Source organism: Panicum virgatum, chromosome 3K (assembly GCF_016808335.1).
Source record: "Panicum virgatum strain AP13 chromosome 3K, P.virgatum_v5, whole genome shotgun sequence".
Classification (NCBI taxonomy): domain Eukaryota; kingdom Viridiplantae; phylum Streptophyta; class Magnoliopsida; order Poales; family Poaceae; genus Panicum; species Panicum virgatum.
Window position 1 is genome coordinate 6,246,693 of NC_053138.1, and position 55,487 is coordinate 6,302,179.

The window sequence follows — 55,487 nt, forward strand, 5'->3', positions numbered from 1 at the left end:
AGGGGAGGAGTCGATTGAGGCGAGTGCCAATATCGAGTGCTGAGCGTTGTGCTTGTGTGATGGTGATCGCGACGTTGTCCTTAAAGGAAGCCCGTCTCCTCCTTTTATAGTCACAAGGAGGGACGGTGTACATGCGCAAGGGAACGTGGAAGTCGTCGTTTTCCCCCGAATCGCGGGGGTGCAGTGGTCGAATACTATAGGAAGTACACTCGGGGCATGGCGTTGGGAGTGGCAGTCGTCCTGGATATCGTCCTTGATCATGTGGAGATCGCACCGGCGTCCTGCCAACCTCAGCAGGCGGCGTGGTCGTCGCTGTAGGGTGTACAGTCCTCCAGATGTGGCGTGGTGACGTTCCGTGGGCCCTGCAGGTCAGGGTCTTGCGTGCACCAGCGGTAACGGGGCACGTGGCGATCCCGGACCCCCCTGAACAAAGTGCTGGCGTGCGCACTAAGGAGGTCCGAGGGTCGTGTGGAGGTCTCGGACCCCTCGAGGGGGGAGGTTCGGGCCTCCGGCTGCTAGTGCTGTGTGCCCCTCCTTGAGGGGCACGTGGCAATGCCGGACCCCTTCTCGAGCAGGGGGCGGGTCCGGGGCCATACGTGTGATGAGGTGGAGTCCGAACAGCCGGAGTTGGCAGAATAGTAACAGCAACTATGCCGAGCGCGCCTCGTCCCATGTCGCAGGTCCCACAGTGTTGCCACAGCGTCCGGGAGGGTGGAGCAGTGACCGGAGTTGGCGGACGGGACTCCGGTCACAGCCACTGTGGGGAATGGCGGCCTGACGCCGTCTGTCCTGGGCGCTATGGAGGAGTGGTTGGCACTTAATGCCTCCGTACGACGGGCGGGTGAGCGGCAGGGCTGTTTGTCCTTTACGCCGAGGGGTGGCCTCGAGCGAGGCGGAGATGAGTTGCCTGCTCGAGGGTAGGTCCGCTATCCTCGAGCGAGGCGGAGATGATTCGCCCTGCTCGTGGGTAGGTTCGCTACCCTCGAACGAGGCGGAGATGTGGGGCGTAGTCGAGGGTCTCGATGGGAGCCCTCGAGCGAGGCGGAAATCGCCCCGCGGGTCCGAGGGGGGATGTGAATGGGCCGCATGCTGGGCTTCTTTGAGTCCTTTCGTTTCTTCCAGATTGGAAGGAGGCCGTGGGCCTTCGTGGGCCCAGTTGCCTAATGTGTGTTTTGCGTTTTTAGGGTGATCTTAGTACCCCGATTAGGGTGTCCCTAATCATGGTACCCGACAGTAGCCCCCGAGGCTTTGGCCGAGTCATGGGATTCGGCCAAAGGGTATTTCGGCGATTTTCCCCCTTGACGTGATCGGTCGGTGTTGTGCACCCGCCAGGCGCACCTGAGTGCCGGCCCATCGGATGTGATAGCTCATCGGTCGGGGCAGTGCGCCTGCGGGGAAAGTACTTCGAGGCGCGTGCCCCTTCTTGTTTTGTTCCGGGGACAAGACGCGTCAGCGTGCTGAGCGGGCTAGGGCCACGATGGCGCCTGCTGCTCTGCAGCCGATGCATTTGCCACGCTGTCCCGCGCTCAAGGTCTCGGCCCGTGCTCCCCCTGGTCGCCTTGTGGCGCGCCGTTCGAGGGCAGTCGGCCAGCGCCGATACTGCGCCGCTCAGCATCCAAGGGCTCAGCTTTGCTTTGTCTCGTTATGTCTCGGCACGGTAGCCGAGGGTATCTTTCGCTCGTGGGGGCCCGCGTCATCACGGGCGGTCCAAGCCTTCGCCCTTCGACAGGCTTGAAGCTTGGCTCCCGACGCAGCTATAAATAGAGGTCGTGGGACTCCCTTTCTTTTCCAACTTCCCTGCTCTTACTTCTAGCATCGCCTAAGTCTTCGTAATGTTTTCCTTTGCCTTTTGTGACCAGTCCCCAGATGGGGTGGCCTGGCATTTTTAGGCTTTGATGCTAGAAAAATGCTTGCGAGAGGTGGGAGAAAGCCGGAGAGGGCGTGCGCACCATCCCTTAGCTTCAGTGGGATCAGCAGAAGAGCATCGGGCTCGTGGGGTCCTTCTTCTGCGATGTCCCCTAGCCTGAAGGGGGATGGAGACGCCTGACCATGGCGTTGGTGCCAGGTTTGGTGGTGTTCTTCGCATCGTCCCCCTTGGCGATAAGGTTGCTCTCGGGGAGACGATGTGGAGGGTGCTGTCCGCCAGCTTGACCCCCCGCATGGTATTCGGTGGAGGAGACGCTAGAAGAAAGCTTGCGAGGAGGGCATCCCGCTGGACCCGTACGGTCCGGGGCTGCTCCCCGCAATCCCTAGCAGCCTGGCCGTCGTACCAGCCAGGGGCTTGGTGCTCTTCTTCGTCGCTCACTCCTCCCCAAGACAGGGAAAATTGCCACGTAGGTGGCAATGCGTTTGTACTTTTCGACGGCTTTAAGCCGGTAGCCCTTTGTAATTTTTGTTTGTAAAGAGCAATGAAGTCTCCTTCTCCTTCGCAGAGAGGACGACCAAAAGTGTATGGGTGGGTGCCACCCCTGCAGGAGATTTCGGTCCTCAAATGTGTGAAGTTTCCTCCGTGGGGGCGCGTCAGCGCACCCGCGGGTGTAGGCCCAAAGGCCTTGGATGAGTGTTTGTACTCATCCAAGGGCTATAAACGTCGCCCCGCTTGGTTGCTTCACTGGAGTGGCCGTCCAGCATCTTTTTAAGCCGGCATTGGCACTCTTTCAGCCGCCCTCGGCATTCTCAGTGCTGGCACGACGACCCAGTATCCGGCTTAACCATCAGGCACGCGTGCGTCAATAGTAGGGGTTTTGGTTAGACACACGGAACATCACAATCGACGGTCGTCGACCTATTCGAGGGTGCGGCCTGAGCCGCGGTGTGCGAGGAGCCCCCGAGCCTCGGCCTACGTAAAGGCGTTCAGGAAACCCTCGACTTTGGTTACGGCCCTCATCGCCCTTCCGCAGGGAGGAGGGGTGAAGCGCACCATGCTACCCATGCCCGGGCCGCGAGCCATGGCTGCTTCGGTGAGCTGTTATTGGGTAGTTCAAGTGGACGTCTGTGCCCCGTTCGATAAGGGTCGGCTCGTGGTCCGTGGACACGTCACATAAAGTGCTCGTGAAGGTTCGCTAGGCGGGGCTCGGACCCATTTGATAGGGTCCGAGGGCTCGATGCTCTCCCTCGATGGGATCCCCCTTCTAGGCACCCTCGACTAGCCTTGAACACTGCGTAGGACGTCTCGAACTCCGCGTTCGAGGGTAGCTTGTATGGCACATCCATGCAGTCCCTGACTCTGGCGATCTGGGGCGTCTGTCGAACCCTCGACGGGCCAGGCTTCGAACCCCTGATCAGTAAGGCCTCGGAATAATGTTTCCTCGAGGGCGAAAAGCCCCCGAAAGGAATATTCTGTCACGGTTCGCAAGCGGTGCGGAGTCGCTAGTCATGTGCGCGTGTCTTCCGCTGGTCATGGGCGACGTGGCCCAATTCGTGCGGTGCGGTGCGGGCGCGCCTTTTCAGAGGGCTACCTCGGGTAGACGAAGCGGCATGGGCGGCGGCTGACGGATGGAACAGCGCAACAGTCGCGCCGTGCCTGTCGATTACCGCGCCGTAATTATTGCTGAGTGCGCGCATGGGAGACTCCGCGGTTGTGGGACCCATCCGTCAGCGACGGCAAAATCTACCACATTGAATGCGGCGGATTCGGGCCGTGGCGGCGTATCCGCGCGCCGTGGTGGAATAAAAGCGAGAGAGGGGGACTGTTTGGGCTCACCTGGCCATTTGCCTTCGTCTCCCTTGCCTTCTTCTTCTCCCCTGCATCCTGAGCTCGCGGCCAAGAGCGAGAGGAAGAACAAGGAGAGAGCGAGAGCGTACCTTAGGCACCACAAAGCTTGTCTTCCCACACCTCCCCGTAGTTCGAAGCCATGTCGGATATCCGGGAGCCAGTGCCGTGGGGGAAGTCCACCGCCACGGAGGCAGTTCTGGAGCAGCTGGCGGCTGACCGGCTGCTACCAATGAACATCAGCCCGGAGCGGCCGGCGTGGATTGCCCCACGGCAGAGGAGACCGAGCCGAATCCCCCTGAAGGCTACGTCATGAGCCTCGTGCGTCTGCACGAGCGGGGATTTGGCATCCCCGTCAGCAGGTTCATGCGGGCGTTGTGCGAGCACTACGGAGCAGAGCTGCACAACTTCGGCCCCAATTCCATCTCGCAGGCGGCGGTCTTCGTCGCCGTTTGCGAGGGATACTTGGGGATCGAAGCCCACTGGGATCTGTGGATCCACCTCTTCCGCGGCGAGCTCTTCATCGAGAACGTGCGGGGGTAGCCGAAGTGGTTCGCGCGCGCTGGAGGCCTGATGCTCCATCTGAGCCCGAGCCGAAAGAACTTGTACATCCCGAACAAGATGACCACCAACAACGCCGGGTGGACTCGTGGGTGGTTCTACCTGTACAACTTCGGCAACAAGCTCCCGGCCTTCACCAACAAGGTTCTTCGGGAGAGACCAGCCAAGTGAGACTGGGGGGTGTCGCCCCCAGCGCACCAAGCCAGGCTCGAGGTCCTCACCGAGGCGCTGGTGCACCTGGTGAGGAAGGGGTTGACGGCAGCTGCCGTCATCGCAAACTTCCACCGGCAGAGGGTGATTCCTCTGACGGAGAGAAGCCTGCCGATCTTCGGCCTCACCCCCGGGGTTCCGGCCTCGGGGTCGAGGACGTTGATGGTACTACTCCCTCGAGGCATCGCTGCCCGGAGGGCAAGGAATGCGGTGGCGGAGTTCCCCAACGACACAAACGATCTCTGGGAGATCAAGATGCGCCCCGAGCCGGGGTTCCTTTCATTGGTAAGTCTTTGATTTCGATCCGTTGTCGATTCGTTATTCCATTCTCCCTCCCGCTTCCTGACTTCGATTTAATTGCGTCTTGCAGGGGGTGAGCCGCATGTGCCACCCCTCGAGGCCTCCGATCCCGGAGGAACGTGAGGTCAACCGCCTTCACACAGAGGCGGTGAAGAGGCAGAAGGAAGCGGCGGAGTCTGCCGCTGAGAGGAAAAGGAAGAGGAAAGCAAAGCATGATAAGGCATGCAAAATCACTCGCGCGGAGTCCACGGACGAGGAGGAGGATGCCTCGGATGCCGAGGCCCACCTTTCGGGTGGTGGCGAGGCGGCAACAGGTGTGGATTCCCCGCCGGTCTATCAAGAGGCCGGCGATGAGGACGCGCCAACGACACCGCAAGAGGCGAGGCCCGCACCAGGGTCTTTGGCGGACCCGCCCCTCGTGGGGACGGTGCGAAGGTCACCCACGCCGGCGGCGGGACGAGGGTCACCCACGCCGGTAGTGGGTGGAGGATCGTCTGCGCCCGCGACAGAGCGGAGGTCGCCCCTGCCAGCGACGGGTGAGGGGGTCCCCTCGCCCACGATGTCGACGGGCGGCGATGGGTCCGCAGTGAGCACGGAGACATTCGCGCAGACGGCCTCGAGGCCTCAGCCAGCTCCGAGGGTGACACCCTCGGATTAGGCATCGAGGGGCGTCGGTGTGCCGCGGGCCCGAAGGAGCGGCACGGGCAAACGCAGCATGAGTGCCCGGTCTGGGTAAGTGTCTCTGGTTTTATTTGTTGTGTTCATTTGATCGCATCCCCAATCATGTTAACCTCAGCCTTCCTTCCCCGATTTCCAGCTCCGGGGCCGTTGCCAAGGATGCAGCCCCGCTCGCGCCGACCAAAGCCCTCAACACCAGGGCGCGAGCCACGCCGCACTCGGCGCCGCAGCCCCCGCTCATTGTGGATATCGTGGCGGAGGCTGCGAAGCTGCAAGAGGCGATGGCTCGTGGGGCCCAGGCGGCCCAACAGGCTCGAGCGCCGGAGAACGGGGGAGACGCCGGCCAGAGCGGAGCTGAAGCAGCCGTTCCGGCTGACACCGTGGGGGAGGCCGGCCGGGGCGGCGTAGATGACACCGCCCGGCCGGACGTCGAAGTTGGGACCGGTCAGGGCGACACGGATAGCGCCGCCCGGCTGGTCGCAGAGGAAGAAACTGGTGGGGATGCGCAGGAGTGCTCCGCCAGCCAAGCAGAGGTGGAGACCCTCGTCCCCGAGCCCCCGAGGGCTGGGGTCGAGGGAGTCGCAGAGGAGGAGGAGTTGGCGCCGAGGGCGCCGGTGGTGGAGGAAGCCCGCATCTCGTGGCCTGCAGAGGCCCGGGACGAGGGTGCCGTTGCGGCGGTGACGGCGCAGGCGGCGATGGAAAGCACGATCCCGGTGGTGCAGCTGCCAGACAGCAGCGAGGAGTTCAGGGATTCGAGGGACATCGACCCCGCTGCTGTGGCAAGCACGGCCGACAAGATCGCCGAGTTCACGTCGGCCTGCGCGGAGGTGCTCGAAGAGGGGACGTCCGAGGGGCCCCATCACGGGGCAATTATCCAGTCCGGGGTCCCCCCGGAGTTTCTCCGCGATGAGCGAGAGGAGGAGGCCATCTGGCAGGCGCAGATCGAGGCATGTTCTCATATTCAGAACCACCACGATCGCGCCCTGGAGCTCCATCGGACGACAGATTACCAGATCAGCCAGGTAAGCGACTCCTCCCCGAGAATCGTTCGTATTTTGGTCCTGATTTTGTTTGTTTTACCCACGCCTTTCCTCTTGCAGCAGCTGAGGAACATCTCGCGCAAGAAAAGCACCGAGATGACCCGGCTGTACTCCCAGATACGCTGGCTGGGGCAGCACAACGCTGGCCTGGTGCTCCAGTGTCGATGCCAACACAAAGATGATGAATCTGGAGGCGCGTCGGCAGGCGCTGGAGGAGGAGTTGGCATGGACTGCCGGCGAGCGTGATGTCCAAAGGGCTGCAGCAGAGCAGAAGGCTCAGGAAGCCGCCGAGCTGCAGCGCACCAGGACGGCATTTGAGCTGAAGGAAGCCAAACTCCAGCGCAAGGAGGCTGAGCTGCAAGACAAGGAGGCCGAGCTCCAGCGCAAGAAGGCAACCGTCGCCACGCTCACCGGGACCCTCGAGGAGAAGGGCAAAGCCCTCGAGGAAAGGGAGGAGGCCCTCCGGAATGTGGAAGCTGCCCTCAAGGAGAAGGAGAACTCCTTGTCTTCCCTCGAGGAGGCCGCCCGAGTCCAGCGGGAAGAGGCGCAGAAGAGCATCGCAGGTGAGTGCTCGAAATTTCGATGTTGTTGGGTTCTAGTCGTTCGTAGCTTATCCTCGTTTCTTTGATCAGAGCTGAGGCAGTGAGTGGCAGATGAGACTGCGGCAAAGGAGGCGGTCAACACCGTGCTCATGGCGGCGCAAGCGGAGTACGCTGACCTGGAGCGAACCGCCGTGAGCACGTGCCAGGAGCTCGAGGGGGAGGGCGCCATCTCTGGTACCTCGGTGATCAGGCGCCTGCGAGCGCTAGGTGGCCGAATCACCGAGCATGCCAAGAGCACCTTCCGTCTCAGTGTCCAGCGAGCCCTCAGCGAGCCCTCGCCATGGCCTCGATGCATTACATCATGGATGTCCAAAGGGTGTCGTCGGGGTACGTCGTTACCAACGACGCCGATGCGGATGCTGCGTCAGCTATCATGGACGATGCTGACGCAGCCGCGGAGGAGTTCGCCACTGCCTTATCCGAGAAGCTCGAAGCTGACATCCCCCCGATAGCCGAGTTCGATGCTATTGCAGATCCACAGAGGGGGGATGATAACCTATAGATAGACTGGGCCTCGAAGCCCATGTAATGAATTAGTATTTGTTGTAATCGCACTTTGTATTTATGAATATAGAAATTCATTAATGTTAAATCGACAGTGTGGCCCATCGAGGCCTTGTGCATTCGAGCCCGCGTTTTCTTTACTCGACTTCCGTGTTCTCGTACGCGACTTAGGTAAACTTCTGTGAGGAATTTAGCATTCATAAGCGACGTAGGCGTGGGGTGGTGAGGGGGGTGCCGTATCCCGGAGGCGTAGGTGGCCCCACGACTCGGCCGGCCCCGTACCGTAGTTGCTTATGCCTCGCGTCTGTTTTTCCCAAGTGTACGAGAAGCTTAGAGACAGGACGGAAATTTTTCGAAAAAACATTGGCGATTTTTGAGGACATTCGGGGGTTCCCCCCGTAGTAGCTCCCGAGGGAGGCTTGGCTTTGCCGAAAGTAAAGCCAAGCGTACCTCAGTGTTCGTGTGCATCCGAGCTCTCGAGGGTCCGGAAGGTTCCCAAAAAATAAACAAGTAAAGCGTACTTCTTTATTATTTCGGGAAATTGGAAATGCGAGTACAAACGATGTACAAATAGCTCGGAATTCTAAGGATAGAAGCGACGTAGCTGCTGTATGTTCCAAGCATTGGTGAAGACTTCACCGTTTTCGTTCGCCAGCTTGTATGTGCCGGGCTTGAGCACTTCGGCGACAATGTATGGGCCTTCCCATGGTGGTGATGAAGACTTCACCGTTTTCGTTCGCCGGCTTGTTTGTGCCGGGCTTGAGCACTTCGGTGACGATGTATGGGCCTTCCCACGGTGGTGAAAGCTTGTGGCGGCCCCTGTTGTCCTGTCGGAACCTCAGCACCAAGTCCCCTTTGTTGAGGAGTCCCCTTTGTTGAGGTCTCGGCGCTGGACTCTCTGCGCTTGATATCTTCATAAAGACTGCTGGTAGCGCACAGAGTGCAGGAGTGCCACGTCTCGAGCCTCATCCACTTGATCCAGCGAGTCCTCGCGGGCTCGCTGGTTCTGCTGCTCTTGATAGGCCATGAGCCTTGGCGACCCGTACTCCAAGTCCGTGGGGAGTATGGCCTCAACGCCATAGACGAGGAAGAATGGGGTAAAGCCCGTGGCTCTGCTTGGGGTCGTCCTCAGGCTCCAAATGACCGAGGGTAGCTCTGTGAGCCACCTCCGGCCAAACTTGTTCAGCATGTTGAACATCCTTGGTTTTAGTCCTTGGAGGATCATGCCATTAGCACGCTCCACTTGCCCGTTCGTCTGTGGGTGCGCCACAGCCGACCAGTCCACACGTATGTGGAAACTATCGCAGAACGCCAAGAACTTCTTGTCTGTGAACTGGGTGCTGTTATCGGTGATGATCAAGTTCGGGACCCCAAACCTAAAGACGATGTCGGTAAAGAACAGAACTGCTTGCTCGGATTTAATCTTGCCGATGGGTCGAGCCTCGATCCACTTGGAGAATTTGTCGACTGCCACCAGCAAGTGGGTGAAGCCCCCGGGCGCCTTCTACAGCGGATCGACGAGGTCCAGTCCCCACACGGCAAATGGCCACGTGATGGGGATGGTCTGCAGAGCATGGGCCGGGAGGTGTGTTTTTCGAGCGTAGAACTGGCAACCCTCGCAGGTCCGCACGACGTCAGTGGCGTCGGCGACCGCGGTGGGCCAGTAAAAACCTTGCCGAAACGCGTTACCCACGAGGGTACGTGGCGCGGCATGGTGGCCGCAGATGCCAGCGTGGATGTCATGGATCAGCTCCCTGCCCTCGGGGGTGGGGATGCATCGCTGCAAGATGCCTGAGGGACTGCGCTTGTATAGCTCATGGTCGATTAGGATGAAGGACTTGGCCCGCCTAGCGAGGCGCCACGCCTGAGCGCGGTTCGAGGGTAGGACCCCTCGAATCATCCAGTCAAGGTACTGGGTGCGCCAATCTTGCGAAGTGGGGGCCTCGTCGACTTCCATTGCTTCGGCCTCGTCCGCGGAGGAGGTCCCGAAGTCAATGTCCATGGGCTCGGCCTCGCCCGCCGGAGGGCCCGGCGATCGAGGGGCCTGGCTCCGCCGGATCCTTGAATTCGACGGAGGGCTTGGTGACGTCGCGAGCGAAGATGTTCGGGGGGAGGGTGGTCCGCCCCGATGCAATCTTGGCTAGTTCGTCGGCATCCTCATTGTACTTGCGCGGGACATGATTGACTTCTAGGCCGTCGAATTTGTCCTCGAGGCGGCGCACTGCTTTGCAGTATGCCTACATCTTCGAGTCGTGGCAGCTAGACTCCTTCATCACTTGGTTGATGACGAGTTGAGAGTCACCACGCACGTCAAGGCGTTTGACGCTGAGCTCGATGGCGATGCGGAGGCCACCGAGGAGGGCCTCGTACTCCGCCATATTGTTAGACGCAGGAAAGTGCAAGCGTATCACATACCGCATGTGGTCTTCGAGGGGTGAGATGAAGAGGAGGCCGGCACCGGCGCCGGTTTTCATCACTGACCCATCGAAGAACATGGTCTAGCATTCAGCATGGATTTGTGGTGGGGGTAGCTGAGTGTCCGTCCACTCAGCCATGAAGTCAGCCAAGACTTGGGACTTGATCGCTTTGCGGGAGGGCGTAGGTGAGAGTTTCTCCCATAAGCTCCATGGACCATTTGGCAATTCTACCCTCAGCTTCCCTGTTGCGGACTATCTCTCCCAAAGGGAAAGACGAGACCACGGTGACGGGATGGGCCTCAAAGTAGTGGCGTAGCTTGCGCCGTGCCAAAACCACCGCGTACAACAGCTTCTGAATCTGTGGATAGCGTGCCTTAGTTTCAGACAACACCTCGTCGACGTAGTACACTGGCCGTTGGATAGGCAGAGCATGGCACTCCTCTTGTCTTTCGACAACGACCACCGCGCTGACCACTTGGGTCGTCGCGGCTACGTACAGTCAGAGGGGCTCGCCATCCGCGGGTGGCATGAGAATGGGGGCGTGAGTGAGCGATGCCTTCAGCCTGTCGAGGGCTTCTTGGGCTTCGGGGGTCCACGTGAAGCGCTCAGTTTTCCTCAGGAGTCGATACAGGGGTAAGCCTTTCTTGCCGAGACGCGAGATGAATCGGCTAAGGGACGCTAGGCATCCCATGACCCTCTGTACCCCCTTTAGGTCTCGGATCGGTCCCATCTGAGTGATGGCCGAGACTTTGTCAGGGTTGGGTTCGATGCCCCGCTGGGAGACAATGAAGCCTAAGAGCATGCCTCGAGGAACTCCGAACACACACTTCTCGGGGTTGAGTTTTACCCCTTTGGCCCTTAGACAATCGAATGCGATCCTGAGATCAGCAACCAGGTCGTCCGCCTTCCTGGATTTAACAATGATGTCGTCAACATATGCCTCTACGTTCCGCCCAAGATGGTTCCCGAAAACGTGGAGCATACACAGCTGATATGTAGCTCCGGCATTTCTGAGGCCAAAGGGCATCGTAACGTAGCAGTACATGCCGAAAGGTGTGATGAAAGAAGTCACCAGCTGGTCGGACTCTCTCATCTTAATTTGGTGGTAACCGGAGTAAGCATCAAGAAAGGATAAAAGTTCACATCCCGCAGTTGAATCTACGATTTGATCAATGCGTGGTAAAGGAAAGGGAACCTTCGGACATGCTTTATTTAAACTGGTATAGTCTACGCACATCCGCCAACTCCCATTATTTTTCTTTACTAATACAGGATTAGCTAGCCACTCGGGATGGAATACTTCCTTGATGAATCTGGCCGCCAGAAATTTCTGCAGCACCTCGCCGATCGCCCGGCGCTTGAGCTCGTCGAAACGTCGTAGGCGCTGCTTCACCGGCTCGGAGATGGGTCGGATATCTAGGGAGTGCTCGGTGACCTCCCTCGGTATGCCAGGCATGTCCGAGGGGCTCCATGCGAAGATGTCTGCGTTGGCACGGAGAAAGTCGACGAGCACCACTTCCTGTTTGCTGTCGAGGGTGGCGCTGACCTGCAACGCCTTGTCGTCGGAGTGATTCGGGTCGAGGGGCACCTTCTTGATACCCTCGGCGGGTTCGAAGCTTCCCGCGTGTCGGTGCGTGGAGTCCAAGGCCTCGCCTGCCATTTTGTCGAGGGTGGCTGCGAGGGCCTCGTCCTCTGCTTGAGCCTCCGCGTGCTCAATGCACTCGACATCGCACTCGTAGGCATGCTCGAACGAAGAGCCGACGGTGATGACACCCTTTGAACCCGGCATCTTCAGCTTGAGGTAGGGGTAGTTAGGGATGGCCATGAACTTGGCGTAGCAGGGACGACCAAGGATGGTATGATAGGATCCCCGAAACCCCACCACCTCAAAGGTGAGTACTTCCTTGCGGAAGTTGGCTGCCGTACCGAAGCAGACAGGCAGATCGATCTGGCCAAGGGGTTGGACTCGCTTCCCCAGCGCTACGCCATGAAATAAAGACTTGCTGGGGCGAAGCTTGTTCAATCCAATCCCCATGAGCTCCAAGGTGTGGGCGTACATGATGTTGAGGCTGCTCCCTCCGTCCATGAGCACCTTGGAGAAGCGGGTGTTGCCGATGATGGGGTCGACAACAAGCGGGTACCGTCTCGGGTACGGGACGTAGTCGGGGTGGTCCTCGCGGCCAAAGGAAATGGTATCCTTTGACCAGTCGAGGTAGGACGGTGTGGCCTTGGTGACGAAGAAGACTTCCCGGCGCTCACGCTTGCGCTGCCGAGAGGTCATGTTCGTCGTTGACCCTCCAAAGATGAAGAAGGCGTTCTCCACCGGGGGGGCTCGTCATCTCCACCTTTGTCGCCAGCATCCTTCTTCTTGTCCTCGTCGCGATGCGCGATGCGGTTGTAGTACTTCTTGAGCATTTCACACTGCTCGAGGGTGTGGTTGACCGAGCCCTTGTGGTAAGGGCACGATTTCTTCAGCATGTCATCGAATAGGCCGCCTCCACCTCGAGGGGGACCTCGAGGTCCTTTGCGGTCCTGGGCGGCGACAAAGGCCTCGTCGGAGTCTTCCGCCTGCCCCGGTCCACGCTGGATTGGTGGGGCCTGCTTCTTTCCTTTCTCCCACGCTTTTGCTTCTTGGCGGGGGCGTGGGTCTTGAGGTTGCCGCCCTCCGCGGGCGCATCTTCCTTACGCTTGTTCGGCTTGTCGTCGAAAATGGCACCAACAGCCTCCTCACCGGCGGCGTAGTTGGTGGCAGCGTCGAACAACTCATTGGTGTTGGCGGGATGACTTCGCGCAAGCTCGTGCACCAGGTTCCTGCACATCGTACCCTCAAGGAAAGCATTGATGACCTCGATGTGGGTGACACTGGGGAGCTCGGTGCATTGCTTGGAGAAGCGCCACACGTAGTCGCGCAGGGACTCATTGGGCTTCTGGCGACACCCTTTGAGGTCCCAGGAGTTCCCAGGGCGCACGTATGTGCCCTGGAAGTTGCCCACGAAGATCTGGACCAAGTCGGCCCAGTTGTGGATCTGGTCTGCGGGCAAGTGCTCGAGCCACGTTCGTGTGGCGTCAGCAAGATGAAAGGGGAGGTTGCGGATGATGACCGCGTCTTCCGTCGCACCGCCCAGCTGGCACGCTAGGCGGTAGTCATTGAGCCAGACTGCGGAATCAATCTCGCCCGAGTACTTGACGAGGGTGGTGGGTTGTCGGAAGCGCGGGGGAAAAGAAGCAGTAAGAATCTCCCGGCTGAACACCCAGGTGCCCGGAGGCTCTGGTGACTCACCCCTGTCGTGCTCGGGGTCAAAGCGTCCACCCCGCCGAGGGGTGTACTTCCTGCCGTTGATGATGTAGCGGGCGTCGCCAACGCCGGCATGCCCACGCGCATCGTGGAGTCGCTCCCTTGCGGGAGCCTTTTCGATGCGGTCGTGCACCGAGGGTGCCTTCGCGTGGTGCGCTACGGCTGCCTTTCCTTTTCCCCCTGGAGGAGTGTGCACCGAGGCCTCGTGGTCCTGACGTGCAGTCCCAGCGGGCTGCTTCGGGGCCATCGAGCGCATGCGAGACGCAGAGCTCTCGGCTTGCTGCACAGCAGCTTGCTCGATGAGCGCCTGTGCCTCGCGGCGTAGGTTGTGACCTGAAGTCATCGATGGCTCGGGCATCGCTTGGAATAGGTAGGCCGCAGCGACGAGTTTTTCGCCGACTGTTTTCAATTCCGGAGGTTTGTCGACGTTGTCATTGACTAGGATCCACTCCCGGGCAACGCGTCCCGCCGCCTGGGCATGTGCACCACTCACGGTACGCTGCTTCTCGAGTGCGGTGCGCAGCTCCTGGGTCTGCCGACGCTGCTCGTCGAGCTTGGCTTGAAGCTCCTTGAGCTGCGCCAGCTGTGCTTGCCACGCCGCCGAGCTTGACGAAGAAGAAGGGGCCGCAGGCGGCACCACCGGTTGGTTCACCTGCGCGTCTGCCCCGCCGTTCCCGTCATCACCCGGAGCGTTGTCGTCTTGCCCATCCGCAAGCTGGACCATGAAGCACTCCCGGGTGGGATCGTAATCCCCCTCACTGGAGTCCTCAGAGCAGGTGAGGCAGTAGGCCGTCGCTAGCTGGAACGAGCGGAAAGCGCCGGGGTCGCGGACCCCGGAGTAGTCCTCGGCCTTCTCGGCCTCCTCGGCCATGAAATTGTCCATGAAGAAGTTGACGTCGTCGGCGATCGAGCTCGCCATGTCGGGTTAGGAGTCGTTAGGAGATGATGCGATGAGGCTGCGGATCGACAGGAGATGATGACCCGGCAGGTCCTCGTACTCGGCGAAGTTAGTGCTGGACGAAGAAGCGTAGGACGCAGCGTTGCGCATCCCAATGGGGAAGGGCGATGCCGCAGTCGCGCCCCCCTGGGAGGCACTAGAGCTGCAGTCGATGATGATGCCGGTGCTGCCGGCGCCGAAGCACGTGATGACGAAGCGGTGGCCCGTCGGCCGCGACGCTGAGCCGCGACATGGCAACCTCAACCCACGTAGGGGAGGTGAGCCGTGCCGCCCGGCACCGCTCTGCACGCGCTTGTCGCGAATGCTGGCCCGAATGCCTGTTGCGCCGGGCTGGTGAAGCCGGAATGTTCGAGTTGCGTCTGGGCGAGAGGAGCTCCATGAGGTAACAGTTACCGGTTGCTCTGAACTCGAGACTCCCGAACCAGATCATGTATCCCGCTGGGAGTGGATCAGAGATGCCCATGGGGTATGGGTTGGAACTGCTCGCCATCCCTGGAGATCAAATGGGAACAAAAGAGAAAATGTCACGCAGCGAGCCCCTACCTGGCGCGCCAACTGTCGGTGTCCTGACCCGGGGGTCCGGATCCCAACTAGTAATGCTGCACGTTTCCTCGTCCCAGATGTTGACGCAAGAGGCAACACAGTAACGCACGGGTTTATCCTGGTTCCGGCCGCGGGGCCGTACGTCCCGCAAGGGGGTGTGCGAGGGCACTGTATTATCTTGCACCGGATGTGCCTGTAGTAGGAGGTACAGGCGTGGCGAGAGAGGGAGGGAAGCTCCCAGGTCTCTACTAGGGGAGGAGTCGATTGAGGCGAGTGCCAATATCGAGTGCTGAGCGTTGTGCTTGTGTGATGGTGATCGCGACGTTGTCCTTAAAGGAAGCCCGTCTCCTCCTTTTATAGTCACAAGGAGGGACGGTATACATGCGCAAGGGAACGTAGAAGTCGTCGTTTTCCCCCGAATCGCGGGGATGCAGTGGTCGAATAATGTAGGAAGTACACTGCGGGGCATGGCGTTGGGAGTGGCAGTCGTCCTGGATATCGTCCTTGATCATGCGGAGATCGCACCGGCGTCCTGCCAACCTCAGCAGGCGGCGTGGTCGTCGTTGTAGGGTGTACAGTCCTCCAGATGTGGCGTGGTGGCGTTCCGTGGGCCCTGCAGGTCAGGGTCTTGCGTGCACCGGCGGTAACGGGGCACGTGGCGATCCCGGACCCCCCTGGACAAAGTGCTGGCGTGCGCACTAAGGAGGTCCGAGGGTCGCGTGGAGGTCTCGGACCCCTCGAGGGGGGGAGGTCCGGGCCTCCGGCTGCTAGTGCTGTGTGCCCCTCCTTGAAGGGCACGTGGCAATGCCGGACCCCTTCCCGAGCAGGGGGCGGGTCCGGGGCCATACGTGTGATGAGGTGGAGTCCGGACAGCCGGAGTTGGCAGAATAGTAACGGGAACTGTGCCGAGCGCGCCTCGTCCCGCGTCGCAGGTCCCACAGTGTTGCCACAGCGTCCGGGATGGCGGAGCAGTGACCGGAGTTGGCGGACGGGACTCCGATCACAGCCACTGTGGGGAATGGCGGCCTGACGCCATCTGTCCTGGGCGCTGTGGAGGAGTGGTTGGCACTTAATGGCTCCGTATGACGGGCGAGTGAGCGGCAAGGCCGTTTGTCCTTTACGCCGAGGGGTGGCCTCGAGCGAGGCGGAGATGAGTTGCCTGCTCGAGGGTAGCTTCGCTACCCTCGAGCGAGGCGGAGATGATTCGCCCTGCTCGAGGGTAGGTTCGCTACCCTCAAGCGAGGCGGAGATGTGGGGCGCAGTCGAGGGTCTCGATGGGAGTCCTCGAGCGAGGCAGAAATCGCCCCGCGGGTCTGAGGGGGGATGTGAATGGGCCGCATGGTAGGCTTCTTTGAGTCATTTCCTTTCTTCCAGATTGGAAGGAGGCCGTGTGCCTTCGTGGGCCCAGTTGCCTAATGTGTGTTTTGCGTTTTTAGGGTGATTTTAGTACCCCGATTAGGGTGTCCCTAATCGTGGTACCTGACACAATGTAAGAAACTGACACAGTTTCCATAACACAAGAAATCATCTATAGAAACTACTTCCATAGTGAAGGTGTCTTTGAGTAATAACTATTTTTTCTTTCTCTCTCCCAACTCTATCTTTCTTCGTCCAATGGTAATGCGGACCCTCTAATAACTAATGGTTTCTCTCCAATGACGATTTTATGATTTTTTGGTGCATTAGGTCAAGAGAAGACTTAGACTTAGTTTCTTCCTCAGAAAATCGTTTTTAGTATTTTTGCTCTCTTTCTTCATTAATTATGTTGCCATATCAACATTTTACCTACATGGCAAGTTATTTAATAGGGATAGAAATGAATTTCAGTTTATCACTCTCCTCCATATTAGAATATTAATATTTTTAGTAGACTTGATCTCCAGCATCAAATGAGTGTAAGTGAACAAATGCCCAACAACAAAGATACTCCTACTGAATGATGGCTATATTTGGTTAGCACCTTGAAATTTTTTTTCATAAAAAAACGAATGTATGTATGGAATACTAAACAAAGTTTATTTACGAAATTTTTTCACGATAAGTGTAATTTTTCGAGACAAATCTAATGAGCCAAGTTCCACCATAATTGGCTACAGTGATGCTACATTAACCACCCTTAATCATCTTCTAATCATGGGGTTAAAGATCTTATTAGCTATAAGACATGTTACAATACTATAATTATGGAAATTATTTTATAATTAGATTTCATTTAATACTCTAATCAGTGGTCAAAGAAATAAAAAGTTTTTCCCAAAACCAAATATGGCCGATGTCTATTAGCAAAAATAAATATTTAAGAATGCCCTCCAGCAAAAAGTTGCCCTGGTGCACCGACTACACCAGTCAAACGGTTCCACCCAACGCGAGATTATCGCCGACTTCACGTTGCAAACCAACGTCTCGTCGACATCATCAGCAGACACGTCGCCGTCTCTCCCATAAGGCTCGGTCGCCGTCGGTCGCTCTCGCCTCTTGCTGCCTCCCCACCCTCCCATCCCAGTCCCCCACTCGCTCTCTCTCTCTCTCGAGCCCCTCTGCTCCATAGCGCTCCGCTGTCCGCGCCGTCGCGCTGGTTCATGGGTTCGAGCCCGATGTGGTGGTCGGCGTCGCCGCCGTCGCCGTGGGGCCGCGGCGCGGGGAAATGGTGGGCGCTGGGAGGGCCGCTGGCGGTGAAGGCCGTCGGGTTCCTGCTCCTCGCCGGCCTCTTGTTCCGGGTTCTCTGCTCCTTCCCGTCCTCCCGGGCGCCAGCGCTGCAGATCGCCGAAGGTGCGGGATTTACTCCCCGGCTGTTTAAGGGTTGCTAGTTGTTACCCTGACGTGCAATCTTAGGGTTTAACACCTTTGGTGAACTTGGGAGTTGGGATTGCGGGATTTGCGGTCTTTGATCATGTATTTCTGAATCTGGATGTCGTTTCCAAAAAAAAAAAGGAATCTTGGTGGCTATTTTCTTGGGGTTTTATGCTAACGTAGCAATGTCCTGAAGTTGCTGAAGAAAAGAAATTGGGTCTTTATTTGGGGGATCAAATTATTAGCTGAAGAGTTTATTGTAGATTGATCCCCATTTCATCGGTGATGTGAATTGTTATGTACCGCAATTTGTTAGGAAATGTCAAAAGGCTGGAGCTGTTAGTCTGCTGTTTGGGTACTCTTATGTTCTTCGCTACTGTAAATCTGAATATTTTCCCTTTGCTAACTCAGAATGGAAATTTGAAATAGTAGGATTTAGTGGAGATCTCGGTGCTGCCCGTACCTTTTCAAGAGCATGATTTCAGGCGCTTCTAGTGGGAAAAGCACAAAAAACTGAGCTGTTCCTAGAAAGGGAGTGGAGTGGTTTGGCAATTTGACCTCAATTCTCGATGAAGTGTTCTTTATTCTCTGTACGTTGACAAAGCTACCACCTGGCCACCTGTGGATCATAGATATGAGTTAAAATAGTTCTTTGATCGTTCGAGAACTAGGAGCTGCATTTGTTTGTCCTGCCTATGCATTTCTCGATTCCAATTGATTCCTGACAAGTGTGGTGCTCCCCCATCTATTTCCTCAAAAAAAAAGGGTGTTTAGTGTTCATGTAGGTAGATTTAGCTCTTGCTTTAGTAATTGGATAAAAGAAGAAACAGAAGGAAGCAGTGCATTTTGGTCTTTACCAAGATTTTAGTTAATACTGCCATCTTTACCAAGATTTTAGTTAATACTGCCAATGATTTTTTGCTGAACACTTTCTTTATGGGTGTAGTCATATGAAGTTCAAAATGCATCTAAAATGATTCACTTTAAATATATTGAATTTACTAATTAAAAGTGTCTGGTGATTCTTGAGTTTTTGTTTTATTTTATTTAAAAAAAAGAGAGAAAGGAAGGATGCCGGAGCTCTACTTTTCATTAACATGAAAAAAAAGAAAAGAAGATAACATGGATTAGTAAAAATAGTACAAAAGGCCAGAAGAACAATATTGGCTGATTGCTGTGGCTGATTGACGAACAGAGAGAGCTATTGTGTCTCTACTACTTCAAGCAGTCCTTTTGTCTGACATCCTCCATCAGGTGGTCTGCAACTCTGCATTGGTGGCACTTCTCAACACCCTTATCCAGTGTTATTTTCCAATTGTTTGCATGCTATTTGGTTCTATCGCATTGCCAATTTGAAGAGGCTCCCTGATACATCTCTTGGTGCCTTGTTTTGTTGCCCAATTCATGCACATGGCACGTCAACAACCTATGGAGGCATAAAAGAGCATCATGTCAGTCTTGCCAGTAGGCACATTGGATCATCAGTCCCTGGGTTTCCTGTGATCCGTCCATTAGAATGCTTCACCTGCTCGTCTAGGTTCTGTATCGCTTGTTTACATTTTTGCAATCATGATAAATGAGAATTGAGGACAGCGACCAAGTTAACTATAGTTGCTGTACAAGCATGGCACCATAGATGTTATTTGTCTTGTTAAACTTTCATAAGTTAGGTCATTGCTGTTCGACCTACTGTGCTGAGAGACTGTAATAATTTTAGCCTGTGTGCATGCTTGGAGAGACTGGGATGATCTTATTCCATTGTGCTTGTGCATTAAAAACATGGGACCGACTATATTAGTTGAATATCCTTATTTCCATTGAAACATTTTAGCATCATGACTCGTGAGTTCCAGAGGGAGGGGGGGTGTTCACTGTTATCAACTTTTGCCTGTGAAAATGAGGTTGAGCTTTATAAACTGCCAATATTATAGGCTATGGACAAGCACCCTCTAGTCACAACTCACATGTTTCATTTTGTAGATTGACATGGTTTTGAAATCTAAATTTTTACATGTGATTTTGGAGTCCTAATAAAGTTTCCATAATGTGAAAGTATTTTTACAATTCAATTTGTCGGTCTATCTTTTTTATATTCCCATACAGTGGTGAAGGACAATTTTATACAAATTGTTGTTGATCTATATTTAAGTAGTTCAACTGAATGCTTTCTAGGATGGCATTTTATTTGTAACTGAATGTAGTATGTTATACCCGTTATATATTACAAGTACAGGGTTACCAAGTTTTAGAACCATGAAAGGAGAAGCAATATGAGTAAACTTAAATGTTTTATTCATTGTTGTTCTTGTTTCTAGTATCTTATGTGAGGTGTTACGTGTGTAGGAAAATGTAATCTTTTCAATGGGGAATGGATACCAGACCCCTCTGGCCCAGCCTATACGAATGCAAGCTGTCGATTTATTGATGATCATCAGAACTGCATGATGAATGGTAGACCTGATAAGGGATATCTCCATTGGAAGTGGAAACCTTATGGATGTGATCTTCCACCATTTAACGCTGTCAGATTTCTAGATTCAATGAGAAACAAAGCTTGGGGCCTGATTGGTGACTCCATTCTTCGTAACCAAGTCCAGTCATTGTTATGCCTTCTATCTAAGGTATAAATGCTACCAACTTTACTTTCTCATTCTCAAATGATGTAGTACCTGACCATTCATTGACCATAATGTTCCTCGATATATGTACTATATGTCTATGTTTGAATGTGATGGGAACTTGCACAAAAGTTCACTTTTTTCCCTTCCGAAGCTGCACTCTGAATTATTAGATATTAATGTTTTTTTAAGGCTACCAGATATGGTATTTAGCTTGATATCAAGTACTCACGAGACACTATAAAGTAAAGGTCTTGTTGCTACATTTTTACTGGAATAGTGGGAACTCATTTGTTCATTAATCTATGAATACTGCTTGTCATGCTCCTTCGCAGTGTTGCCAAAATTGGGTCTATTCACTTCTTGCTGCTGGGTTTTGCTATTTTAATTCCTTACCTGATAGAATATGGTGCTGTGAGGGAAATTCCCTAATGCTCTAATCTATCTTCCATAAGGAAAATTTATGGGATTGTTTTAGTTTTTCTTTTTCTTTTTCTTTTGGCTGTTCACCTGCAGTGCTATATTATGCTCAGGAGATCTGCTTGCTGTTTGTTTAGGCTGAAGAACCTGTTGAGGTTTACCATGATAAGGAATACAAAAACAGGAGATGGCACTTCCGATCCTACAACTTCACAGTGTCACTCGTCTGGGCTCCTTTCCTCATCAAATCTGATGTTTTTGAGAATGAGAATGGTGTATCTACCTCTGAAGTCCAGCTCCACCTTGACATACTTGATGCTAGCTGGACAAGTCAGTATGAGAGTTTTGATTATATTATTATTTCCGGTGGACAGTGGTTTCTTAAGACAGCAGTCTACTGGGAGAATGGTGCAGTGGTGGGCTGTCATTATTGTCAAAACAAGAACCTGATTGAACTTGGCTTTGAGCACCTGTATCATAAGACTCTGCAAAAGGTTTTCAGCTTCATCATTTCAGCAAAACACAAGCCAGTTATATTCTTCAGGACCTGGTCGCCAGATCACTTCGAGAACGGTGAGTGGTACAATGGAGGATCTTGTAATAGGGTGGCGCCATACAAGAAGAGAGAGTACCAGGAGGGGTACAATGAACGTGTCATGAGGGGAATCGAACTTAAAGAGTTTAACAAGGCTGAAGCTGCATTGAGGGGTTCCGGCGATGTGGAGAGACTGAAGCTCATGGATACTTACAGCCTCTCTTACTTGAGACCAGACGGCCATGTTGGGCCTTACCGAACACCTTATCCATTCACAAAGGACAGCAAGAATGCTGTATCCGTTCAGAACGATTGTTTGCACTGGTGTGTGCCTGGGCCTATTGATGCGTGGAATGATCTTGTTATGAAGATGGCACTGGATTGATGAACTGTCTGGATTTAGATGGTGTGCTCTTCGGTCATAATACCACGTTGTAGAGTTTACTGGATGCAGAATCAGGTTCCCGCCAGCAGTGGTACATCACAGCAGCAAAGTGGAGAGGACAAGGCAGTAAATTGCTTATACTGGTAAAAGTGTGTATGTTTTTTGGTTTAAAGATGCTGGGTTAGTAGCAACAAATAGCCAAGTGGTTAACCCAGTATATGCTTAATTGCGATCTGCAAGATGTGTATTTTGTTTCCATGTTGTAAATTGGGCTTCTGCTGCCGGTTATTTTCAGTGGCCTGATGGAAGTAACCCTTGTTGAACTGGTGGTGCTACTGCTGTTCATGCATGGGCACGCGCCTGTGAGTATCACAAAGTCTGACATCCCAGATGCTACCCTGCAGGCTGCCTTTTCATGCCTACCGACTATCCTGTAATCCGCCCTTCAGGCTTCAGTGTTTCAGCTCCACACGTCGGTCTTTCAGAAACATGCTAATAAAAGAAATTCGATCTTAAATTTATCAAGTGTTTACTGTCGCTGGCAAAAACTTAGCAATAATATAAAAGAGCATGTTCTGGCATGCAACAGTTAACCAGAAACATCCTTTCAGTTCATACTAGCAATTTCAGAAACACAAGGTTTTTTTCCCCGTCAATCCATCATAACAAGTTAACGACGACAATATAATTGTCGCATAACATTAACAACTTTCCGTCTTTTTTCCTCCTTGTTCGTTCAGCTAAAAAAAGTAAAGAAATCAATCAACCCGAGACGAAGAACGTAGGACTAGAAGAAGCGCCACTTGCTGGTGGTGGTGTTGAGTTCCTTGATCCGGTCCTCGAGCTCCCGGATGCGCGCGTCCCTGTCCTCCTGCGCGTCCAGCGCGCGCCGGAGCTCCTCCACCTGCGCCTCGTGCCGCTCCGCCGCCGCCCGCAGCTCCGCCTCCGCCGCGTCGGCGCGCGCCTCCGCCTCCCGCCGCTCCGCCTCGGCCGCCTCCCGCGCGGCGCCCGCCTCCGCCAGCGCGCGCTCCAGCGCCCGCACCTCCGCCGTCAGGTTCCTGACCTCCTTCTCCGCTGCCGCGGCCGCCCAGTAGTCGAGCAGCCTGCGGTGCAGCGCCGCCGCCTTGCTCCCCTCCCCCTTCTCCGCGTCCGCCGCCGGGTCGTCCGCGCTGGCTGCGTGTGCGTGGACGCCGAGGACGGCCAGCACCGACGACCAACACGACGCCATGGCTGGTCCTCTCTTCTTCGCCGACTTGCACGCCGGCCGGCCGGCGACGCCTAGAACGGAAACTAGCTGCGTGTTACCGTGCACACACTGCAGGGGCTCCATGATCGAGTATTATACCGGGAATACGATTACACACACAAACAGGGTGGAGTTCGAATTCTAACGCTGAGTTCCATACGAAATACGTTCGACGAGCAATGAGGAGTCCTCGCAACTACTACAAGCTCCTATTACAACTCAGAGACGTGGTGGGCCGTTTTTTGTTTTGTTTTTTAGGAAAGTCACCGTGGGCCGGTTCTAAGTTTTGGACGGGACGGCTGGCCCACTTAATGCCTGGCTGTCATCATCGGTCAGCCCATTGGGCCTATGAAGCAAAAAAATTTTGAAGAAATTGAAGCAATTTTTATTTTCCTTTCTTTTTTGCTGCTATAAGACACATTCGAAGCTTCAGTAACTGCAGATTAATATTAGTTAAATTAAAGTTGAATAATAAGCATCAGCGGAGCACTTGTGCAGCAGCTTGTTGCAAGCAGCGGCCGTCCGTCGTCGACGCCCATTTTGACTGCGCAGTATAAATTTCGAACTACGTCGATCTCCAAGCTTGAATGCTCGTGAGAGCTGGAGGAATCCAATTCCGCAACCGCTCGCCAGAGCTGATGCTGGCGAACGATGCGCGCCCCGCGCCCGACGCTCTCCACTCAACGCCGGGTCATCCTTTCGATCATTATCACCAGAGCGTGTGTGGCTAGCATTATCTGGGTAGCTACAACCACTAGTTATACATCTAATCAAATTCATATGTTTAAAACGTTTATCTAGAAAGAGTTATGCAAAAAGTTTTGTGCGAAGAAGTTTTATGTATAAATCAATCCTGAGGTGATTATTTGTTATTTATAAAAATTGAATTAGAACAATTATACATAAAATTTTAATTATAATTTTATTTGTAAATTTTTTTAGCACTATATTTTCTGTGAAACTTGTTATTAAAGGTTATCACTAAGAAGTTATTCAGAAAAATTGTAAGGATAAATTATGCATCAAAAAATTGTTCAAAACTTCTCTAATAACAATTTTACTAGAAATATACCATAAAATTTTTTGAATATAAAAATTATACACAAAAGTTATATGTACAACTTTATAACTTTCTAAAAAAGAAAAATTACGGAAAATAAAACCTTCCAAAAAAGGAAAGTTCGGAGCCGTCGGGGAATCACTCGCTCGATGAGTCTCCTGGCGAGCGCTCGCGAATTAGAAATTCCCAGCACGTAATAATTGCATGAGTGACGCAGGCAGTGATGCAAACATCACTACGACTTATCAGGCGAGATCAACAAACGGGGCCGCTAATTTGCGGTCGCCTGGAAGTTCGGCTCTGTACGGTCGATATATCCCAGCACACGTGATTCAAGCACAGGTGATTTATACAAATAAAAAAGTTAACCAAATTTATACAAACAATTCTGAACAAAACTTTGAGAAATAGATTCGAAAGAAAAAACTCTAAACAGAAAGATTCTGTAAAAGTTTGGGCAAGAATATTTTGAGATCGACAAATTTTGGAGAGAAAAGTCGTGGTGCAAAATTTTTGTACAAGAAAAAAATTGGGAGCCAAAAAAGTCCAAGCAAAAAATTCTGAGATAGAGAAATTGGAGATAAATGTTTTCACAAAAAATTTCAAGATAAAAAATTAAAGAAACAAAAAATTTGAAGACAAAAATTAGAATACATTAAAGTTTGGACTAGAATATTTTGAGATCCATAAATTTTGAAGATAAAAGTCGTGGTGCAAAATTTTTGTACAAGAAAAAATTTGGGGGCTAAAAAAGTCGAAGCAAAAGATTCTGAGATGGAGAAATTGGAGATAAATATTCTGACACAAAATTTCGAGATAAAAAAAATTCAAAAGAAAAAAACGTTGAAGATTAAAATTATAAACATAAAAGTTAGAAAAGAGAATGTGAAAATTGAAACTAGGAAAGGCAGGGTATATGTGAAGAGGGCGGCCCACTAGCCCCCACGTGCGCGGGCAGAGCGTCGACCGCCGCAAAAACAGCATCGGGTCAACAAACTTCGTCGTCTTGTGCACAGAAAACTACGTACTGCTACAGGAGCTGACGATTCGCCGAGCCCGGCCTTCTCGATCGGCTTCAAGAAGCCAAGAAGAAGAGCAACTGCGCGAGCACTCCACTCCAAGCTCTCGCCGCGCACTCGCCCTGCGGTGGCGCACCTCACCGCCTGCGCGCCATGGCGCGGCCGCGCGTGCTGCTCCTGTGCAGCCCGTGCATGGGCCACCTCATCCCCTTCGTGGAGCTCGCGCGCCGCCTCGCGACCGACCACGGCCTCGCCGCCACGCTCCTCTTCGCCTCGGCCACGTCCCCGCCCTCGGACCAGTACCTCGCCGTGGCCGCCGCCGCCCCCGACGCCGTCGACCTCGTCGCGCTGCCCGCGCCGCCGCCGGAGGACGCGCTCCCGCCCTCCGCGCGCGAGCGCGCCGAGCACGCCGTCGCCTCCAACGTCCCGCGCATCCGGGAGCTGGCGCGCGCGCTGGCCGCCGACGCGGACGCGCCCCTCGCCGCGCTCGTGGTGGACATGATCGGCGTGCGGGCGCGCGGCGTCGCGGCGGAGATGGGCGTGCCGCTCTACATGTTCTTCACCTCGCCGTGGACGACGCTGTCCCTGCTGCTCCACCTCCCCGGGATCGACGCCGCGCGCGCCGGGGAGCACCGCGACGCCGCCGAGCCGATCCGTCTTCCTGGCTGCGTGCCCATCCACGCTCACGAGCTGCCGGCCTCCATGCTCGCCGACCGGAGCAGCAGCATGTACGCCGGATTTGTGTCCATGGCCAAGGCTATGAAACAAGTCGACGGCATTCTTGTCAACACCTCCCGCGAGATCGAGCCCGCGGCGGGCGACGGCATGGACGGTCTGGAGCTACCGGTCCACCCGGTCGGACCACTGGTCTGGACCAGACCGGTCGGCGACCACGGGTGCATCAGATGGCTAGACCAGCAGCCACGTGGATCCGTGGTCTACGTGTCATTTGGCAGCGGTGGCACGCTTACATGGCAGCAGACGGCTGAGCTGGCGCTTGGGCTGGAGCTCAGCCAGTGTAGATTCATTTGGGCTGTCAAGAGACCACATCAAAGTTTGGCGAATGGAGCATTCTTCGGGACTCAGAACGGTAAGGAGGACACTTCATTGGATTTCTTGCCCGAGGGATTCATGGAGATGACTAGAGGGTTGGGGTTAGTGACGAACTCTTGGGCCCCACAAACAGCTATACTAGGGCATCCGTCGGTCGGGTGCTTCGTGACGCACTGCGGGTGGAACTCGATATTGGAGAGTGTTATCAATGGTGTGCCCATGGTAGCGTGGCCACTGTACGCTGAGCAAAATACGAATGCTGCGATGATGGAGGTCCAGGTAGGGGTGGCGGTCCGAGCCAAGATCGGTGTCGATCGATTCATAAGCAAAGAAGAGGTTGCGAGTGCAATTCGACGTGCGATGGTGGGGGAGGAAGCTAAAAGGATGAGAAAGCGAGCGAGTGAACTTAGAGACAAATCGGTGCATGATTTGAGCAAGGATGGTGGTTCAACTCGTGCTTTGGCGCAGATTGCAGATGTGTGGAAATGCTCTAGTAGTAGGAAATGATGAAAATTGGATCATTATTTGGCATTCCTGTTATCGGTGGTGATGTTCTTTTTTGTTTTTTTTTGGTCTGGATGATGTATCTCATTGAAATCAAGCTACCGGATATTTCAGACAACGCTGCAAAAGATGAGTAGTCTTTTTTCTTAGTCGAGTTCTTATAATGTGCTGAAGTAATACATTAGAGCTAGTGATTTTAGAATGGTACCTACCGATAATAAAAAAAAGTTTCCGGAGGCATGGATTGGATGCTACCAAAAATTTGATCACAAGACTGTTTGGGCCCCTGCTACTGACCCTCGGCCCACTACACTCTCAACTCAGACTCGAATAAATCGCAGCCTTGCCCTTGCAGGATGCTGAAAAGGGGATTGGGAGAGTATTACTACAGGACTTAACATTGTGCGCGCCAGACGTGAAAGGCAATATTCAGCTTCATGGAATGTTTGATTTTGACTTGCCTCCAGCTTTGCCTCTTCCAATGCTAAGCAGCTTCTTTGAGCTAACGGTCCAAATTAAACGAATCCTTGCGCAGGAGTGCTCACGATACTAAGAAAGCACTCAGTCCTCACATGATTATGCTTTTCTTTTTTGTCATGGTCTGATGATGATGATGCTGAGTCCTCAAAGCCACCCCCATCAAGCATTAGAGATTTTTTTATGTGCATAGAATAACTTTTTTTTTCTAAAGTTTGTCTAGCACTAAGACTGGTGAGCTGAGGAGAGGAAACACCCAAAATGAGACCACGAGTGATCCTGGGATGCAAATTATTTCAGAATCTAAGGATCCAGCATGGCCATATCATGATCATCCGACATCAATTGAAATTTGAAACACTTCAGTGGAGTCCTATTTCTTCTTTTTTCTGGGAAAAAAATGAGATGGATCTATCTAGTTGTTACATTTTCTGCAACTATAATTTATCTAACAACTATTACTCAGAAGTACCTAGAGGATACAACTCCATTATTCTCAGAAATTATTCATCTAACAAAGAATAATTCAGATATTTATTGTTTTCTTTTCGTCGTGCACTACTTACCACAATCCAAGAGCAATATTTGCAATAGAAATTTCAACATCACCCTACATCTGCATGGTCAAGCAATCTCATTCAATGTTATTATATAATAAACTACAACAGATGCTCCGGCAAACCAAGCCGCCCAATGCACCACAATCAAACATGAAAGCTTTTATGATTCTTAAAGGCTTATAGGTGGAATCTACTAGGTAGATGCCTGCCAAAATATGAAAGACTAAGACTTTGTCTGCTTTCCATTCACATATTTTTTCATATGAACAGAAAAGTAGGCAATTCACATGTAACATTCTACCATGGTGGCTTGAGCAATATCTTTGCCTCCTGCTTTAAAAATTATTTGCTTTCTATAAATAGGCCAGCATTATTGTAACCAATGTATCTGAATCATTTTAGCTCCTCGCCTCCTGTAGCAAGGCTAGTGAAGACTTCAGAGCATAAAAATGGTTACTAGCATACGTGTGATACTTGGAATTATAGGTTTTTTTTTGTTTACAACTACCTAATCAAGCTCACTTCATCATTGTTCTCAGTGGAAGGGTTTTCCCTGCTTATATTGAAAGCAAATTAATTCAACCTTCTAACACTACCTTGGCTCTTTTTTGCAGGATGTGCAGTCTGTATGCTTCTCTATTCAGCACCAATGTACATGATTACATCCTTAACTAATATGATCATAAACACAGCATGGCATACTACTTACTGTTGTATTGTTTTCACTTTGGTTTCCAGATTGACATTTAAAAGAGTAATCAAGGAGGCTAGTGTAGGCGAATTCTCATGCATACCGTATATCCTGACTCTGTTCAGCTGCCTCACATATAGCTGGTATGGTTTTCCAATTGTTAGCTCTGGGTGGAAGAACTTGACAGTTTTCCTCATCAGCTCAATAGGAGTAATCTTTGAAATATCATTCATCGGCATATACCTATGGTTTGCACCAAGAGAGAAAAAGGTAAGTCGTTTCTAAAGAACTCAATATTGTTCCTTAAGGTAGCTGGATGCTAATCTCTGTCAGGCTTCTCTAGTCATTTCCACTATCATACTTGATATGGTAAGCTCAAATCAGTAGGACATCAGCAGATCTAAACTGTAAAAAGTAGAAGCAAATGGGTTCACCCCCCACCCCCTACCCCACTCAAAAAAAAACTATACAGAACAAAATTCCGCATACTGCCACACAATATGCCAGTATACAGTTCAGCTCAAACTTCAAAGCAAATCAATTCCTTCATGCAGCGCCATGTAAGCAATTATTGAGGCCATGATGCGATTCCTCAATCTTCATGTTCAATTAGCCCTGCTAAAATGGATGTCATGTTGATTATGTGAATGTGTAAATATTATTGAAACATTCTCTCTTAATACAAAGATACGCGGCTCTCCTGCGTGTTCGAGAAAAGAAAAATATTATTGAAACATGGCTACCCAAAGGCAGCAACACAACAAATGTTAAATTAAGGTCTTGCTTTCTCTTAATTTACAAAAATCATATCATATATTCTTCTACAACACACACAATACATAACAAATATCCAAACTTTGTTTTTCCTTTATTCTTTAAACATAAATATATAATGATGCTATTACATTAGTTTTGTCCAGGTAGGCATCGAAGTTTTATGCATGTCAGCATGAAGTTTTTGAAAGTACCAAACTATGCCTAAAAAAGGATTCAGTATTCATGAGCTGACCAAGAATCCTTACAAATTTGCAGAAGCTCGTTATCCTAATTGTATCTCTGTTTCTGGCAATCTTCGGCATGACCATATTAATCTCATGCTTTATAATCCACACCCACCACATACGAAAGGTATTTGTTGGAAGTATTGGTGTATTGTCTGCCATGCTGATGTACAGCTCTCCTCTTGTTGCTGTGGTGAGTACTATTAGTTATAGCACCTCAAGAAACATGGACTGAGATACAAATAATTACAGGCATCATCACAAAATCACGCATATTGATCTAAGATTGACAAAATGTATGAAACTAGAATAAGTTCCATAAGATATGCAACAACTCTATAAATACTTCCCATATACTAAATTACTACATAAAAATGCATTAATATAGACAAGGAAAAAAAACTAGAAGAAAATAGTTTATAATTATGCACTTGATATTTTTTTCCATTTTTTGACACATTATCTAATTATTTAACCTTTTTGCAATCCCGCAATTGCAGAAACAAGTTGTAAGGACGAGAAGTGTGGAGTTCATGCCTTTCTACTTGTCATTGTTTTCCTTCTTAACCAGTTTAATCTGGATGGTATATGGACTCCTAGGCAGGGATCCCTATATTACGGTTGGTAACTTCATATGCAATCTCGTCAAATGAGGAAAAAACATAATAAAAGTAGGGCACTCCCCTACTGCTCTGTCAAAATGAACTACCTATGCAATCTGGACTTAAAATGAAATAAAAACATATTATCATGTGACTTCATTTGGTACAACCGCATTATTGTACTAACCTACCTGTTTTCTCCTGAAGTTGCCAAACTGTGTTGGGTGTGCAACAGGCATCCTTCAGTTGGTTGTCTACTGTATTTACAGCAGAAGCAAGGAAAGACCAAAGATGCAAAACAATATGGGAAATGATATGGAAGTGGCAACCAGTTGTAAAGACACGACAGAACATAAGCCTTGACATGGAACAAGTATACCCTCTTTTCCCCAGAAGCACCATTGCTGCATACCTAACATGAGAGGGAATATTATGGTGCCATTTGGAGTTTTGGATATTCACTTATTTGTTTGTTGTATACAATGTTTTCAAATCGGCTGGTCGGTCCTGGTCGCCTAGGGACCGACCAGGCGATTAATCGCGATTAGTCGACGACCAGGTCGACCTGGTCTAGCCTGGTCGTTCCCTAATCGTCCATATGTCTACATGTTCAGTATATACTATATAGTGTATATATAATTATATATATACAATATAGTATACAGCAAGCAATTCTGCAGGTTTTGGTGACTTACTTTTGATATTTGCTCTCCAGAACTCCAGCTTCTTGTCCAAAACTCCATATTCTTCTTGCTGAATCCCTGCTGCTGAAACAAAAAAAATGAAGTTGTTAGGAGAAAGTGAGAAACCTTCATGCTGCCCTGGTCGAGAAATGCCCTGGTCGACCGACTAATCGCGATTAGTGGACAACTAATCGGACGACCAGGTTTCTGGTCGCTCTGGTCGGGTCGGTGGTGCTGGTCGGACTTGGAGAACCGACCTGGGCGATTAATCGCGATTAATCAGACGACTTGAAAACATGGGTTGTATATCATGCAGCTAAATTGTCCTAAGACATCATCCAGAGAAGCCACAAAGTCAGAACATCCCATAATCAGTCATAAGCTATTAAGCTGAATGGTGAATGCAAATAAGGTCCACAATAAATCTAGAAGTTGGGTCCAAATAAAAACTGGAGTCCATCCATGCAACTACTCTGAGATACATATTGACAAAGTGGATCGGTTTCAGATCATTTCAAAAGCTAGCAATCATTGGCTGCCATTCGAAGTTGAGACATGTCATAAACTGCAAAGTTAACGATTGACTCCTTACCTCAAGACTTTTCGTGTCTATTAAGCTGAGTTGATCAAAATAATGTAATATCCATGGTCAGATTTCTATCAAAACTCAAGGAAATAGTCTTCATATTAAGTTCATACTGTGCGAGACCTCTTCTTGACAGCAGCTTCAAAATTCCAATGGCATTATCCTTCTAACTGATTGCCTCTCTGGTTACCTTGTACATGATATCTATTGATCAGCAAAATGCAGAAGAGATCAGTTTGGTAGCTTTAACATGCATTTAGTTATCTGCTACTTTCTAAAGTGAATTTTCTCACACCTTTTGGCATTAAATGCCCAAGAGGAAAACAAAAGGCAAGCAAAAAGCTGATTCCACGAAATTGATTTGAGTCAGTGAATGGGAATAAATAAACATATAATAAGATTTAAGTTGAAACTCACACTGACACCATCTGCTCACCAAAATAAAGCATGGACATACCAGGAATCCTCAACTTAGTGGACAGTGTTCAAGTTCATATGAGTGAATGAAGATAATAGATGCAGAGTTTTTACAAGGATAAAGTAAACTAACATTTGTGATGTAATAAGAATCAAGTAACACATACAATTACATATAGCCAACCAAAGAATATTAGATCATGTTTTTCTTCGATCAATGTAATATGAACTCTCAGCGGCACGAGTTCAAAAGGACATAAATAATATTGAAAGAACACCATGAGTTCCAAAGGCTGCAAAGAGAGCAAAACAGAGAGCGACATTTTTGACAGCACAATAATTCCATGATGGAATAAACTATTTGTCTGCTCAATTGTAACAAGGAAATACTTCTCTACGCAGTTACCTAATTGTGTGCATTCATATTTAGCAGTTTACATTGACAAATGAACTCCTGGGTAACAATAACACCATAATCACAGTCAGTCACACTGATATATTCATGATACAAAGATTACCAGCCAAGAAAGAAATATCAGTGAATTTGAAAATGTTAGATGATAATTTCTAGCATGTGATCGTGTAACGTCAAAAGAACATGTAATGGATGAAGACTGAAATCAGTACTAGCATCTTGCACTAAAGGATTACATTAATGTACAAAGCCCAAGATTAAGGTCTCGTCACCATGAGGTGCTATAAGGAAAATATACAAGATGGCTAGCTACAGATCTCACTGAAGGTGTTCTGAACAAACTGTGAAATCGCTTTAACAGCTTCCATTTCAGCATCATGTTGATTTAACCCTCTAGACTCTAGGTATTTTTTGCCAATCTTAAAAGAGTGGTCACCACCATCAATAACATGCAGTTCATTCTCTTGCGAGTGGACTCAAGTCTATCTAAGGGGCACAAACCATCTTTACTTCCCTGTTAACAAAAGTAAAAAGAGAAACACAATTTAGTAATTTACTATGTTTCACTTTACAATATCAGAAAAAAGATCAAGAGAAATTACATTACCTGAACAAACATTGTTGGAACCTTCATCTGTAATAGTGTCTCGTCTCTCACCGCTCCATTCACTCCCTAAGTTGAATAAAGCACAATGAGATGAAAATAAGATTGATTCCTCAAAATTGTAATTTAATGGTGATCAGTACAGGTTTCTGGTTATAGGAGTGAGGGATTGAAAACAACATGATGTCAGGTTCCAAGGACAGTTGGGAGCGGAAAACAAGCATGTTCAGAGAGGAACAAAATGAGAAATTTGTGGTCCCATCTCCAGGAATGGCAGTATTGATAACCACTTGTAACAAAACATCAATTCATAAAGCTACAAAATAGTGGGTGCAAAAGCAAGCACTTAAATGACACAGCAACCATCATCCGTTCGAATCAAAGCTACAAAGGAAATAGAAACCCATTTCTTATCTGGACATCAGTTTAAGAGTACCCAGTAGAAGATAATATTCAGGAACAAGGGAACCATAAAGAAATGTGCAGATCAACTAGACAGTGGCAGGATAGGAACCTTCAAAGGGTAACCCAAGCATACAACAGCAGAAACATCAATGTCATCGGAGCTTGCCACCATGCAGCTGACCCTGAGAATGTTGATACACCATAGTCAGATACTCATATCAGAACTCAGAAGAACATTTAGCGTTGATAACAGTCTACAAGCAATCAAATGTTGAACCAAGCAAAAAGACACATATTTGTCCACTGAAAATTACCTCGATCCCATGGACTTCCCCATCAAAATGAGAGGATGCTCCTGATACTTGGCGGCAGCATCCTTCACGACGCCCAGGTGATGATCAACAAGCTTCTCTGCCTTTGGCGGCGCCCTGCGCTTCCCACCTGACATATCTGCGAGTTAACATTGCCATGCCACCAGTTAGCTCTTGCTGACAAAATTTGATCCGGCGAAATGGCAGGCCAAGGATAACGAGTTAGCAACTACTACTTTCTACTGAATAAACTAACATGGGTAGTCAAAGGTCACCACTTCGACAGCATCCAGGGCGTCCTGCACCATCTCCTTCCAGCTAGCACAACCAATCCGGTTTAGCACATTATGTTGCAGGTCTCGCGGGAGATGAATGTTGTTTTACCAGAGAATGTATCAGAAGATCCGATTGACCGCTAGCGAGAGGCGGAGACAACTTACTGGACCATCCAATCGGAGGAGGAGGGGGCACCGGCGCCGTGGGCAAAGACGACCACCGGCTGACGTTTAGGCGTCCGCAGGGGAGGAGGTGGCGCCGGCGCCGGCGAGCTCTGATCCGCGAGGCGGCGCTTGGGAGCCATGAGGAACGGTGATTGAGGGGCGGGCGGAACAAACCCTAGTTTGGGATTGGGCCGCGGGGGGGACGGCAATGGATTGGCGGCCGCTGAGCGCGGGAAACTCCTCTTGCTTCCCGCCCTTCCACGGTCGTCCCGGACGGCGGCCAAGGAGGCAGGCGGGCCCTTCGGTATAGCGGGGGAGTAGGTGAAATGGCATATTTCTTGAGATTTTTTGTTTATTTCCTATTTTTCTTAACCTACTTTAATTAATAGTTAGCATAAACCATGGGACTCTAAGTTTATAAATACCCATTTTATCTTAGTATAATTGGATTACTAAATCAGATTAAATTTCTGAATGTTGCTTTTTCAACCCCAGTTGCTTCAGGGGTAGGTGTTGACGTGTTGTTGTTTAACCTTTCAATATGCTATTTATGTTATGCTGATAAGCCCATGGAGCCAAATAGCGGTGGTAACTTTAGTTTGGTGCTCACCAGCTCAACCATCCACCTAAGGCCACGCATTCTATTAGAATTTAATAAGTCATCTGATGATCCACAGATAAAAAAGGTTAATGGATCGGATATTCTACAATCAAAATCACAGTGCCTACTTAACCAACTCTCAACTGCAGAAAAGGAATACAATAGGAAGAAGTCCATTTTTTCACCATCCAACTATAGTCTCAGTTTTGCTTTTGACCATTGAACCTTAAAACCAGTAATATTTAGCCATGCAACTCTCAAAACCATTCATATTTGTCCATCGGATGGTTTTGCTGGGTGAATTTGGTGACATAAATGCCACATGGTGAAGGGCCCACATGTCAGCCCTCCTTTCTCTCCCTCTCTTCTATCCTCTCCTCTCCTCTCCTCTCTCTCTTCTCTCCTATCCCTATTCTCTTACCATGCCCCGGCGCGCCTCCCAGTGCACCGTCGGCAAGCGAGCTGAGCTCCGCCACGAGCCAAAATTTTCAAAATTACGAGTTTATTTTGATCAACTTATCTAAAAACGGAAGTAATGTCTCAACATCTCCAAATCTTATTGACGAAATTCAAAGATGTATTTTTTTATTTTTCTCAAACTTTTGAAAGGAGCTAGCCCATAGCTCCATTCCAGCATTTATTTTGTCATTAGCCCGGTTTATCTTTCAAGCATTCAACAGTCTTCAGCCAGTCTTAAAATGAAAACTTTCTAATGAACACAGAGTAATTTAATAATGTACCCATCAGGATTAATTTCCGGTAACATCGCAAAAGCAGAAATGACGAAACGAACAACAATGACAATGGTAGCGTGCCTAGAGAGCACTACCTCCACACCTATAAAAAAATAAAAAAGACATCGCCCTCCAATATATATATATATATATATATATATATATATATATATATATATATACTATCTTCTATACACGGTGGAGATGAGGGCCTCAGGTGAGCCGGCTGATCCCGTGCCGACACGTGTCTGTTTTAGGCGGAGGACCAGCACCTGCCCCGGAGAGAGGCGCTCGACGTGGGCTGTGGATTCCTCGCGCTCGCGTGCCGCGCGCGCACCGCCTCTCCTTACCGTGGGCCCCAACGCCTCACCCCGTATGCCGCACCCGCGCGGGTCGCTGCCTTCTCGTTCTGACCCTTTCCGCTTTCGTCTCCCTGCTGTGGAAGCGGGGTAGGGTTTGGGGAATCGGCCGCCGCCGCTGTCTTTGGAGGGCGGTTTCGTTGGTGTGCCCCGCCAGCGGCGAACGCGTCGGTGGTGCGCCGGTCGTCCGGGAAGCCCGCAGCGGCCGTCATGCAGGTGCGTGCCCCACTATGCGTCGAACCTCCCGCCTCTATCGTCCCAAGTCTTACTCACCGTTCTTTGCTGCCGGGTTCGTTGGTGTAGGTCACCGGCGGTGCCCAGTCCGTCAGCCGAGACTGCTGAAGCGCCCCGACCCGGAGATCAAGGCTAAACCATGTATTAATTACCGAATAAGGTCTCCGGCATAATACATGTTACATCAAGTGGAGTCCAGAGTCATACAGAGCTTTATTTAACACGTACATGAGGAGTAAAGTGACAACACAAAGCTACACAGAACAACCATAGGATAACAACTAGCATAACGACATGCAGGACTAGCTCTTCATCCATCACGGCTCCACTTGAAAAGCTTGGGTTCGGACACGATCTACTCGTAGTCTTCTGGCACAAAGTCAGGATCCTCTGGAGAAAAATCAACAGGGGTGAGTACAAAAGTACTCAGCAAGCTCCACCTCACCCTACGGGAGGGGAAATGACATGCACGACGCACATTGAGCACAATGCATTAGCAATGCAACTAATGGTATGCAATCCCTTCCCAACACAACCCACAATAGGTAGCTCACTAGTTGTCAGGACCATACCGTAGCCTGTCCATACCGTGGACACGGACCATTCGAATGGATTATACACTCTGCAGAGGTCGTACACTGTACCCACATGCTCGGCTGTCCGAACGGATAACCGACATAGCCGACACCCAGCCGTGGTCACGCCCCAGCCCGGCCGCACAAACCCTCGGGGCCTGACCCCAATGGTCTATACCCGTAAACCATCCCTGCGACCGTTAGGCTAACCAGTGGGATTAGGCTAAGTCCGGCCCATACCGGAACCTGTGGTCGTACTAAAGTAAGCTAGGTGAGATGTCAAAACAACTCGGTCCTTATGGTTCACCAGGGCAGCAACCATCCCTCAACATGTCAACTCGAGCCTACCACCACGGTAGCACTCACCTGCAAGTCTACCACCACGGTAGCGCCGGCTCCAGCATACCCAGCTGCCCTGGTCTTAGCCAGATCCCTTCGTATCCTATTCTCAGTTCTGGATATGCATGACTACTCAGATGCATGCATGAGCACACTCAATCACTCAAGTACTGGTATATGTAATCGATTCTAGACCCAGGCTACAGCTAACCGTCCTCACATGGATGCAACCGCTCACGTAGGGGTCGATGAAACTTGCCTTCGCTTGCGTACGCGTTGGCGGCGGCGGCTTCCTGCTCGTGGTACGGGTCTTCTGGCTCCTTGGCAGGCTCCTCCTCGGTCACTCCGTGATCTACGGGCAAGAACGGCACAACCGGCAAACAAACACAAGCAAGCAATAAAATAAGCTCAAATGGAGATGAAAGTAGGAGGAATAGATAGTATATGATTTGAGGAGAGTTTAGGAAAAAGAGTTACGTGAAAAGGAGTTGATATGAAGGAGATATTGAGTTTACAGTATTGATTGGTAGAATGATTTGGATTAAGTGCTCACGGCCTGGGGGTGTTTTGGGACTTTATTAGTGGAGTTAATGGTCGGGGGAGCTGCCTGCCATCTCACCTTGGCGCGGAACAGCTCGAGGAAGAGGATCAATTGTTGGAGCTTCGTTTTGTGAGTGAGCTGGGCTCGGGAGGAGTGGTTCAGCTGACGGAGCGAAGCGGCTCGGTGTGCTTGGCTGGTGACGGGGCTCGTCACGGCCTCGCTCCTTTTATAGGCGAGGAGAGAAGCAGTAGCGTTGCGCAAGGACGGGCGACGGCGTGGGCTGCGGTAGCTCGCCGTCAACGCGAATAGTGGCAGCGCTGAAGGCGTGAGCGTCGAGGCGGCAAAGCCGGCGAGGACGCTGCAGCAGCGTGGGCGAGGTGGGGACGCGGGAGCGGGCGGCACGGCGTGGTGCCGGCGGCAGTGCGCGGTACCGTCGTGGGGCCGGCGTGTCGCGCGTTCGCGAGCGAGAGCGAGTGCGGGTGAGGCGGTTCGGCGGAAAAAATCTCAGCCGGCACTGTGCATGGCGACCCCGATTTTTAGCGAGGTGGGTGCTGCCATGACGGGTCTTTTCAAGGTCAATGGTGTGGGTACTCTGTGGCTTCCAGGGAATAATGAGGTTATGGCAAAGGAGGTAGGCACTGTCATGATTGTTTGGGAATTATGGCATGGTACGTTGACTTGAGAGGCTTTTATGGAAAGAGATGAGATGATTTTTGTCGTAGGTGCAAGCATGCGTATGCTGGTTACTGGAGGGAACGAATGTACTAACGCAAGGCAAGAGTAAAAATAGTTTATCTAGTAGTTATGTAATAACTCGTATAACGTTAGTATTATTTTACGTTACTAGTTTAATTGCAACATAAGTTTTATTTTAGTGATTGTTGGAAATTGAGGCAGCCCTACTAAGTTGAGGATCTACACCAACTTATTTCAGAGTCGGTCAGCTTTAGTTACTTAGTGTACCAGGTCCTTTTGACTGCAGAGCCGCCTTTTACTTCCGGGAGGCAGAGCCTACCAACAGATGAAGCTGGCTTCCAGGTGGCAGAGCCAACCTTCGATGAAGCCCAGACCCTTTTGTGATTCCGGGTGGCAGAGCCAACCTTCGATGGATCACAACTTATACACTAAGTACTAAGCTTAACCGGAAGACTAACACTTATAAAGACACTTACCTTATTGGAGCAACAAATGAACACACACCTAGCACACTCTAGCTATGCTCACTTCTACCATGCCCTTGGATGTGTGTGGGATGGAATGGAGTAGTATGGCATTGCAAGGGGTGGCACCCTCCTTATATAGGCACCCATACCCCCTTGGATGAGTGACACATATCTAAGTTCTCTACAAATATCTATTTTTAGAAAATTCTAAATTTTACCATGACAATAAAATATCCAAGCTTCATGTCTTCTTATGAGTATTGTGGAACATTCTAGAACCTTGTCATGATGAACAAAATTATGCCATAGTTTATCCTTATTTTTATAAAACCTTCTAGAAATTTGCATTATATATTTCAACACCCCCTTAATCGTGATGAAAACTGAGATGTTACAGCTGCCCCCGCCCTGCTCTGGTTGCGCTCCAGACGGCACGCGGCTCTTCCCCTGCATTTTGGATCAGCTCCTAAGGTAATCACCAGATTTGTGTGATTCTAAGAGTTTCGAATCGGTGAGGGGGTGTGCTTCTTCTCCCATTTGGTGCTAATGACTGCATTTTTTGTTCGTGTGCTCAATCCTGCTCCGGCTGCACTCCAGCCGGCGCGCGGCTCTTCGCCTGCATTTTGGATCAGCTCTCCTAGGATGTAAGGTAATCACTACATCTGTGCGATTCTAAGAGTTTCGAAACGGTGAGGGGGTGTGCTTCTTCTCCCATTTGGTGCTGATGACTGTATTTTTGTTCCATGTGCTCGATGTGTGCCTGCTTCTATTCGCCACAGATGTGCTTCGTGCCTGCCTGTTTCTGTTCGCCGCTGGTCTTCCGTGCGGGCTCAGACGATACTCGGCTCTTCCCCTGCATTTTTGCCTCTGTAATTCCAGACCTTGTGGTAATGTCCAGATCTGTGCGATTCTATGAGTTCCTGATCGGTGAGGGGGTGTGCTGCTTCTCCCATTTGCTGCTGATGCCTGCGTTTTTGTTCCCCGCGCTTCGTGTGTGCCTGGTTCGTTCGCCGCTGCTGCTCGATGCGCACTCTGTAGCGGGTTAGCCCTGTCCGTCCAGCTGTCCGTGCTGATCTCTGCCTCCAGCTCGCCACGCCCTATTTCAGTTTGCCAGGTGTGTGCCTACTTTTAACCTTTGCATCTTATATTATACTTTTGCCACCGGTGTTTTTTGTGCGTGCGTGCTGTTTAAGATTATGCTTGCCTGCTGTGGTGATGATTTAAAACTTCTGATTATTGTGTGTGCGTCTTGCTTGTGTTAGGACCTGCCAACTACTATGGTAGTGTGCTATGTTTTTTATTCCTAATTCTATGCCACTCCCGTGAGATGCTCTTCTGCTATAGCCAGTTGGATGGATGATCCTGCCTCTTCTCGCCGACGTCGCAGGGACGTTGTGCCTTCCAGTGAAAGAAACGTACGTCGTAGGTGCCCTATACCTGAATTGGTTGCCTCCCGACGCCGGCGTCGTGAGGAGGCTGCTGCGGCCACTTTAGCTGCTCGTGTCGGCGCCGTTTCTGGTAGAAATGTGCGCCCGCGGCCCTCTATACCCTCTAACCTTTTGCCTGCAACAGACTCTGTTGTTTTAGCTTCAGCCTCTGTTGCTGTTGCCCCACGCCGTTATGTCGTCCCCAGTGAGTTGAACTCGAAACTTTTCTATTTTAAAAAAACTATAGTGCTCCTGTGTGTGATTAAGATGGCCGTTATTTATACATAGGAGACCATTTCTGTCTCCTTGTGTCTGTCCACGCCGCTAAAGAGAATAGGGCCAGGAGGATGACCAGGAACAGAAACAGGTCTTTGATGAGAAAAGGTTGTTTTCCCTTAGTCCCCATTATTTTGTGCTTTTGGAACATTTCTTTGGGTCAGCTTTCATGCTGTCTGCTCAAATATGTAGCCTCTGCCTTTTCTAAAACTTTGGCCGAGCCTGTGGTTGCCTTCCCAAAGGAATATGCGGCTTTATTAAAAGGTACAATTCTTGATTCTTTGGCTCCTCTGTTTCCCCTCAAACATCATCTCTCTTCTACGCTCGCACATCTTAGCACTTGGCCTTTTTGGTATAGAGACGTATTCTGTTCGTTCTTACTAGGGGGGGGGGGGGGCAAATTATGTCTGCAAGCATTGTGCCGCTGTTTTCTGGTACCAGGAGCGTGTCGTTAGTTTAAGTTCACATGCACAGCAGCGTATTGTCTACCATTCATGTTGCGGTGGTGGCCGTGTCTCCCTTCCAAAGCACAAGCCATTTCCCCAACCTTTGTGTGATTTGGTCAAATTTGATGGAGGGCGTGCATCTAAGAATTTCATGAAACTTATCAGACAGTACAATTCGATGTTTGCCTTTACCTCTTTGGGAGTAGACATTGACAAAACCATAAATACTGGTCGAGGCCCCTATATATTCAGAATCAACGGAGTGGTGCATCATCGTATTGGTTCGTTAATTCCAAATGAAGGGAATAGACCCCAATCTGCGCAGCTGTACATCTACAATATGCCCTCACATCCACTGTACATAACAACATGCTGCTGGTACCTCTATCCTATAACCGTGGGATCAGCAGCAGCCTATCCATCTAAGAATGGATTCTTTTGTGTGCTTCAGCATTTGGCACGGCTGACTATGAGATAGCATTTCTTTTGGCTTTTGCTTTTGACAGGTAACAGGACCGCATCGACTACACAGTATTCTTTTGGGTGTTCCACCATCAAACACCACCTACAGCCCTGAGACTAGCTATGTTTCAGAGGGAAGCCACATATCCACTTTGCACACAAAATATTGGAAACCACATTCAGAGTCATGACAGGCTGCTTCAACTGAACCACTTCCTCACCTTGTCAGCTCAAAATTGCAGTGAGCAGAAACCCGGTGAATTCTCCTTGCTGGTTTTAGCTTTGTGTGTGTTTACTTCACAAAATGTGCTCCTGCAGCACTCCTTCATTGCAGCTAAGCCACCTAGATGTACCTAGCAATTTCTGGTTCAGTATGTATTGCAGTACCTAAAAACTGCTGTGATCGTTATTCAGACCAGGACTAAATTATGAAGGCTGTGCTTTCCATTGTCTAAAAGCTTTTCTATTTCATGCAGCCGTAGTGCTGATCAGACAATTACTTAAACAAACAACAATTTACATGCACCTATAAACAAACTAGGTGTGCGCATTCGCTAATCATTATATCATTTTTGCTGGAAACAACAGACAGAGCAGTGCTTCATATAGCCGACAACATGGATACACATACATATAACATTACATTACATGACGGTGCGACAAGCGTAACATACAGAAACCGATAGGTTCCAACAGCCATTTTGAGGCACTCAAAAATAGTTCCACCTTATCTTATAACAACCAAACAACTACACAAACTTTATGGCCAACAAACAAACAACAACCATCTCAATTCTCATCCATAAACTATCTTCCAGTGCAGCAGTGCCAGCCCAGACATTTTCCTCAGCCCACACAGCAGCTCCATGAGCAAGCAAGCCGATGGAGTTGCTCAGACAATCATCAACAGCATCAAGAGTAATCGCTTCCGGGGTGTTTTGAAGCATGCTCAGATGATCTAGCGATTGAGCCCAACCAGACCTAAGAAGCAAATTGTTCATGCGAATAGTTTGGTTCTCCTTTCGAAGACCTTCCACCTCATTGAAACTGAAATCCTTAACCACAATACCAAACTCACGCTTTGCTGCTGCGATCATTGCATTAGCTGCGGCCTCCTCTGCTCCATCCTTTGTCTGCGATGCATGACCCGTTGCCTCAAGAAGAGTGAGCTCATCAATCTCATCTACTAAGGGAACAACCACAAACCCAGTGGCCACATAAAAACCATCAACACAGGTAAAAGAATAGAAAGGCGTCAACCCCTGTAGAACCTTCACCACATCATTCAGAATGGTACGAGCAGAGACGCAGGCACCAACACCTCCTCCTACACTGATGCAGGAACGCAACAAGAGCTGGCCAAATTAGAGCACAAAATAATCCCGTTTCACTCCCTGCATTTCAATCACGACACCCACAAATCACAGAGTGCACGGCCCTGGCATTTTTGCTGTTGCCTTCAGTGTTGGCACCATGGCCAGTGCTGCGATCTGCTCGGTCACCATCCTCCTCTTGGCTATGGCCGTATGTGCCTCCGTCTCCAGCGCCTCACACCCACTGGCGGCTGTGGAGGCAACAACAGACCACGCCGTCACCAAGGAGGAGGGCAACCTGCTACCAGTGCACAATGCCCATGACAAGGAAGAGATGGAGGAGGCCAAGGCCGGGGGACAACAAGGCAGTGCTCAGGAGGAAGATAAGAAGACCGGATCCTATTGGGGCAAGGCCAATAAGCTAGACGACGACGACGACGATGATAACGATGATTCCGATCATGATTCGGACTCGGACCATGATCACGATCACGATTCAGACTCGGACCATGATCGTGATCACGATTCAGACGGGGATTCTGATGACAATGATGACGATGACGATGATGATCACAAATCGAAGAATGAAAGGAAAAAGAATCACGCAGCTCAGGGGAGGAAAGGAGCTCCAGGTAGTAAGCGCGATGGTCAGCTGCCTAAGGTAGTGAAAAAGGTGTGAGCTTCATGCTTCCTGCAAAGATCATCATGAACAAATGAAGCTTAATTAGTAGATGCGTGCCTACCTTTCTCTTTGTGTCTGTAACTCTATAGTCTAGTAAAAAATAACTGTATAGTGACGTGTGACCCTGCTATTAGTAAGTATTGGACCCTGTGAGCTGAATGTATATGCAAATTTGAACCTGACAGTCCACCTGTCTTTCAGAAAAATGCACTCATTGTTCGGTTTCATCACTGGGTTACAGACTTGCAGGCATACTACTCCCGGGCAGGCTGCATGTTCGGCTGCTTTCTGATTTTGGGCTGAGGATTGTTATTTGTTAAGATTCAGTGGGCCAGCAGTTGTTTGATGAGGTTTGGTGGGCTGATTGTTCGTTTTGCTACTTACTATTTCTTTGATCAAACAGGTAATGCACGCAGACAAATTTTCAAACCAAAATAGTAAAAACTATGTAGAACATTTAAATGTATAACATTGAGTGTTTCTATGGCTGTGTTTAGTTCCAAAATTTATCTCTCCAAACTTCACTATTCACCCATCACATCAAATCTTTTGCCTCATGCATGGAGCATTAAATGTAGGTAAATAAAAAAAATTAATTGCATAATTTTGATGTACACGACGAGACGAATATTTTGAGCCTAGTTAGGTCATGATAGGACAACAATTACCACAAATAAATGAAAAGTGCTACAGTGTGCTACAGTGTTTGGTGTGACCCTTTTTACCACCATTTTACGAATCTAAACACAGCCTATGTGTGAATGTGAGAACATGCATGTTCACCGTGTCTTTTTTTTACTACGCATTATTGGCAAATAGTTAAATCGAAGAAAAAATAACCAATTCAAATCGTGTCAGTCCAAATCAGAATCTCTTGATGCAAGATCAACTTACCATTCTAGTGTTTGACTTCTTTTTTTCTAAGACGCTAGTTGTGCACTTGCATCGGACCACGTGGTGATATGCGATGTGCCGATGTTTATGGATTTAACACGCACTACTAGAAAATGGGCCATTGGTCCAGGCCAAAGGTACCAGCTGCTGTTGCAGCCGGTACATCGGTACCGGCTCGATGTACCGGCTGCAACAGCAGCTGGTACCTTTGACATTCGACCGACCTAGTGGAGGACAATTGACACCGGGTGGTGGTTCCAACCGGTTCCAATGTGTCAGCATAGGAACCGGTTTGAACCACCACCCGGTACCAAATGAGGGCGGCGCTATAGGCACAGGTTGATGGTAATAACCGGTTCCTATGGTGATGAAACGTGGCAGCTGCCAGGAGCTAGGGCCTAAGGCACCGGTTGGTGCCTTGACCCGGTGCTATTGAACAAAATTTAGCACCGGGTCATTGAAACCAAACGGTGCCTTTGACCCGAGCCTATAAATACCCCAGCCCCTCCCCCCTCCCGCGTAAGGAATTTTTTTCTTAATTGTTTTATTTATTTATATATTCTGTATAATTACTTTGTATAATTAGATAGAATTTAGTTTTTAATTAGATAGAATTTAGTTTTTAATTAGTTTGTATAATTAGATAGATTTTAGTTTGTATTATATATGTATATAGTATAATTATTTTATGTATAATTAGTTTGTATAATTAGTTTGTATAATTAGATAGAATTTTATTACTTTTATGTATAATTTTATTACACTGTATAATGTAATGAAGACGACGAGTAATGACGATGACAACGAGTAATGACGACGACGAGTATTACATGTATTGCACTGTATAATGTAATTGTCGGTACCCCAGGACTGGGGTACCCCCTCTTGCTGTGTCTAGGCAAGGGCCTTTGTAGTTATCCTTGACTACATCCAAACAGCTGGACCCCTGCGGTCCGAAGTCCTGTTCCCCCGACAACAATCCGGAGCTGTTCCACGACTGGGGAAGGTCCGGAGACGCCACGTGTCCCGGGAGAGGCAGGCACTCAAACGCAAGTAGCTGGGGCTCCGGACCTCCTGAGGAGTCCGGACCCCCGCGGAGTCCCGGACCCCTCATGGGGTCCTGGACCACCTGTATAGTGACCGGACCCCTCTCTGAGGGAAGAAGTCGACGCCCTGCCTCGGGGCGGTCCGGAGCCGACACGTGTCTACAGGCACAAGGCCGCTTACTAAGCCTCACCCACCGCTGCATTCATTGTGGTAGATGGACGTCCGCATTGTTGTAGCAGAAGGCGAGGCGTTTCATTGACCAGGGGACACTATTGATCGCGTATTACCAAGGTAGTGGAGCCGCTGGCGCCGCCCACGCCACGCCTGCCAGTCTGCCATAGCACATGGATACGACGGCTCGGTTTCGCCCATTATGACGCCTACATAATAGCCTCAGCAGGCCACGCCGCAAGCTACGCTACTCCAACGGGCACCTAGCTGACGGGACAAGGGAAGACCCCCTGGGTCAGAAGAGCAGCAGTACGCATATCGGAGGAAAAGATTCGTAACCACTGTTGTCTTTTAAGTACTCTGCGCAGTATGCTGCACAGCACGTTGGGCCCACTTGTCGGGGCCCAACGTCCAATGTATCCGCTCCCCCTTGATCTATAAAAGGAGGGGGCGCCGCTAGAAGACCTCAGGCTGGGTAAGTGCCAAGGCCAGCAGAGGATAGATTCATACACACCACCAAGAACAAAACATCTCCCAGTGGACGTAGGGTATTACGCTCCGGCGGCCCGAACCACTCTAAATCGTGTGTTCTTGAGTCCTTGTCTCAGCATAGATTCAGCCCCATCGCCTAGTACTTCCCCGAGTACTCCCTCACAGGGGAATAGGCGGGTGCGCTCCGCCACCCGGCTGTGGGTACCCCTAGAAACCCCACGACATTTTGGCGCCGTCCGTGGGGAAGAATAGGCGTTGGCTGGATCTTCAGGCTTCTGTGGCCGTGTTCATCCTCGGCAACGACGGACAAGAAGATGAAGAGGGGCATGGTGGCACCCACGCCGCATGCTGTGGCACTGGGGCGCCAGCGCCCTCGGTCCGACGGTGCACGGCAGCTGCGCCTGCTGTGCGTCGCCACTGCGACGCCTCAGAGCCGGCACGGTGGTGTGCGGGGGCGACGCCTGTCGCGTGCTGCCCCGCGCCATCCCAGTGTCGGCTCAAGGTTTTCTCTCAAGCAACGGCCATCCTTCCTCTCCGACGGCATGACGTCGGCTCAAGGCTTCCTCTCAACATGGAGCCCGGAGCCGACGGCCATCCCGGAGGAAGTTGGCCGTGTCGTCCGGCCGTCGCCAGCACCGGAGATCCGCCTCAGCGTAGCTCGGTGCTGCTGCAGACAAGGCCCCGTCGCCAGGTGCGGGGACCCCTGGCGCTAGCACCAAGGACAAGCCGGCGAACGACCGCACCTCTCCGCGCTCCACGTCCGGTCCATCTGCTGCGCAAGGGCGTCTGGTTTCCATCGGCAGACGACGACGACGGCTGGGGGCCTCTCCCACTCAAAGCCAAAGAATTTGTCTCATGCCATATAAGCATGTGACAGCTCTTAGGTAAGGAGGGATCCCCCGAGCTCCCGAGGTGATGCTGGATGATGCGGTTCAGGCACATCCAGGGCGCCTTCGCCTCCGACGACTATGAAGAATTCGGGAGTGGTCGCACCACTTCCAACCGGAGAAGGACACGCTGTATAGCATGCAGCCGTAGGTTACTCCTAAGAAAAGACTAAGAGAGAGTTCCTCCTTTGTAAAAACGTGGCGCCTACGTGTGTGTCCAGAGCGGTCAAGGTCCGACCTTGTAAACCCGACCTCTGGCCCTATCACACAAACAGGCAAAAAGCGGTCCGGAGCGGTGGAGGTCCGACCTCGTAATCCCGACCTCTGATGTATACCGTGACAACCACAATAATAAAGGAGATTTTCTTCTCAGTTTTACCTAGGCTCCATCCTGATTACATTTATTCGCCTTGGTTTAACTATTCTTTCCTCTTGAACGGAGTTTCCCTTGTTGCTAACAATCCAAGTTAAGTTGCTGGCTTGTGGTCAGGTGAAGACACCCCTTCTAGCTGGAAGGCAGTCCGGACCCCTAAGGACCTGCTCTGGAGAAGTGGTATTTGTATCCTGGGGTAGAGAAGATCCGCGTAGCTTAGCCTGGTAATGTACGCTAAGTTTACGTACTTCGCTACCCTGATACAAGTGCTCTAGTATCCGAGTCTGCTGTCTTTAGGAGTCCCGGGCTCCCTTCTAGTATAAGGTTTGGTTTCTTTGCATCTTACCATGAGGTCCGGTAACATGCTTCATCGGATCGTCAACAACGACCCAAGTCCACTCCGGTGGCCCGCTCCGGCGGAGACCGCTCGCCACGGTCGCTCCAAGTCCACTCCGGTGGCCCGCTCCGGCGGAGACCGCTCGCCACGGTCGACCCAAGTCCACTCCGGTGGCCCGCTCCGGCGGAGACCGCTCGCCACGGTCGCCCCAAGTCCACTCCGGTGGCCCGCTCCGGCGGAGACCGCTCGCCACGGTCGCTCCAAGTCCACTCCGGTGGCCCGCTCCGGCAGAGACCGCTCGCCACGGTCGCTCCAAGTCCACTCCGGTGGCCCGCTCCGGCGGAGACCGCTCGCCACGGTCGCTCCAAGTCCACTCCGGTGGCCCGCTCCGGCGGAGACCGCTCGCCACGGTCGCTCCAAGTGCCGGGTCCGGAAAGTGGTGCTTGCTCCCTGAGCGATCCGAGGGTTGTGTAGCCTCTTAGCTTGGTTCCGTACCCTAAGCCTACACCCTCGTCGCCCTGAGGAGAGCGCTCTAGTACCTGAACCTGGCAACAGGTGTACCAGCCTCAGGGGTCCGGAGCACCCGCTCTCTGCATGAGCACACCAACGCAATCGAGCTTGCGTGGAAACACATCACGATAGTGGCCCACCCGCGGGTTCGTACCTCTCCCTAGGTGGGCCCGGGGGCCACTGTCGGTACCCCAGGACTGGGGTACCCCCTCTTGCTGTGTCTAGGCAAGGGCCTTTGTAGTTATCCTTGACTACATCCAAACAGCTGGACCCCTGCGGTCCGAAGTCCTGTTCCCCCGACAACAATCCGGAGCTGTTCCACGACTGGGGAAGGTCCGGAGACGCCACGTGTCCCGGGAGAGGCAGGCACTCAAACGCAAGTAGCTGGGGCTCCGGACCTCCTGAGGAGTCCGGACCCCCGCGGAGTCCCGGACCCCTCATGGGGTCCTGGACCACCTGTATAGTGACCGGACCCCTCTCTGAGGGAAGAAGTCGACGCCCTGCCTCGGGGCGGTCCGGAGCCGACACGTGTCTACAGGCACAAGGCCGCTTACTAAGCCTCACCCACCGCTGCATTCATTGTGGTAGATGGACGTCCGCATTGTTGTAGCAGAAGGCGAGGCGTTTCATTGACCAGGGGACACTATTGATCGCGTATTACCAAGGTAGTGGAGCCGCTGGCGCCGCCCACGCCACGCCTGCCAGTCTGCCATAGCAGATGGATACGACGGCTCGGTTTCGCCCATTATGACGCCTACATAATAGCCTCAGCAGGCCACGCCGCAAGCTACGCTACTCCAACGGGCACCTAGCTGACGGGACAAGGGAAGACCCCCCTGGGTCAGAAGAGCAGCAGTACGCATATCGGAGGAAAAGATTCGTAACCACTGTTGTCTTTTAAGTACTCTGCGCAGTATGCTGCACAGCACGTTGGGCCCACTTGTCGGGGCCCAACGTCCAATGTATCTGCTCCCCCTTGATCTATAAAAGGAGGGGGCGCCGCTAGAAGACCTCAGGCTGGGTAAGTGCCAAGGCCAGCAGAGGATAGGTTCATACACACCACCAAGAACAAAACATCTCCCAGTGGACGTAGGGTATTACGCTCTGGCGGCCCGAACCACTCTAAATCGTGTGTTCTTGAGTCATTGTCTCAGCATAGATTCAGCCCCATCGCCTAGTACTTCCCCGAGTACTCCCTCACAGGGGAATAGGCGGGTGCGCTCCGCCACCCGGCTGTGGGTACCCCTAGAAACCCCACGACAGTAATGACGACGACGAGTAACGACGACGACGAGTAATTATTTTATGTACAATTCTTGATTACAAGTATTGCATTTATAATTTAGATTGATTTAAATTAATTTTCTAGCTCGAACCCGTTCGTATTCGCTCTCTAACTCACGCATTCGCCGTCCCTCGACCCTCGACCCCGACTCTCAACCCCGTCCCTCGACCCTCAACCCTCAACCCCGGTTTCTCGACCCCGTTCCACGACACACACACACACTCCCACTAACACACACAGACACAGACACACACACACACACACACACACACACACTCACTAACACACACAGACACACACACTCTCTCTCTCTAACACACACACAAACACACCCTAACACACACACTCTCTCACTAACACACACAGACACACACACTCTCTCTCTCTAACACACACACAAACACACCCTAACACACACTCTCACTAACACACACACAGACACACACACACACACACACACTCACTAACTCTATCTCTTTCTCTGTCCCTCTAACATACACACACACTCTCAAACACGCATATTCGTTCAAAGAATTGAATTCTCCTGCTTCATTTAAGGATGGACACATACTCTAACACATTTTTACGGTTTCAGTTAAGGATGGACCCCTTCGGTGATGACAAGGCCGCCAAGCAATACATGTTGGACGCAATAAATGAAGATACGAGGGCCAACACCACCCAGCCAATCGCTAAAGAAGATGCTCGGACAGCTGATTCGTTCCTGAATATGTCTGGAGATGCCGATGAAGAAGATGATGACTTTGTGCCGCCGCCCAATCAACAGCAGCATATTCCAGTACGAATCTTAAAACTATATGCATGATGACTTCGTTAGATTAGTTTTGCGATTAACATATCTTTTCTATAATTTAGTCGACCTCCGCATCGACTTCGTTGAGCCAGTCAAAAGGGAGACGCCGGCCAATCAAGAAAATGGAGGGAAGACAGGTCGTCACAGAAGTGGACGCAGAGGGCTGTCCAAGTGCTCCAGAGGCTGCTAGCACAAAATTTGTCAACCAATGTGGGGTTATTGTTCGGGCAAGAATTCCGATCACCACAAGACTATGGAAAACGAGCAAACCCGAAGAACAGCAACACGCCGTGCCTGCACATCAGAAGGAAATGCTATGGGTAGAACTCAAAGATATGTTCACTCTTTCTGAAGGAGTTGACCAAGAACTTATGAAGAAATGTGCCTTGAAAAAGATGGCCCTTGCCTTTGCAACTTTCAAGAAGAAGTTGTACATCAATTACATCAAGAAGGATAAGGAGCCGAACTGGGACGATCTTCCTTAGGTTAAACCATACTGGGAGGAGTTCAAACAATACAAACTATCAGAGGAAGCCCAAGAAAAATCTGAACATGCCAAAGTGAATGCAGCAAATAAGAAGTATAGCCACCACCTTGGGGCTGCCGTGTACAAGAAGTCAATAAAAAATGGCAGAAGATGGAGCAGGACCTTATGGATAGAGGCATCAGGCCGACGACTTGGGATTGGCCGGATAGATCCAAGTGGTGGTTATTTGCTAATGGCATGACACTAAACCAGTTGGATGGAAATTTGATCGTGCCCGAGCATATGCAAGAAGTGTCCCGCTATCTAGTCGCTGCAATAGATGAGACCCAACAAGGAATATTCCAGCCTCAAAGGGAGAATGATGAGCTGACAAGGGCATTAAAAAATCCGGAACACCCTGGACGAGCCCGCGGCATTGGCGTGGTCCCATGGAAAGTTGCTTGGGCCGGAAATTCCTCTTACAAGACTCACCGAAAGAGCAAAGCCGAACAGGAAGAGAAACTTCGTGCCATGCAAGAAGAGATGACAAGGAAGGTTGCGTCCTTGGAATCTCAGATGGACGCCAGGGTCAATAAGGCAGTGCAGCTAGCTCTGAGCCAAAGGGGCACTGCTGGGTCGCACCCGGATGTTGTGATAAGCCCGGTCTCTCAGCGACGCAGCAGCTGTGCATCCACAGCGGCGCCCGACGTACAAGCGGAACAGCAACCCCAGATTGAGCCAACGGCGGTAGATGACCAGAGGTATCCAGTGGACGATGTCACCATGCCGACACCGTGCGAGCTTCATGTGCGAGCAAGAAATATATCCATTCATGTCGCATACGGGTCAACCCTGCCCCTGAATCCTTCTACTACAATTCATGGAAGGCCGATACCCCCTGGCTACACCTCCGTCACAGTCGAGCAGATAGTTGGAAACAATGAGGATCTTGAGCTCGACTTCGTTGGAGGGGATGGAGAGAAGACATTGGGAGACGCACTGCATGGGGTCGTTCTATGGCGCAAGGCCGACATCAAACTTACTGCAAGCACAACGGCTCCCGTGCAGACCGATCGCCCGTCTCCGCGGTCTCCCTCACCGCCGTCCCCACAACCACCTCCTTCACCACCGTCTCCGCCGGCGCAAAGGGCCACGGGTACTCCAACTCCTCCTGACCCAGAAAAAGGAAAGAAAAAGACAGCATCCCTCCCAGCGGCTGGACCCTCAAAGAAGAAGCAGAAAACGGTCGAAAGAAAATTAACCTATGAGAAAACTACTGAGGAGTTGGAAGAGGAGACTGCTCGATATATAAAAGAATAATTGAAGCCTAAAGTCCCCCCGCCGAGGAAAAATGTACCTCTAGAACTAGGGAAAAAGCTTATCGCAAACCTAGACAACCCACCAAAACCGAAAAGCTTACCCTCGGACTATGATCGTACTCTGACAAAAGCACACAAGGTGAGAAATCTGAAGAAAAAATGTGACAAGACCATTCCTCAGCTTGGCACACAACAAAAAGGACTCGAGCCCCTCCGGGTGCCAGGGTTGCCACTCCTACACCCGACGGACGTACAACTCCAGGCGGACCTACAGGCCGCGATATTTTTTTCTGAAACTGGATTAACGATAGAGGAGGCAACGGGGCAAGTGGAGGCGGAAATCCCTGTCGCTCCCGTTCTTACTCCATTCCAGCATGGAAAACCTTTTGTCACTGAGGAAGAGGAGAAAAGTCTAGGCACGCAGATGTTCAATTTGCATAGATGGTACCTGCGAATGTCGAATGACCAAGGGAAAATATTTGGAGTCAAGTATCGTGACCATGATTTCTTCCGCGGGGAGGAGGACTTCTGGGTGTACTTCGAAGATTTATATCACATTTACCATCGACAATCCCTCGACGCCTCTATCATCACCATTTGGGTTTTGTAAGTATCACTTACCTCTACATTAATACTTTTTGTTAACAAGAACATAATTATATGTGTGCATTATAAAATTTCTATTATATCGTTTAGACAGGAGACCCAAAGAAGCCGAAAACATGGATGGCACCATCATATCGGCTTCATGTCTCCTTTGCTAGTGCTCAACGAAAATTACAAGGAAACGTGCCAAAACATGTACGATTCGTTGACTAGTCAAAATTACAAATCATATATATTCATACCATACAACTTTGGGTAAGCCTTGGTCGACTCAATCATCTATTATATTACTAAATAAATACTAAGTCGTCTAATGCATGTATGTATATATCATATCTATATCCGCAGTTATCATTGGATTTTACTCATACTTTCCATAGAGACCGGCAATCTTATAGTCTTTGACTCAATGAGAAATCCAAAATCTGCAATCCAACATATCCTAGACCCCTTGAACAGGTAAGTTCAGTTTGCACAATCAAATCTTTTTTCTGTTAGTAACAATTCATGAATATCAAACTTAACTTTGAGCGCAGGGTTTGGAAAAAAAATTGTGAAAAATAACAAAGGACGTGGTCAATGGAGGCCCGAACTGAACGTTAACATGGATTATCTGGTATGTTGATTCATAAAGATTTGTCTAGTTAAGTATATAATCCCAAATTATTCTAAATTGAGTAATTTATTTATTTCTCCTTAAGTCTGCGAGACAACAACAAGGAACTGATTGGTGCGGGTACTACGTATGCGACTACTTGCACATCATGACTCCATGCGGGAAGGCTACTGATGAAGACACGAGAGTACGTCCAAACCGTTCACTAGTATATTTTCATAATTGTACTAACACACATGATGTTAATCCTTTTTTTCTAAATGATAGATGTCTCAAATGGGGGATGAATGTTACTCTACTGATCGGATCAACGCCGTGTGCGAGCAGCTCGCTGGATTCATTTTGAACGAGATCTTGGATCCTAGAGGCGAGTTCTACCACGACGGTAGTTGGACCTCCTGAGGGGACTAGTAGTTGGACTACAAACATGACTTGTACATTTGTAAATATTTTTAAACATTATGTCTTGATGTTTGTAAATTTGTAAATATATTAGTTCATCTAATTAGCTTAATTATATGTTCGCATTTCACTTTTAGTTAGTTTCAAATATTCTCTGAAAACGAACACGAACGACCAATGAACGTACAATATTATAAAACTTGAGTGCGTTTAGCAATTATAAAAGAATAAACAGTAATAAATATAACAAACAAAACTGAATTTAGGAAAAAAGGGAAAATATCATTGGTACCGGTTGGAAAGACCAACCGGTACCAAAGGGGCTGTCACCTTGCGTCAGCGTGGCAGCCTCTTTGGTACCGGTTGGTGTTTCCAATCGGTACCAATAGAAGCCTAAGGCACCGGTTGAAAAACCCGGTGTCTTAAGGCGAGGCTATTGGTCGCGGTTGCAGGGCACCGGTTGGGAAACCGGTTCCTTTGGCCCTTCTCAGCCGGTGCTGAAGGCCTATTTTCTAATAGTGGCATATATATAGTACAACTTTGGAATGAAGATTATTGTTTTTTATGCTGTTCCTCACGTGGATTTGTCCCTTCCAAATGGCTTCCCTGCACTATCGCATTTATTATTTCTGTTACTTACGAGATCATTCTTCGTCCTGCCAATGCAAAGTAATAAAAGTCCCGATCTGCTTCACATCACCCAAGCAACAACAAAAAAAATCACATTTCCTTATTATTCAATGGGAGTTTTAAAATTTTGGACGGTGGTGATTCATGGTCATAGATTATTGAAAACGGTGAGTACTGTTAATCGCTGATGAGTAAATAACACTTTTCACCTCCTATAATTGAGCTTTATTATTCAATATGTAGTTAAATACTTCACACATTTTACTATGGTGAATCGTACGTACTCCCTCCGTTCCAAATTATAAGACATTCTAACAATCTTGGAGAGTCAAAAAAAATTTATATTTGACCAAATTTATATAATAGAATAATAACATTTATTATATAAACTAAGTATCATTAGATTCTTTATTAGTTATATTTTCATAGTACATCAATTTAAGATCATAAATCTTTATATTTGTCTCTATAATCTTGGTTAAACTCGAGATTGCTTTGACTCTTCAAGATTCTTGGGATGTCTTATAATTTGGAACGGAGGGAGTACTTGTTTATCAGCACAAAATACACTTTTGACTATGTAAAAGATTTCAAGTGTGACGCGGCGCTGCATATGCGTGCCGGCCGCAGCTAGAGAGGGCGTGCAAGATCTATCCGATGGGGACAGATCAGAGCATGGAGAAACTAACGGGACCCCTCTTGCCCGCAGATATGAGAAGATGATGACAGAGTCATCCTTGCATGTGACAACGCGGTTCAGTGTGATCATAGATAATTTTATCTTTGGACCATTGATTAGCGTAGAAACTGACCAAATTATTAATCGGCAAGTCGGCAGCATGGTGCACAACCTCCAAAAATATAATGACCTCCAAAAAACTGGTATGCACCTTGTAGACTGTTAAAAGCAGGGGTGAGTTACGTTGTTGGATCCTTGGATTGTTGGGGGCTAGGTTGCTGGTTTAATTTGTTTGATGTCAAATATATATAGTCTAAGGCTATTCCCAGTGCAAGATTTCATTGCACGGTTTCATAGAGTGCCATGTCATCTGAGTACATTTGAGTCCGTGAATGAAACAAGGTTCCCTAATGCAAAGTTTCATCTCACGATTTCATAGACTAGATATAGCATTTAACTGTGAGGCATGCGATTGGACACAAGTGCATGACATGAAACTCTATAGCCCCCAATGCAAGTTTTAACAAGTTTCATAGTATTGGAAACAATGTATACACCCCCAATGCAAGTTTTAACAAGTTTCATAGTATTGGAAACAGTGTATACACAGTTTCATCCTAATGAAACTCCTTCTCTCTCTTTCTTCATAATAATTACCTTGCTATGTCATCACAATTGCTGACATGTCACTTTATTTAATACGCATGAAACCCCTATGAAAGGATTAGCCTAAAAGGTTCTTAGCTAAATGAGTAGATGAAAGGTAACGGTGGTAATTTCTGGTCAACTAGCTCTAGTGGTCAGGTTTTTCACCTTGGATCTTGGTATGAGATGGGTGGTTGTCACCAACATGCTGCTATTTTATTGACGTGTCAGCCTATTGAGCGCAAGTAGAAACTAATCTGAAATGGAACAATGGGATTCGTTGTTTTAACTCTTCATATCTGATCCACTAGACCCACCGATCGAGTGGAGATAATATTTAAATATATTTTGTGGCTGATGAGATGACTTGGGAACATGCATGGATGCCAAGTACAAGTAGGTTATCTGGTTTGCAAAACTGAGGTTGCTGTGGTTTGGGGCTGCAAAGTTGAGTTGGGATGACGCTATGTCTTGTTTGGTTAGAGAAGTAGTACTCACCCGTCTCGGTAAAATAAACTTT

The 55,487-nt window shown here is 50.0% G+C and overlaps 5 protein-coding genes, 1 long non-coding RNA gene and 1 pseudogene across 8 annotated transcripts; 5 read left to right on the top strand and 2 right to left on the bottom strand.

Annotated features, from left to right (window-relative positions):
- Window positions 1-17,240: 17,240 nt before the first annotated feature.
- LOC120697096 (protein trichome birefringence-like 25) lies at window positions 17,241-22,085 on the top strand. Its single transcript, XM_039980232.1, has 3 exons — window positions 17,241-17,589; window positions 19,954-20,231; window positions 20,786-22,085. The coding sequence occupies exons 1-3, from the start codon at window positions 17,400-17,402 to the stop codon at window positions 21,566-21,568; spliced, it is 1,251 nt and encodes a 416-aa protein (XP_039836166.1). The 5' UTR covers window positions 17,241-17,399; the 3' UTR covers window positions 21,569-22,085.
- Window positions 22,086-24,888: 2,803 nt separating this feature from the next.
- Window positions 24,889-26,599, top strand: LOC120697097 (hydroquinone glucosyltransferase-like). The gene has a single exon (XM_039980233.1). It carries the CDS (start codon window positions 25,047-25,049, stop codon window positions 26,451-26,453), a length of 1,407 nt encoding a protein of 468 aa, XP_039836167.1. The 5' UTR covers window positions 24,889-25,046; the 3' UTR covers window positions 26,454-26,599.
- A 943-nt stretch (window positions 26,600-27,542) lies between these two features.
- Window positions 27,543-30,715, bottom strand: LOC120697100. 2 transcript variants are annotated; one of them, XR_005684363.1, is made up of 3 exons: window positions 30,477-30,715; window positions 29,201-29,367; window positions 27,543-28,421 (listed from the first exon to the last, which is right to left on the bottom strand). It is a non-coding gene; the product is annotated as an uncharacterized LOC120697100 (long non-coding RNA). The 2 variants fall into 2 exon arrangements; XR_005684364.1 differs by having other exon boundaries at window positions 29,201-30,193.
- Window positions 27,871-31,299, top strand: LOC120697098 (bidirectional sugar transporter SWEET3a-like). Of its 2 annotated transcripts, none has more exons than XR_005684362.1 (7): window positions 27,871-27,973; window positions 28,102-28,138; window positions 28,226-28,448; window positions 29,211-29,372; window positions 29,680-29,799; window positions 29,989-30,253; window positions 30,765-31,299. XR_005684362.1 is itself a non-coding variant. In XM_039980234.1 (7 exons), the coding sequence occupies exons 1-6, from the start codon at window positions 27,937-27,939 to the stop codon at window positions 30,142-30,144; spliced, it is 735 nt and encodes a 244-aa protein (XP_039836168.1). In that variant the 5' UTR covers window positions 27,871-27,936; the 3' UTR covers window positions 30,145-30,154; window positions 30,781-31,299. The 2 variants fall into 2 exon arrangements, 1 of the variants encoding a protein (XP_039836168.1); XM_039980234.1 differs by having other exon boundaries at window positions 29,989-30,154; window positions 30,781-31,299.
- Window positions 31,300-32,002: 703 nt separating this feature from the next.
- LOC120697099 lies at window positions 32,003-33,958 on the bottom strand (annotated as a pseudogene).
- A 1,223-nt stretch (window positions 33,959-35,181) lies between these two features.
- LOC120700528 lies at window positions 35,182-41,256 on the top strand. Its single transcript, XM_039984785.1, has 8 exons — window positions 35,182-35,194; window positions 35,235-35,552; window positions 35,640-35,670; window positions 38,585-38,659; window positions 38,786-38,837; window positions 38,968-39,075; window positions 39,227-39,302; window positions 40,844-41,256. The coding sequence occupies exons 1-8, from the start codon at window positions 35,182-35,184 to the stop codon at window positions 40,912-40,914; spliced, it is 744 nt and encodes a 247-aa protein (XP_039840719.1). The 3' UTR covers window positions 40,915-41,256.
- Window positions 41,257-42,272: 1,016 nt separating this feature from the next.
- LOC120700529 (trigger factor-like) lies at window positions 42,273-42,791 on the top strand. The gene has a single exon (XM_039984786.1). It carries the CDS (start codon window positions 42,273-42,275, stop codon window positions 42,789-42,791), a length of 519 nt encoding a protein of 172 aa, XP_039840720.1.
- Window positions 42,792-55,487: the final 12,696 nt, after the last annotated feature.

Coding starts and splice junctions, on each gene's coding strand:
- LOC120700529 (XM_039984786.1), top strand. CDS start 42,273: ATGGCCAGTGCTGCGATCTGCTCGGTCACCATCCTCCTCTTGGCTATG.
- LOC120700528 (XM_039984785.1), top strand. Junction 38,660..38,785: donor ATTTTGGATCAGCTCCTAAG/GTAATCACCAGA, acceptor GCTGCACTCCAG/CCGGCGCGCGGCTCTTCGCC. Junction 39,303..40,843: donor GCCCTATTTCAGTTTGCCAG/GTGTGTGCCTAC, acceptor TGCTTTTGACAG/GTAACAGGACCGCATCGACT.
- LOC120697097 (XM_039980233.1), top strand. CDS start 25,047: ATGGCGCGGCCGCGCGTGCTGCTCCTGTGCAGCCCGTGCATGGGCCAC.
- LOC120697096 (XM_039980232.1), top strand. CDS start 17,400: ATGGGTTCGAGCCCGATGTGGTGGTCGGCGTCGCCGCCGTCGCCGTGG. Junction 17,590..19,953: donor AGCGCTGCAGATCGCCGAAG/GTGCGGGATTTA, acceptor TTACGTGTGTAG/GAAAATGTAATCTTTTCAAT. Junction 20,232..20,785: donor TGTTATGCCTTCTATCTAAG/GTATAAATGCTA, acceptor CTGTTTGTTTAG/GCTGAAGAACCTGTTGAGGT.
- LOC120697098 (XM_039980234.1), top strand. CDS start 27,937: ATGGTTACTAGCATACGTGTGATACTTGGAATTATAG. Junction 28,449..29,210: donor TTGCACCAAGAGAGAAAAAG/GTAAGTCGTTTC, acceptor ACAAATTTGCAG/AAGCTCGTTATCCTAATTGT. Junction 29,373..29,679: donor GCTCTCCTCTTGTTGCTGTG/GTGAGTACTATT, acceptor CCGCAATTGCAG/AAACAAGTTGTAAGGACGAG.